The following is a 64693-nucleotide window of genomic DNA, read 5'->3' as shown; positions in this document are numbered from 1 at the left end:
CTGGCCAAAGGCAGCTGGGCCAAGCCAGGGCTGGAAGGGCTCAAGGGGGCTCAGGCAGAGCTGGATGCAGAAGGAGGGAGGCAGCCGGGGGGGTGGGGTGGCGGTGGGAGGAATGCCCGGCCATGTGCAGAGGAGTATGGGCTACAGGTCCTCGGCTTTGTGTTAAGGCTCCCCAGCAGCTAGCCCTTTTATAGTGGACATAAAACCCCCACCACATATGCTGCTGTCAGGATAGGGGGTGGTGGAGAACTGGACAGGGAAACTGAGGCCATTCTGGTTGGCACAGGGAAAGGGGATGGGTAGCCAAAGCCTGAAACTTTGGGGTCCCTAGAGCACACATGGCTGATGGAGGAGGCCAGGCCTGCGGCAGCAGAATGATTTCTAGACTTCACTTGCTGCAAGTTCTGCTGTGCTGGAACTGGTATGGGAATGCTCTCACAGATTCCAGTGTGAGGGGACCGGATGGGGCTGATCCCCAGCAAGAGAGTCACTGCGCCCCTTTGCTGCCATCTGGGCTATTGTGTCCAGCTTGTAGCTTGCCCGGACGCTTTGTGGGGAGGGCATAAATCGGTTAATATTCGATTTTTGGAATCTTTGTCTGCTTTGCCCAGGACATCGCCTTGTGTCAGCCTCTGAGACGTTGGCTGTTGCCATACACTCCTGGTTCCCTGGTGCGTAGGTGTGGACAGTCTTGACTAAGACTTGCCTTTTTCCCAGCAGAATACCTTTGGTCTTACATGGTTGTCCAAGAGAGATTAAGTGACCCACCTAAGGGTCATACTGTAAGCCAATGGAGAAGTAAAAAAATAAAAAATAAGAAAGCACATATAACGAGAAGTCCTTTCATTAAGCATCCACCAGGTGCCCGGTATAGTACTAAGGGCTTTATGTGGTTTACCTGGTTAACCAGCACATTGTGGTTAATCACTTTCTGTTTTGTGTTTTTTTTAATAAGTCTTTATTTATTTATTTGACAGACAGAGATCACAAGTAGGCAGAGAGGCAGGCAGAGAGAGAGGGGGAAGAAGGCTCCCTGCTGAGCAGAGAGCCGGATGTGGGGCTTGATCCCAGGACCCTGAGATCATGACCTGAGCTGAAGGCAGAGGCTTTAACCCACTGAGCCTCCCAGGCGCCCACGTTAATTGCTTTCTGATAGCTCTAATATCACCACAATTTTACAGATGAAAAAAATAGGCTAAGAGAGGAGAATCACCTGCCCAGGTACACAGAGCTAGTAAGTGAGTGGAAAGGGACTTGAACCCAGACGGTCTGACCACAAAGGCAGCACCCATAACTGCTTTGATCCAGGCAGTTTGTGAGTTGCCAGAGTCTCAAGAAAGGAAAAGCACCTGAGTTGGCCGGACAGGACCCTGGGGGAGAGAAGAGGAAAACACTCTGACTCTATCCTCTGCAGCCCTTTTCCTTCCTCCATGTTCCATTCTTTTTCTGGAAGGTAATTGCTTGGGGCAGTGACAGCCTCCTGGCGAATTACACAGCTGGTTTCCCAGTGAGATTTGTAACAACAACCCCGCCAGCCTGGCAGCCCCCAGCAAGTTCCGGTTTAAGAAACTAATTGCTGGATTGTGTAGTTGGTGCTAAATTGGGTAATTTCTTGGTGACGGCATGCGTGCCAGTTCTTCCATTCCCAGATAGATTCGAGCTGCATCAGAGAATTTGTCATACACGGCACCCTCCCAGACTCCTCCTTCCCAGCTAGCTTAGGCTGCTTCTCTGGGCCCAGAGGTTTACCATCTGGGCAGCTCTCTGTGTCCTGGGATGGTAGACAGATGCCTTGGTGCAGGAAAAAGGGGAAAATAGCACCAGGCCCTAGAGTTGTCATAGGGCTTTAGGGAGCTTCCTTTATTCTGTACTTATCTGACCTTGGACTCAGAACAGACTCAGCACTCCCTGCACAGGGGAGAAGGGGAAACCACACTCCGGTTAACTCTGGAAGGGTGTGGGTCTGGGCGAGGTTCTGTTTTTTGTTTTTTGTTTTTTTTTTTTCTTTTTTCTTCTTTTAACAGATTCACTGTCATTACTGTGTTTACTTCAGAATGGCGTTTAGTAAGGTTGGCTTCTCTGGGCTAGCAGCACAAGTCAGAGGAAAGCTAAAGCTTGGGGGCGGAGGAGACAGCACTGGGTTTGACTTTGGGCTTTGCCACCACCTCTAGGACCTGGGCCTCTCTCAGCCTCAGTTTCTTTTTCTGTAAAATGGAAGTGGGGGAAGGTGATATTAGGTGTCTCTTGGAATAGTTGTGGAAGTTACATAAGATGCCGTAAGTGAAAGGCTTGAATTCACCCAACAAATGCCTGCCCTTGTGCCAAGCATCATTCTAGGGGTTGGGGTGATGCGGTAAGATGGACGAAACCCCTGCACTTCCCCGGAGCTTCCCTTCTAGTGGGAGAGGCGGACAATCTCCAAATCATGCCAAATGAAAATGGTAACAGTATAAGAGCTATACAGGGACCTTGTGCCTTGAGAGCAAACAGCAGGGAGATCTGACCTAGTCAGGGAGGCCAGAGAAAGCTGCCCCCGAGGAAGCAACAACGAGGCTGAGATCTGAAGGGTGTGTAGGAGTTAACAAGGCAGGGATGGGCCGGCAAAGCTTTCTGGGGAGGGGGGGAGTTGTGGGAACAGGTCCCTGATGGGAGGGATCATGGGACTGCAGAAAGACTGGCCTGGTTGGAGCAGAGGAAGCAAGGGGGAGCATGTGATGAGAGAGTTGTTGGAAACGTAGGAAGGGCCGGACCCTGCAGGCCTTGGTGGACAGGTTATGGCGTTTTATCTCAAGAACATCAATAAACCATTGATGAGTTTTAAACAGAGAACTGACATGATCGGATTTCTGGGACCATTTGGATTGGAAGCAGAGTAGGAAAGGAAGCAGGGAGACTAGTTAGGAGCTTTTGCAGACGCTCGGGTAGGAGACGGTGTTCTGAGTTAATTGGATTAGTTAGCAGTGCTCTCTACTTACAAACACAGGAAATCTGGCCAGCAATGGTTTAAAGAGTTCATTCCTTACCACATTTAGGCCCAGAGGAAGGCAACTGCTTGTGTTGGTTCCAGGGCTCAGTGATTCCAGGACTAGCATTTCTGTGATTCTCTAGGCCTTTCTCTCATGTTGGCAAGATAGCTGCCTTAGCTCCAGGCATCATGGTTGTATTCAAGCCTAGAAGAAAGGGGCGGAAGGATGGTATTAGCAGGCTCACCCCTTTATCATAAAGGCAACCTATTTCCCAGAAACCATCAGATTTTTATGTGTATATGTGTGTGTGTGTGTGTGTGTATGTGTATCATTAGCCAAAAGTGAATCGTGTGGCCTCCAGTTACTGGGGGTGTTGGGAAAGGGGAAAGAAGGTTGAAAATGAGTTTTAGCTAGTCATATAGTGGATAGAGCTAGTGGATATGGAAATAAGTGGGCAGATCTATTTTTAGGAAGCAAAATCCATAGGACTTGGTGATGGGTGGAATTCTGAGTCCCATTCTTGCTTGTTTTGCCTCCCTATCGATTAGTAATAGGGAGGGAGCAGGAGAATGTGGCGGCAAAGCGTACTATATAGGAGGAAGACTATATAATTCAATCTACGTCAATGAAATGTTTTCTTTAGAAAATCCATAACCTGGGTATCTCCTTCCCTCAGTAGTTTTTGTATTTGATTACAGTTTAGTATTTGGACATTGGGGATTTTGGAAATCCAGAATAAAGTCTTCACATGAGAGATTATATTGTTTAATCTTTTAGAGTTTAAATTTTTTTTTTAAATTTATTTGACAGAGAGAGAGATCACAAGTAGACAGAAAGGCAGGCAGAGAGAAGGGAGAAGCAGGCCCCCTGCCGAGCAGAGAGCCCGATGCGGGGCTCGATCCCAGGATCCTGAGATCATGACCTGAGCTGAAGGCAGAGGCTTAACCCACTGAGCCACCCAGGCGCCCCTCTTTTAGAGTTTATAAAATGGCTTGATATACATTTTATTATTTGATATGAAGATCCTGGGAGAGAGATGAGCAGGCATCATTAAGTTACTTGTCTAGTGTCACATGCCTTCTGGTGTCAGAACTTGCACTTTTTCCACCAGACAGTGCTGCCTTATAGGACATGGGTAAGGAAGGTGAGGATAACTCGTCTGGAGAGGAGCAATTACTGGGGCCTGTCTCCCCTGAGACTAGAGCTGGGAGAACATGGATTGATGCTAAAGAGACTGAAGTTTGATAAGATCTTGATGGCAGCTCAGAGGCTTGGCAGCAGCACCTGTGTGTGTGTTGGGGGGGGGACCATGGCGGGGGGAAGCCTGGGAATGTCGACCATTGGGAAGCTCCGAGTGAGACTCCAGGTCGATGTGACCACGGACAAAGCAAATAAGATGGTCTGGGCTTCTGCCAAAGTGGACTTTCGTGCTGTGAGTCTTGAACATGGGTTCTGCCTGGGGCAAGAGGAGGAGGACCATGATGTGGGTGAAGGACCAAGCTATCAAAATTTCTTTCCAGAGCAGGGAGATGCCTTCAAGAGCTTTTCCAGCAACTGCTTGTGAGGCCCTCTTGGTCTGAAGTTACCTCTGCTTCCCCAGAGAAGGCAAGTGGAGGAGAAGAACTGTTGTCTAGAGTCAGGCAGATGATGTCTCTGAGGTCACCTCCGGTTCCCTGCAGGCAAGGTAACCAACAGCTCCTTCAGTCCAGGCCACAGGGTGGGCCAGGGACAGGGTATGCCTCATCCTCTCCTCTATGGAAGATTTCCAGGACAGTCCACAATTCTCTTCATTGTCTCACATCCTTCAGGGTCAGGAAGTTCTTCCTGATGTCTGACTGTGTCTCTTCCACTACTATTAATCACGCCTGCAAAGCTAGCTCTTCTTCCTGACATCCTTGTGTCTAATAATGGCATCATTAGTCTTCCAGTCACGGCTGCTGCAAACTTCAGAGTCGTCTTCCTTCCTGACTCTCTCTCCCCCATTTCATCCCAGTATTTGCCAAACCCTAAGTGTCTGCTGGAACTCTCGCAGCCCACCCCTAAGAATTCCTTATTTGCCCACCTCTAATGCCTTTGTGCCTCCTGTTTCCTTCTCTGGGAATTCTCTCTCCTGCATCGCTTTGTCTTTGGAATACACAGCCATCTTGTTCTCCATCTTGAACACATTCTTCTCTGGGAAGTCCTCCTCAATTTCCCTCTATTGGGTCTGGTCTTCTTTTCATCTGAACTAGTGTAATGTTTTGCTACCCCTTTCCAGTCCATTTATTCATCTACTTGGTGACGTTTATTAAGGACCTGCTCTAGACAAAGCCCTAAGTTAGGTGTTGGAGATTCGGAGATAATTAGGATATGGGTCCTACCCTGCAGAAGACCACATTCTTGCTGGGGAGACAGAAACTGAAACAGACAATTTCAGTGCAGTGTTATGGTTTCTTTCATGGGGGAACCAAGGGTGTTATGAAAGCCCAATAGAGAGACATAACCCAGAATGAGAATACAGAAAGTCTTTGAGGGTAGGTGGGGCTTCATCTGAGGAAGGGTTAGCCAAGGGAAAGAGATGAGGGGAGTAGATGGAAGGAGATTCTAGGAGGAGGGTGCTGCTTGTGCAAAAATACAAGGACCTAAAATAACCCTGTCGTGTAGGATTGTTCCCTTGTTGGACTATAAGCCTCTCGATGACAGAGACCACACTTAGATCACCTCTATACACTTCTCACTCAGTCTTGCTTATGGTAGCTGCTCAACAAATTTTGTGGAATGGAATGGTATTTGAGGGCAATGAAAGAGAATTGCAGTGGCTCAGCACCACGGACAGATCACACAGACACCTGCTGTTGGAGGTAGTCCAACCTGTGAGCTCATTTGCATGTATTTGCATAATGAAGCCGACTTTATTTCCCTGGGGGTCCAAAGCCTCTGCATCATGGGGGATCCAATCAGTCCTGGTTTAGGGGGTTGGGAAGGGAAACTGTCAAGGCCAGAGACGGTCCTCTGAGGACTCTAGGACAATCTCTTTCTTCCTTGGCTCACTGCCCCTTTCTTTTCCATCAGGCGCGGGTGATCCTGAGGCCTTCTGAAGTTAGGATTTTGTCTGGTGGTGGGGATCCTGACACTGAGGATGGGAAGCCCCAGATGGTGAGTGGTAGGAGTCTGGGAGATGGGGAGTAGATTGAGGTTCTCAAATCAGAATAACTTTGGGGCATTCTGGAAGCAGCCTGACACAGTGGGTATGGAGACGTGGTGGTGGGGAAGAAGGGAGGCCAGGTCTCAGAGGTGCTGCTGTCTGGAGTCTCTGAGGCTGTCATCCCCTCCTAGTCAGCAGATGGCCCAGGAGCCTGGTCTGGGATGAAGGAGGGCACCGTCTGCCAGCTCCTCAGTCCCTGTCCCTCCTGCTGACACCCCCTATGCTGTAGCTCCTGTCCTGGCAACTCTGCGGACTTGATTGGAGGCGGTTCTTGCTGAGAGTTGACCTCTCTGTCCTGTAGCCTTGGCAAGCCTGGGATGGCGGCCAGGGGCACGGTTTCCAAAGCTTTCTCTCCGTCACCTCCCTGTCCTGCCAGCCCACTGTTCCTGGGAGGAGGAACTCCTGAGTTCCAATCCCAGTGTACTGTTTAGATGCTGCTTTGGAAAGCCAATGTTCCTCCTCTTTGGGGTTTCTCCTCCCTTGGTGACTCCCCTACAGTGGAATGGGGGTGGCCGATGGGGGTAAAAGGCAGAAGGGGAACTTTCACTGGGGAACACTTGGAACCCTGAAGACGAAGAGGCAGTCATCTTAGGTTATTTCTTCCTGTCTCAGCCCTGGAGTGGGTGGGTGGGGGGTTGTGGGAGGGAGGAGAACGAGCCTGCAGCCAGATGGAAGGAACAGGGTGTGGAAGGAAGGGGAGGGGGTGGATACGTAGATGTGGGTCCAGTATTCTGTTTGGTTACTGCTGCTGGAGGCTGTGACCCTGGGGCCTGGCTCTTCACAGCAGTGGATATGGCTGGGATCGGGGCAGAGGTGTGGCTCTGGATCAATTTGCCCAAAGCCAGCGTGTTAAAAGCCAGTTCACCTAATGGCTGGTTTCTTTGGGGAGGAAAAAAAAATGTGTGTGTGTATGTGTGTGTATATATATATATCTGTATATGTGTATGTATATATGTATATATATATTATGTCTTTTTGGGTATCTTTTTATTTTTGGTAACCTAAGAATTTTTACAAACCCGTTTGGCTGAGGGCATTTTATCTTGTGAATAAGTACTTATCAAATTTGCAGCATTTGAGGAATGATGGCATTATTTTGTGTCCTTGTGAGTGTCTTTGTCTAGTATGACTGTTTTAAGGCATTTTAAGCTCATGTGGGGAAAGATAGTACAATTAATCACAATAAATTGGTATGCATTACCTAAAGGGATACCAGATATCTAAGAATGGAGTTTTAGGGGAAGTTACCTGTTCAGTCTGAATCTTTTTTCTCCTTATTTTCCCAGGAGGTTCCTGGGGCCTGGCCCCCAGCACTATGAAGAGCCCTTGCTGAGGCCATGAGGGGTTACCATGGCGACCGAGGTAGCCATCCCCGCCCAGCCCGCTTTGCCGACCAACAGCATATGGACGTGGGCCCAGCTGCCAGGGCCCCGTACCTGCTGGGCTCCGGGGAGGCCTTCTCCACCGAGCCTCGCTTCTGTGCCCCGAGAGCTGGCCTGGGACACCTTTCTCCGGAAGGGCCCCTGAGCCTGAGTGAGGGGCCATCAGTAGGTCCCGAGGGAGGGCCTGGGGGGGCCGGGCTTGGGGGGGGGTAGCAGCACCTTCCCCAGGATGTACCCTGGCCAGGGCCCCTTCGACACCTGTGAAGACTGTGTGGGCCACCCTCAGGGCAAGGGTGCCCCCCGCCTGCCTTCTACACTCCTGGACCAGTTTGAAAAGCAGTTGCCAGTTCAACAAGATGGCTTCCACACGCTCCCATACCAGCGAGGTCCGGCAGGGGCTGGGCCCGGGCCAGGGCCAGCATCCGGCACTGCCCCGGAGGCCCGCAGCGAGAGCCCCAGCCGCATACGGCACCTGGTTCACTCTGTGCAGAAGCTCTTTGCCAAGTCCCACTCTTTGGAAGCCCCAGGGAAGCGGGACTATAACGGGCCCAAGGCTGAGGGAAGAGGTGGCTCTGGAGGAGACAGCTACCCTGGCCTGGGCTCTGGAGGCCCCCACACCTCCCACCACCACCATCACCACCACCACCACCACCACCACCAGTCCAGGCACGGCAAGAGGAGCAAGAGCAAGGACCGCAAGGGGGATGGGCGGCACCAGTCCAAGTCCGCTGGCTGGTGGAGCTCCGATGACAACTTGGACAGCGATAGTGGCTTCCTGGCGGGTGGGCGGCCCCCTGGGGAGCCTGGTGGTCCCTTCTGCCTGGAGGCTCCAGACGGGTCCTACCGGGACTTGAGCTTCAAGGGGCGCTCAGGCGGGTCAGAAGGCCGCTGTCTTGCCTGCACTGGCATGTCCATGTCATTGGATGGACAATCGGTCAAGCGAAGTGCCTGGCATACCATGATGGTCAGCCAGGGCCGGGATGGATACCCAGGGGCCGGGCCAGGCAAGGGGCTCCTGGGTCCCGAGGCCAAGGCCAAAGCCAGGACTTATCATTATCTGCAGGTGAGGCTTTGGTGAGGGTGGGGCACAGGGTCCTCCACCTTCTGCAGTGCTGTCACCCAGGGAGTTATCAAAAGGGTTGGATGGGAGTCAGTTGTCCCTGTGGTGGAGGCCTGGAGGTGGGGAAGTTCTGCCCTGCCTCACTGTGTCTCCTGTTTTGGGAGACCCTTTTTGGGATCTCGCTTTCCCCATTTGTACAAGGGAGGGGCCTTTCTATTCTGACATTATGTGTCACTGCAAGGAAGACTTCCCTTTGACCTGCTGCTTGGACAAGCTGTGCTGGCCTCTGTCTCATGAGCTCAGAGGCAGAATGAGGTTGAGGGTAGGCAGTGGACAGGACAGCGTGGCACTCTCTGGCTGTAGCTTTCCTTGAGATTGGAGGTCAGCAGTTGGAAAGCAGTTCTCCTGCCCCTAGGCCTTCTCCAGACCTCTTTTCTGCTCTGATCTGGGTGGTCCAGATACTGTTTGACTATGAAGGTCAGTTATTTCCAGAATCTGCCTCTGCTGAGGTTTGTCATGCTGGGGTGCCTCAGGTAGGACGCCATGAGGCCATGGAAGAGCCCTGGGAGCCTGTCCTGTGGGTTTTCCTGGGCTGGGGACATACCGAAGTCTGAGCCCAAGATACAACACCAGGGCAGGGCTTCCAGGGAGTGGATGGAGCAGGTGATGGATGGCATGCTGTCCCCCTCCTTTCTCGCCACTTGTGCGATGTCTGCAGATTAGGCGAGGAGCTCCGACTCCTTCTCCTTATGGTATCCTTATCCATCCCACGCTGTCCCCTCTCCACCTCCTTACTGAGGTGGGGTCAGGGCCCTTCTCACCATCAACCTTTCTTTTCTCTCCCTCTGGCCCCTCTCCTATTCCCCCTGGCTTGCCTTTTTTTTTTTTTTTAAAGTTTTATTTATTTAAGCAATATCTGAACCCAATATAGGGCTCAAACTCATGAACTCGGCATCAAGAGTGGCATGTTCTTCTGCCTAGGCCAGCCAGGCACCCGGCTGGCTTGCTTTTTGAGGCCTCCCATAGGTTTAGGAGGAAAAGTCAATACAAGTTCTGGAAGTCCAGCAGACTTAAGAGTTGCCCCCCAAACCCCACATGCCACATACTTAATCCACAGTCGTTCCCTCGGGGAGCATTTCCTGGGGGCTGAGGATGCAGAGATGACGACACAGAGGCTGCTTGTGAAGAGCTTACAGGGTTGGGGTGGGATAGACAAGGAGGCAGGTAGAACAGAGCGATGAGGCTGTGATAGGAGAGAGCCCTGAGCGCCATGGGAGCATAGAGAAGACACCGCACCCACCGGGGGTGGCGGTGGCTGGGGGCTGCTCGGAGCAGCTTGCGGGGGAGGAGGACGCCGGAGCTGAATCCCAGTGGAGCTGGAGTTGGTCGAGCACAGACGTGGATTAAGGGACTTCCAGAAAGAGACTACAGCATGTTCAGAGGTACAGAGAATTGACCTTGCATGTACCTTTTGGGTGTCCCTGGCCTTGCTGGTAAGTTCTTCACACGTTAGAGCTCTCCTGGGTGGAGAACTTCCGAGAGAGCTCAAGGGAAAAAACAGGGCCACGTGGAAGCAGACAGTAGGGAAGTTGGGAGACTTCTAGGATTCAGGACTTCTGGATTGCCCCCCTCCCTGGGTAGAGAGGTTCTCTAAGCTGGGAATTGAAGGGTCCAGCAGAATGGGCCGAGCAGAGGACACGAACTGTCCTTCTCCCAGATCTGAGCCCTGGCCATCCCTGGAGCCTCCCTGCCACACCACTGCTCCCTGCTGCTTCTCCAGGGCTGCCCTGACCTCTCTGGGGGCTTTCTTTTTAACATGCACCTCACAGTGTCCTGCAGAAGAGCAAGCAGCCGCAGTGGCTGTGGAGCGGGAGCCCTGCAGTGTGGCAGAGTGTGCCCTGGCTGTCCCATCTGCTGGCCTGCCTCTCTGCTCACCTGGGGCTCCTCTCTGGAGAGAGGCAGGGAAGGGAATGATCCCTCAGGGCATGGGGGTTCAAGGCATTTTAGGATTGCAAAGTAAGAGCCCTGGGTGGGGGAATGAATGGACTTCAGGGGCCGTGCCCCAAAGCAGGGGAAGCTGGCCCCATCAGACTAGGTGTCTTTGTTGGATCCTTAACCTCTTTGTTTTGAGACCCTATTTCTCCCACTGGACCCCAGCTCTCCCTCAACCCTCTGCTGAACCCCTCCTTCTACCAGAGCCCTTGTTTCTTTATGGAGTCTTGTCTCCTCCCTCTGTTCCCATCTTCTAACTGAGCTCCAGCCTCCTCGCTGAGTCATGCCCCTCTCTGTGGGTTCCGTCCATCTTGGGATCCCATTCAATCCCTGGGTCACTGTTCTCATCCTGATTTCTGTCCCCTCACCTAGTCTCCCTGCCCCCATAGTCACTGTCCTTCCCTGAACTCTATGCACTCCCTGGCTCTTGACCCGTCTTAAAGTCTCCATCCTCACCCCATTCAACCTGTTCCTTACAACAGGTATTTGAAATCTTCCCTACCTGCCCCAGCCCTCTCCCCATGCCTCTGCTTGTACGTCATTCTTCCTAGTGTGGGCCAACCATCACAGCCTCCCTCGCCTTCCTGTCAGCCCACCTACAGACTCATCTAGATCCCCAGCCACCCCCTTCCCCTTCCTTCTTGGCTCAGGGAAAAAGCCAGGGCCACTCATCATCATCCCATGCTGATTCCTCCAGCAGGACTTGAGCGCATCTCCTCAGGATCCCCTCTACCCCTGAACTGATCGTCCCCTACCTCCATCCCTCCCCGCATTTAAAGACTATCTTTGCCTTTGCTGGCTCTTTCTCTTATCCTGGAAATATGCCCAGGTCTCTCATCCTAAAAAATCCTTCCTTCCCTCCATAGCCCTGCCATCTCCTGTCTTCCCTTCATACCCAAGTTCTTCGAGCATAGATTCTTCGTCTTCACTTCCTTTCATTCTCCCCTTGATGACAGTCTGACATCCACATCCCCTGCTCTCTGAAATGTTCTGGCAGTAGTCCCCAGTGGTCTTTTGAGGGCTCTCCCTGAAAGGCACCTTTCAATGCTTATAATAATAATAATAATAGCTAACATTTACTGGGGACTTCTGTGCTGGGCACACTATGTTGGCCCTTCCCACCGGCTCTGGGGTGTTGGCATAATTGCCATTACCAGTTCACAGACGAGGAAACTGAGAGAGTAATCATTTTTGCTGAAGTTCACCTAGGAAGTGATGGGGTGAAAATCTGAACATGGATCTAGCTCCTGAGCCCGAATTACTAACCTCTGAATGTACTGTGGCATTTGACATTATCAACTCCTTTTATTCTGGAACTGTCTCCTGTTTCCATGACATGGCATTCTCCTGACTTCCCTCCTACCCCTCTGCCCACTCCTTCTCAGGTGACTTCATAGGCTTTTCTTCCTTTCTTTGCAGTCCCCTTTTTAAATGTCAGTGGATCCCTCCCCAGCGCTCTCTCTTTCCCCTGGGCTGTTTCATTCACCCCTGTGGATTCAGCTGCTGCCCATGACTCCCACGTGTCTGCCTCCAGCCCAGATCTCTCCCCTGCTGAACTCCAGAACCGAACACCCAACCACCTGCTCAGTATTTCACTGCCAAACTTAAGATGCTCAACCCTAACCTATCACCTCTCCCCCAAACCTGTTTCTCTGGGATTCTGTGGCTCAGTGAGCGACAGCACCATCCCCCGGGGCCTCAGCCAGCAGCCTCCCAGTCATCTGCGGCTCCTCCCCGCCCCCTCGCCCCCTCGCCCCCTACGTCTAATCAGACTCACTGATGCTCCTTAACACCTCATTTCCATCTTCTCGTCCCCCTCATTGTCATGGTCTTAATTTAGGCTCATCATCTCTTGCCTGGCTAACAGCATCAGCCTCCTAATTGGTCTCCCTCCTGCCATTCCATCCCTTGCCCTGCTCCGGGCCCTACACAGTGCATCCCCGCTCTGGACCATCAGAGCACTCTTTCTGAAACAAATCTGATGGCACTTGCCTGCTTAGAGCCCTCTGTGGCTCCTCAGAGAGGGAAGGGGGGAAGGGTTGGAGGATTTGGGATGTCGGCAGGTTAAGAGGAGGAAGGAGGAAGAGGGGTGAAAGGTGGGGGCTCATGATACTTCGCTGCTGGGATGGGTCACCAGAGGTCACTTTGGCCTCTGATCTCCATCCTCTTGGCTCCTGGAATATCACCTTAATTAAGTAGTAAGCAGTCCATGAAAGATGATGAGGCATCTCCTGTAAGGGAGGGGACAGCCTGAAACCTTACCTCTGGCTCTGCTTCTGCCTGTCCCTGGGCCAGCCCTGTCCAGCTAGCAGAGCGCCTCCTGCTGGCAGTGGGGACAGAGGGTCTTGGCTTCTAGATGTAGTAGGGACGCATCCGAGAGACAGAAGCCCCTGTCCCCGCAGGTGCCGCAAGATGACTGGGGGGGTTACCCCACTGGGGGCAAGGACGGGGAGATCCCCTGCCGCAGGATGAGGAGCGGCAGCTACATCAAGGCCATGGGGGATGAGGAGAGTGGAGACTCGGATGGCAGCCCCAAGACGTCTCCCAAAGCAATGGCCCGGCGCTTCACCGCCCGCCGCTCCTCCAGCGTGGACCAGGCCCGGATCAAGTAAGGACAGGGAGGGCCAGGGCTTGGGCTGGGAAGCTGATCCTGGGGGCGGGGGGAGGTTCCCTCCTTAGGGTTCAAGTGGGGAGTCTTGCCCTGCTCCACATAAAGAGGGGGTCCCTGGTGATCGCTCCAATCTGAGTGCCTCTTTGGGACAGTACCTTTACCCAAAAGACTCCTGGGAGGATCCCTGTCTTGGGGTTTCTGAGGGATGGAACCTGCTCAGGGGCCCCAATGCTGTTATTCCCCTTTCTAACAGACCCCTGTTCTGAATATGGAATTTTGTTCTTTCCCAGCTGCTGTGTCCCACCCCGGATCCATCCGCGGAGCTCCATCCCTGGCTACAGCCGTTCCCTCACCACCGGACAGGTAGGGACCAACCAGCATGCCTGAAGGAAAGGGTGGGAAGTGGGGTTCACTCCCATACTCAGCCTATGCCTTAAAATCAGAGGTCCAGCCCCTGGACAGAGCACAGGTCTGGTTCTGGGGGAGCTGGGAAGCCTGCCTTGGGACTTCTGGAGCTGATTCAGACTGTGGGGGGGGGGGGTGTCTCAGTCACATCCTTCAAAACCACCAAGGATCCTCAAAGTGTTGAGTTTGTAGGGGTGACATCAAGTCTCTGGGGTTCCCCAGCCATGTCCTGGCGTGAATAGTCTCAGCTCGCCCAGTGCGAAGGGCAGGCCTGTGGTATAGACGAGGGATCGGCAGAGATGCAGTCCGAGAGATGCCCACACTTGAGCTATTTCCCCACCAGTCACCACCCCTGTGGGACCGTTAGTGAGACCCAGCAGAGCCTCTGGTTTTTCACCTTTAAAATGACAGTAGTAATGATGTTTTTCTCAGGGCCTTTGCGAGAGTTCAGTGAGAACATGTATGCAAACACAAGATGCCTGGCCCTCAATCGGTACTTTATAAATGTGAGTTCCTTCCCTAAGTGTGGTCTTTCCCCTTAACTAAGCAGAGGCATGCATGATTACATGCATGACATGGACTGGGATTCCAGCTCAGCTACTTACCAGCTGAGTGACTCGGGGCAAATTATTTGACTTTTTTGAGCCCCACTTTCTCTATTTAAAAATAGGCATCGCAATAGCGTTCTTGGCACATAGCCAGCACTCAGGAAAGGTTAGCTATTTTTACTGTTTGCTGGGGAAAAAAAAAGCAATGCAAAAAAGCAAAGCAGAAGTCTGTCCGGATTGGCTTCTCTTATTTACTGCTGCGGTCTTTGTTACATTTCCTGAATCAGGCACAGCTGTCTTTTCACATCAGACTAGCCTGTTGGCTAAACCCAGTGGTTAATGCTCAGTTCTCATTTTACTTGACCCATCAGCAACATCTAACACAGATGATGGCTCTCTCCTTCTTGAAACACCATACACAGTTTGCTTTGAAGACTCCATACCTTTTAGGTTCTCCTAGATTCTCACTCTGGATGTTTATGCTTAGTCTTGCTATGGGTGTCTCTCCAACTCTCCAGGATCTGAACACTGGATTTTTCCAGGGCTTAATTCTTGGACTTCTCTGGATACCCCCTCCTTAGGGGAGCTCACTTGGGCTCATGGCTTTGGATATTATTGAGGGTCTTATGACTTCCAAATGTGTATCTCCAGCCCCAGATCCTTCCATAATTGCCAGGCGTGTGTGTCTAACTGTGTATTGAAATCTCAGTTGGATGTTTAATAGACATTTCAAACTTAAGATATCCACAGTGGAGCTGTTGGTACCCTTATCCCCTACTCCTTCCCCTGCAAAGTGTTCTCCTCCATCCACTGTCTTCTCTGCTTTAGATAATGGCAAATTTATTCTTCTAGGAGCTCAGATCCAAAAGCCTGAAGTCAGTCTTGACTCCTTTCTCTTTTTCACCTCTCCCCATCCAGTCCTTCAGCAAATCCTGTTGGTCCCACCTTCCAAGCATATCCAGGATCCAAGCACTTCTCACCACCTCCATTGTCATTACTCCAGTCTGTATCACCATGGCTTCTTTCCAAGCTATTGCCCTGCCCCCTAAGTGGTCTCCTGCATGTGCCCTTGCTCCAATTCATTCTCTCTCAGCACAGCCCTGAGCGATCATTTCAAAATAGAATTGCATTCACTCAAAACCTTCGTCTTACACAGAGGACTTTGCTATGACTTATGAAGCCCTGCGTGACCTAACCCTTGCTCCCTGTTAGTCCCTCTCCTAACACTGTTCCCTCCCCTCGTCCACTCCAGCCATGCTAGTTACCCTCTGACATCACAGGTGTGCTCCAGCTTTTTGTCTCCTTCTGTTTGAGCTTTGTCTTTTGTAAATAGTTTAAGGACTTTATCTTACATCTACTTTGACAATTGCTTGAGGGCTTAGTACATTTATATTTACTGTGTTTACTGATATGCCTGGATGTGTTTTGTTGTTTTATTTTGTGCCCTATTTCTCCTGCTTTTTGGGTGATGCTTTTCTACTCCTTTGCTACCTTCTTTTGGATTAGTTTCTTCATTTTTCTTAATACCAAATCCCACACTGCTTTGTTTGGTAGTTCTATATTCTAGTTTCTAGTTACTCTTGTAATTTTCATGTGCACATCTGACTTAGCAAAGTCTAAATTTGGCAATTTCTTCTATCCTTCTATCCTTAGGACACTTCTGTTTTGACCACCTCTTCCCTTCTTAGCTGTACGTGTTGTCTGGTATCTTAGTTCCACCTTCTTTTTACCTCTCCAAGTTAGTCTTTATTATTTTGCTACATTTTATATTCTTAGTATTTGATTACATAGACTCACATTTGTACCTCCCCCATATCTTCTCACAGTTTATTCCTTCCTTTGAAATATTCCTTAGTAATTTTTTCAGTCAGTGTCTGTTAGTAGCAAACTTTGTTTTTAACAAAAAAAAAAAAAAAAAAAAAAAAAGGAGTCTGCCCTCATTATTTAACATAAATCAGCTCATTTTAGAATCTTAGGTCAACATTTATTTTCTCTCAGCGTTTTGAAGATATTCTTTTGTCATCTGTCTTCTGTTGTTGCCTTTGGGAAGTCTGCAATCAATCTAATTGTCTTTGTGGATAGTTTTCATTTCTTTCTGATTGCTGTTGAGATCTTGTGTTTGATTTTGGTGTTCTGCAGTTTCACTATGATATGTGTGTATGTTCCCTGAATCTGAAGATTAATGCTGTTCATCAAATCTGGAAAATTCTCTCATGGTTAGTGTTTGCTGGTACATCTTTTTTCTTCAGTTTACTTTCAACCTACTTGTGCTTTTTCAAAAAATCCAATCTAACAATTTTTGCCTTCTGAACGAGGCTTTCTTGTTCATTCACATTTAATGTGATTATTGATATGATTGGATTGTATCATGTCATTGTTTTTCCTCTGTTCGTTCTTTGCTGTCTTTTGTATCAAATAAATGTTTTAGTGTACCATTTGAATTTCTTTATTATTAATTCCTTTTTACTATATTATTTGAGTTTCTCTAGGAATTAGAGTTGCTCTAGGAATTATAATATACCATTAGTTATATCATATATGTATATGGTATATATACCATATATATATGGTATATATATATATATATATATATATATATATATAAATAATGGTGTATATAATATACCATTAGAGTTGCTCTAGGAATTATAATATGTATCATAACTGATTAAATCTAATTAATTCTGATAAAATATAGACACACTGCTCCAATGTATCTCTTTTTTTTCCTCTCCCCATTTGTGCTGTTATTGTCATGTACCTTTCCTGTGTATATGTTCTAAATCTAACAATTATTATAAAAAGTAATGATGATGTTATAATAATAATTTTGTAAAATTTTGTGCCTTTCAAAGAAGTTGAGAGAAAAAAAGGAGAAAAGTATATCTACAGAGTCTTTTATGTTTGTCGTTTCTAGTCCCTTTCATCTCTTCCTGTGGATTTGAGTTACCATTAAGTATCCATTCCTTTTAGCCTGAAGAACTTCCGTGAATAATTTTAAGAATTTGTCTGTAACAAATTCTTCAGTCTATATGTATTTGGAAACATCTTTAATTTTACTTCATTTTTGAAGAACAGTTTTGCTGAATATAGAATTCCTGGTTGGCAGTTTTTTCTTTCAGCATTTTGAATATACCATTCCACTCCCTTGATGCGTATTGTTCTGATGAGAAGCCGGTTGTTAATCATATTACTGTCTTCTTGTGTGTGATGAATTGTTTTTCCCTTGCTGCTGTTAAGATTTTCTCTTTGTCTATGGCTTTCAGCATTTTGATTGGAATGTATCTGGCTATGGATCTCTTTGTATTTAACCTTGAGCTTCTTTAATCTGTAGGTTAATGTTTTTTGTCACATTTGGAAAGTTTTGAGCTATTATTTCTTCAAGTATCTTTTTCTCCCCCTTTCTCTCTACTTCCTTTGGGATTTCCATCACATGTATACTGCCTTGCTTGTTATTGTCCCATAGGTCTCTGAGATTCTGTTTATTTGTATTCTTTTTTTCTCTCCATTCTTCACATTGGATAATTTATACTGATCAAGTTTACTGATCATTTCTAATGCTGAGCCCTTCCTAGTGAAAAAGAAGGGCACTTCAGTTATTGTACTTTTCAGCTCCAGAATTTCCATTTGGCTCTTAAAAAAATTCTTTTTGTTGTGATTTTTTTTTTAATCCATGTAGTCATTGCTGTGCTTTCTTTTAAGCCTTTAAACATTTCCCTTAGTTCTTTTAACATATTTGTAATAGCTGCTTTGCAGATTTTGTCTGATAAATCAAACATTTCAGGACATTCACATTTTCTTGTTTATTTGCATGTCTCCTGATTTTTTTTGTTGTATATCAAACATTTTAAGTAATGTATTGCGGTGACTTTGGACTCATATTTTACCTTTTTAAAACTTTAAAAATTTACATTCTAGTTCATTAACATACAGTGCAATATTGGTTTCAGGAGTAGAATTCAGTGATTTATCATTTACATATAACAGCTAGGACTCATCACAACAATTGCTCTCCTTAATTCCCAACACTCCTCTAGGCCCATCCTCCACCCACCTCCCTCCATTAACCCTCAGTTTGTTCTCTACTGTTAAGAGTCTCTTATTTTTTTTCCTCTCTTCCTCTTTCTCCTTCCCCCCACTCTTATGTTCATCTGTTTTGTTTCTTAAATTCCACATATGAGTGAAGTCATATTGTATTTGTCTTTCTCTGGTTGAATTATTTCACTTAGCATAATACACTGTAGCTCCATCCACATAGTTGAAAATGGCAAGATTTCATTCTTTTTGATGGCTGAGTAATATTCCAAAGTTTATATGTGTGTGTGTGTGTACACACACACACACACACACACACACACACACACACCATGTCTTCTTTACTGATTTTTGTCAGTCAGTGGACATTTGGGCTCTCTCCATAGTTTGGCTATTGTTGACAATGCTGCTGTAAACATTAGGGTGCACGTACACCTTCAGAACTGTATTTTTTTTTTTTATCCTTTGGGTAAATCCCTAGTAATGCATTTGCTGGATTGTAGGGTAGTTCTATTTTTAACTTTTTGAGGAGCCTCCAAATATTCTCGAGTGGCTGCACCAGTTTGCATTCCCACCAACAGTGCAAGAGGGTTCCTCTTTCTCCACATCCTCGCCAACACCTGTTGTTTCTTGTGTTGTTAATTTTAGCCATTCTGACTGGTGTGAGGTGGTATCTCAGCATGGTTTTGATTTGTATTTCCCTGAAGATGAGTGATGTTGAGCATCTTTTCATGTGTCTATTAGCCATCTGGATGTCTTTTTTGGAAAAGTGTCTCTTCATTTCTTCTGCCCATTTCTTAACTGGATTATTTGTTTCTTGGGTGTTGAGTTGGTAAGTTTTTATAGATTTTGGATACTAATCCTTGAGTATATTTGTCATTTGCAAATATCTCCTCCTATTCTGTAGGATGCCTTTTAGTTTTGTTGATTGTTTCCTTTGCTGTGCAGAAACTTTTTATCTTGAAGAAGTCCCAGTAGTTTATTTTTGCTTTTGTTTCCCTTGCCTCTGGCAACATGTCTAGTAAGAAGTTGCTATTATGGCTGGGTGCCTGGGTGGCTCAGATGGTTAAGTGTCTTCCTTCTGCTCAGGTCATAATCCCAGGGTCCTGGGATTGAGCCCTGAGTCAGGCTCCCCGCTCAGCAGAGAGCCTGCTTCTCCTTCTCCTTTTGCTTGTTTCTCCCCCTTCTTGAGCTCATGCTCTCTCACTGTCAAATAAATAAATAAATAAATAAATAAATCTATCTTAAAAAAAAAAAGTTGCTGTGGCCAAGGTCAAAGAGGTTGATGCCTGTGTTCTCCTCTAGGATTTTGATGGTTCCCTATCTCATGTTTCAGTCTTTCATCCATTTTGAATTTATTTTTGTGTATGGTGTAAGAAAGTGGTCTGGTTTCATTCTTCTGCATGGGGCTGTCCAGTTTTCCCAGCACCATTTGTTGGAGAGATTGCCTTTTTTCCATTGGATATCACTTCCTGCTTTGTCGAAGATCAGTTGGCCATAGAGTTATGGGTTCTTACTTTACCTCTTAAAGATTGCTATTGCTTTGTTTATGTGTTTGTTGATCCCTGGACTAAATCTGTGAAATCGGTCTTCCTTGCTAAATATGGCCTCTGATAGATTCACCAATTATTTTTTCTTTCTTTTTATTTTTAAGCCTGGTTTCCTAGGGGGTTTGCCCTTGTGTCTGCATAGCTTAGTGTTCAGCCAGAGCTTGTGCCCCAAAACCTTGAGCCAGAAAGTCTTCTCTCTGCTTATGGTTCTATGTGTGGACTAGGGAGTACAAACTTCAGACTGTTTTTCAGCCTACCCTGGATTTTACTTTTTTGCCAGGCTCACTCTTGTCACTGCTACACATGGATACAAGCTCCACTGGCCAGAGAGGTGTGGGCAGCTCGAGGCCTCTCTGTCTCTGTTGTGCATGCCCTCACCTCTGCTCAACCCAGCATATGTGGAATGCTCATCAAACCTCTGGTTATCTCATGTCCTGGAACTCCTCTGTTACATCCCTGCCTAGTCTGCCAGTCCATTGCTTGCCCCAAACTGTGCTGCAATCTCAGCTTTGCCTTGCTGTATTCCTGTTCTCCCCGTAGCTTCCCTTCTGTCCCCCCACCCCCTGTGTAGTTCTTGATACCATACAACAATGTTCCAAATTCATTGAGCCCCTTTTGGCAGTGGCAGTGAAGCAGCTGGTTTTCACAGCCTGTCTCACCCTGACTGAACTATTGCAAGGGATGGAACTGGGAACTTGAGTAATGGGAGCAGCCTCAGGCAAGGACGCCACGGACTCCCGCTGTTCCTTCACTTTCAGGTCTATGCTTCTTTGTTGTACACCTTTGATTGATTTTCAGAGTGATGAAGTGGTTGTCTTTGACAGTTTTGTCAGCTTTATAGCTGTCTTGCCTTGTCACTCTGTCATGCGTGAAGTCAGAAGTCTGGAAAGTTCTCCATCAGTCTAATTAACTCTTCAGATATTGCCGCTTCTACGTTCTATCTAGCCTCTCACCTGGAGCTCCTATTAGTTGTATGTGGGACCTTCTTAGTCTTTCCTCCAAGCATCTTAACCTCTTGTTCATAATTTCCATCTCTTTGCCTCTCTGTGCCACCTTCTGGGTGAGTTCCTCAGATGTATCATCTGATTTACCAATTTTCTCTTCAGTTGTGTGTCATCTACTATTTAACTCACTAACTGTGCTTTTAATTTGACTTTGTTTCAGTTCTAGAAATCTGGTTTGGTTCCTTTTAAATCTTTCTAGGCTTCTTTTCAAAACTTTTATTCTCTCCTTATGTTTTCAGTTTTATCTTTTAAGTTTTAGAAGTTTTAAACATAGTTTATTTTATTTTTAAAAAGCATTTTATTTATTTATTCAGGAGAGACAGAGAGAGAGGGAGAAGCAGGCTCCCCGTGGAACAGGGAGCCTGATGCAGGACTCGATCCCAGGACGCTGGGATCATGACCAGAGCCAAAGGCAGAGGCTTAAGCAACCAACTGAGCCACCCAGGTGCCCCAGAAATTTTAAACATAGTTTAAAAGCTAATCTGTTTTAGCTAAGGAAACACTAGCTGCAGTAACAGATAAAGCTTGCATTCTCAATGACTTCACTTAATAAAGCTTAGTTTTTGTTTCTATCTCAGTTTGCGTTAGTTGTCTATTGCTACACAATCTATTACTCTCAAACGTAGTGTCTTAACGCAACAAATACTTATTATCTCAGCATTTCTGTGGCTCAGGAATCTGAGTGCAGCTTAGGTGGGTGCCTTCTGGGTCAGGTGACTCACATGGCTTCAGTCAAGGTGTTGGCCAGGGCTGTAGTCATCTCAAGGCTTGATTGGAGGAGTATCTCCTAACTCACTCACTCACATGGCTGTTGGCAGGCCTCGGATGCTCACTGGCTATTGGCCAGGGTCATCAGTTTTTTGACATGTGGGACTCACCATAGGGCTACTCATAACATAGTAGCTTGCTTCTCCCAGAGCAGACTCTGAGAGAAAGAGAGTGTCCAAGATGGAAGCCATAGTCTTTTTGTAATACAATCTCAGAAGTGACATTCCATGTTCTATTCGTTATAGTAAGTCTAGTTCATAGTCAAGATGAGGGCCTACACGAGGGTGTTAATGCCAGGAGGTGGAGATCTTTAGGGGCTATGTCAGACCTAGTGTACCACATGGTCTGGTGTGAACTCATTTTCAGTGGAACTTTATCTGTGAGAATCTTGAACGGTCTGGGTTAGGAGTGGGTTCCTCAGAAAATATTTTGCAGTTGTTTCTGCTAGACTATTCTTGGTTTGGGACTATTTCATGTTCATTTTTAGTTTACAGGGAGGTGTCTGGGTCGTGTAGGCCCACAGGCCCACAGAGTCCTGTGTCTGTGTGAAGACCAGCTTGTGGGTACAAAAATCTTAGGAGATTAGCCTACTTTTCCCTCCCTCCAATGCTTAGACTACAGACTGGCTTCTTGTCATCAGCCTGTGCTGATAATTGATTTTTTTTTTTAGTCTACCATTCATGAAAGATTTTCCCTTTCCTACGTTTATGGAAGTTCTCATTCCTAATGCTGTGTTTCATGTGGACCCAATGCCTTCTTCCTAAACCCAAGTGGGTGTTAATACCTAAGCCCTTTGGTCCCTCAGACCAGCAAACAGTGCCCCCACCTCCCACCACCACTGGACTGTTTGCAGTACTGACTCACACAGTTAATATTCTGATTTTCTAGTCTCCTCTTTGCTTTTGTCCCCTGGGGACATATCTTTCTTTCTTGTAAGCTCAGCTATGCATATAAAACATTTCTTATATTTTATCCAGTATTTCAGAGTGTTTTGAAATGGGAGTGTTTTCCAAGGTTAGCTAAATTATGGCATGGGTAAAGTGTACAGGATGCTGTCCAGCCCCCAGAGGACCTCACTGACTCTAGCACAGGCAGTTTTCAATTAGACCCAAGCCAAGTATTTTCCTCTATATATCCAACATTCTTGGAAATACTTACTGATCCCAAGTCTGGTTTGGACAGAGGCTAATGTTCCCGTTTTCTAAGAGGATACTTTGACTTTGACTCTACTGAAAGTGGGTCTGAGGGTAGCAGGTTGGAAGGCAGTGCAGGGATAACAGGAGAATTCACAGCACAATGTTACAGTTTTATAATCATAATACAGTAAAGATCAACACAGGTGCAATATTCCTCTGGGAGTCTATACAAGTCTGTGTTTCCCTGGGGTCCTGGTCCCTTGTGGGAACTTCAGAATCTTGTCTTCACCAATAGAGGTGGAAAGGATGTGGCCCCAAGGAGTTTCTCATCCCCCCTCTGTCTGCTTTGGATGGAGTTGGCCATAGGAATAGCATATGTTTGGGATTTCAAGAGCTTCAGAAATGCTGGGAAGGAGAGGCCTCTAAAAGGTATTGTCAGTGTGATTTAAGAACCTCTTACTACTACTAATAGTCTATTATGTTTATTGAGCATCTGCTATATCCCAGATATTATGCCTAACACTTCACACACAGAAGAGGCTTGGAGGTTCAGATACAAGCTGCAGAATGAGATTCCTTCCATCTGTGGGATCCAATATTGAGACCAGAATATTCTCTACTGGGTTTAGATCAATTATCATGTGCCCCAGAAGCAATCCTCTGAGCTGGATTTGTTCTGGTTGGGGAATATCTTGAGCATGACCTAGAAATAGCAGGAGTTAGATCAGCTTCTGAGCTTCAGGAAATACCCAGGCACTGCTGGTTCATTGTACCCCAGGGGTCCAGAGATAGGAAACTGAGAGGTGGACTTGCAGAGGGTCACGGTGAAAACCATGGCTGCCCCAGGACTGTGGCTTGTGCCACACATAGTGCAACTTCACTTCTACAGGATCTCGAATGGATTTTTCCGTGACCTGTGATTTCTCTACACTTGTAATGAAGTTCCTTTAGAATGGGGGGGCTGCAGAAAGAAGTCCATACACTCCTTTTTGATATCTGGGCCCACACTGGAACCACTGAATCTGAATTTCCAGCAAATTGTGTCCCTGAACTTCAAGGTAGCCAAAGTGAAGAGAGGTATATAGTTAGAGAGCCCAGGGTTCAGGTCCTTGGGATGGAACTTGAGTTAACATAGGTTTAAAAGGTCCCCAGGAGATTCTGATTCAGCCTGGCAAAAGAGCCAGGGAACCTGGCCTTTGATTTGGGTTAATCACTTACAAGCTGGGCATCGTTGTCAACTCATCTGCCCCGTCTGAGCCTTAGTTTGCCCCTTGGTAGAACTGGATGGAAATTTCTATTCAGTTGGGAGTAGAACTTAGTGATATCATGTTATGCTTTGGAGGTGGAGTTATGGAAACATTGAGCTGCATTTTATACGTGGATCAAACCACTACGTTATCTGTTAATTTCACACAAATACGATGTTACGAATCCTTCCTGGGAGATGTCACAAGATGCAGCCAGGTGACATTTGCTATCACATTTACCGTGTGGATACTGCTGAGGACCTTGTCCGAGACTTCATCCAATGCCCTCCGCATAATCACTTGGTGGGGGGAGGGGATTTCTCTCAGCCTCCGTAACAGGAATGGTTGTGGCTGTGATGAGTGGTGGCCTATTTCCAGGTAGACCCTGAGACCTTCACATGCCACTGACCAAGGGCTGGGTGTGTACCAGTACCTGCACCAAGTGCCCATGTTTTTCCTTGAGTCCCTCAGATAGCGCCCCCCCATGAAGATGGTACCATTATCATTCCCATTGGGCAGGTGACTCAACTGAGCCCCAAAGCTTTAAGTAGTTTTCCCAGGCCACACTACTGGGTGGTAGTAGAACCAACTTTTGAGTCTAGGTGGGTCTCCCTCCATAGGCTCTACAGACAACCTGCGGGCTATACTCCTTGATGCTTTTGAAGCTCAGGGTCAAGTGTGCCCACATCCTGTGCTCTGGAGGTAGGGCTTCTCCCTGGGACCACCCACCTTTATTTTTCCTTTGTGCCACTTTTCTCGTGTAATAGGAAAAGAAGCTGCAATCTCCGTAGTACATTTAGTCTTAGTGCAGTGCTGTGGGACATGGTTCCAGGAACAGAGTTTTTATTTTGCATTTTCCTTAGTTGCTTTAATTTTTTTTATACACCATGGATTCTGTACCACAAAATATCAAGACGAAAACAAGAACCTCAGTCAGCAATGGCTGAACTTGCCTTAGAGGATGAGCGTAGGGAAGGAACCAGCAGGCCAAATCAGAACCCTAGTCAGTGGGCAGAAGGTGGGAGAAGGCTTGGAACACTTGGAGGTTAATAATTTTTGCTCCATCACTTACCCACTGATTTCTGCGCAGCCCCATGGTATGTGTCTCCATAGGTTGCTGTCAAGCAATTTTGTAATGGAATAGATCATAAATAATAAAATAAAAGGTGACTTTCCCTGCACTTCCCCACCTCCAGATTGGGCTGGAGGGGGACATCCCTGGTCCTCTCCCTCATGGTAAGGTGAGAGAAATGTGAGGGGCTGGACTTGGTGAAGAGGAGGACGGGCTGTCCCAGGAGTATAGGAGAGGCACAGATGGGATGGAGTGAGGAGTATTTAAAGGAGACTAGACCCTAAGATGAGCCCCAAGGCAGGCCTGGACGGCAGCACAGGGCGGTGGTTCCTCCGTCTTTCTTTGCACGGAGTGAGGGTTTCTTTTCGTTCAAAGGCAGAGAAGTCACACTGAGACCATACATTACTAAGGCAAAGCGTCTCACAGATACTTGCTTCCATCCCAGCACCCCAATAACTCTTCTCCCGACCCCTGCCCCCAGCTCAGCGACGAGCTGAACCAGCAGCTGGAGGCCGTGTGCGGGTCCGTGTTTGGGGAGCTGGAGTCCCAGGCAGTGGATGCCCTGGACCTGCCCGGCTGTTTCCGCATGCGGAGCCACAGCTACCTCCGGGCCATCCAGGCCGGCTGCTCTCAAGACGACGACTGCCTGCCCCTCCTTGCTGCCCCTGCCTCTGTCTCAGGGAGGCCCGGCTCCTGTGAGTGTGCCCTCTCTGCCCCTGGCCCGGCCCTAGCTTGGAGATCGTGCCCGGCGTGCTGGTGCGGGCCCAGGCTACAGCTGTGCTGCGTGACCTTGGGCAGCCGGCTTGCCTCTCTGGGCCGGGTGCTGGGGAGAGCGAGCCTCGGCACGTGGAGTCCGCGTGCCTGCTGGGTCCTCCAGCGCCGTGGGTGTGTGTGTGGGGGTCGGTCGGTGGGTGGGTGGGCCACAGACACCCGCCGGGCGCGTTTCTCACCCGCTGCGTTTCTGCGTTCCTGGCCACAGCCTTCAACTTCAGAAAGGCCCCGTCCCCCATCCCGCCGGGGAGCCAGGCCCCGCCCCGCATCTCCATCACCGCCCAGAGCAGCACCGACTCCGCCCACGAGAGCTTCACGGCGGCCGAGGGCCCCGCCCGGCGCTGCAGCTCCGCGGACGGGCTGGACGGCCCGGCCATGGGCGCGCGCACCCTGGAGTTGGCGCCGGTGCCACCTCGGGCCAGCCCCAAGCCCCCTACACTCATCATCAAGACCATTCCCGGCAGGGAGGAGCTGCGGAGCCTGGCGCGGCAGCGGAAGTGGCGGCCGTCCATAGGGGTGCAGGTATGGAAGCAGGAGGTGGCTAAGCAAGGTCAGGCCCTGGCCTGTTGGGGACGCTCTGAAGGGGTTGGGGCGGTTTCTCTGAGCTGCACGTAGCCCCCGTGTCTGGCCATTGACAGGACTGTTAAAACCAGTGCCAACCCCACTCCCTTGTCTCTTGTCCTGGAGACATCACCTCTACTGGGGTTGCGGAGTGGTGGCCAGTTCGACGCCTCTCACCTCCGGGGTCACTTTTCTTGTTCGGGCAGACTGTCTTGGCAGAAGCTGCCCCCTGGCTTGGGGCTTAGCTTCAGCTCACCCCGCTCACCCAGGGAGGGCTTGTGTCCCAGGTCTAGCCCTGGCCACTGACTCTTGCTATCCTGCCGCCAGGTGGAGACGATCTCAGACTCAGACACTGAGAATAGGAGTCGAAGGGAATTCCACTCCATCGGAGTCCAGGTGGAAGAGGACAAGAGGTAGGTCTGGGTGGGGCCATCTTAGTCTTCCCAGGGGAGAAGAGGAGAGAGGACCGCATAAGGCCCTTCTTGGTCCAGCCTGCCTGCACGCCCTCTCATTCTTGAGGGGAGACCAAGCCCTTCTGATGGCGAGCAGCCGCACAATATCCTCAGAGCTGTCACCCGGGCAGTCATCAGACCTAAAGTGAGTTGTCCTTGTATACATGCCTGTCCTGGCTTCTCCGAGGTGACAGGAGTGGTTGGAGGAAGGGGGAAGTAGGGAGAGGTAACAGGTAGGTGCTGAGCAGGCCTGCAACAACTGTCGTTTATGGGGGATAATAGGATTTTTCCAGTCCCTCGTTGCTTCCTGTGGTGTACAAGTATGTGAGCTCACAAAGAAACAAATATACATGAAGATTGCCTCTCAGGGGCCCCTGGCAAATGTCACACTCCTCCTCACTGGGCTCCCACAAGCATTTAACCAGTCAGGGGTACCTATTATATGCCTGAGTCTGTGGTGTGCCTGAGATGGTAGAATTACTAGCAGCCACTCTTCTGGCATTACGTGGCCTCCAGAAATATGGTTTCCTTAATTTCCAGCTGAAAATCAGCATTTTCAGCTCTGGAAGGGTTACTGGGAGGAGGCCCTTGGTCTTTGGCTTCCTGTGGGAAGACACTTGGCCTAATGGCCATGTGGCATTGCCACTGTGGCCCATCTGTCCTCGGGTGGCAGTGTCCCCAGGCCAGTGGCTCTAAGTAGGGTGTCTGTAAGGGTTTCATGGTCATCTGGACATCTAGAAAACTAAAGCCCTAGCAGCAGCCCCTTGTAGCTCTGTTCCCAGTTGCCATCGTTGGGCCTTTTGCCTTCCATTCAAGTTCCCCTAGCTATTTCTGGGAATCCCTGGGAGTATGGATTGTGTGTGCCCCTGATCAAGTCTTTTTGGGGTTCCTGTGGGCTTCACCATTTTTCTCCATGCATACTCCAGCTCCTTGCAGTTCCATATGCTCCTGAGGCTGTGAATGCCTCCATCAAAGGTGAAAATAGTTGCCTTGTTGCCCCCATCATTCCTGAAGGCTAGTGTCCTCCAAACTCTTTTTTTTTTTTTTAAAGACTTATTTACTGAGGCACCTGGGTACTTCAACTGGTTAAGTGTCCAACTCTCAGTTTCAGTTCAGATCGTGATCTCAGGTTCATGAGTTTGAGCCCTGTGTGGGGCTCTGTGCTCATCAGTGAGTCTGCCTGGCTCTCTCTCTCCCCTTCTGCCCCTCCCCCATCAAATAAATAAATATAAGTCTTTGAAGATCTTATTTACTTATTTAAGAGAGAGAGAGAGAGAGAATCTTCAAGCAGACTCCTTGCTGAGCCAGGAGCCCTATGCAGGACTTGAACACATGACCCATGAGATCACGTCCTCAGCTAAAACCAAGAGTCAGATGCTCAACCGACTGAGACACCCAGGCATCCCTCTTTCAAACTCTTAATATTCCACAAAGATCTCAGAAAATTAGCACTTCATGGCAAATGCAATTCACAAGTCCATGACCTGAGTTCTTATGAGGTGGGGTAGGAGGCATGGAGGGATGTAACTCTGTGTTGAGAACTCTTCTCCCAACTCTGCTGCTGCCCCAGGGGCCATCAACCAAACCCATTACCCCCACTCAGTCCCTTATAAGGTTTCTTGGTCCTTCATCCAGTTAGGCCCCTGGGGGTCCAGGGATTCCTCTTAACAAGCCTGAATACTGGGAGGAGTGCAGTAGGCATTCTACTGAGATTCAGGCTAAATCAGCAAACTCTGTCATTTGTTCATTCATTCATTCAGAAAAATACTTATTGAGCATCGGTTATATGGCTGTTCCTGTTAAAAGCTCAGGGAAACATCAAAGAAATGAGTCTTGCTCTCATAGAAGTCATGGTCTAGAAGGGAATCGAGGCAATGAATAAAGGTTTCACAACTAAAAATATGATTATACATTATGGTATAATATGTCATGGGATATTATTACATGTTATGGTGAGACTATGAAAGAAGAAAGCTCAGAGAGAAGGGATCTTCTTGAGGGTGAGCAGGTGACATTTAAGCTGAGACTCGATTGACGAGGAACACTTAAGTGGAGGTTGGGGGTGGAAGCATTGCAGAAAGAGGGAATAGCATATGTGAAGGCGCTAGAGCAGGACAGAATTTGACACGCAGCAGGAACCGAAAGAAGGTTCTGGGGTGGTGTGAAATGGATGGGGCAGCGGTGAGGGAGTGGATCGGAGAAGAGGCAGGCGGCAGGTTGTGCAGAGCACGGGAGTGATAAAGAACTGGAATTTAATTATAACTGATGAGTAGCCATTAAAAGGTGAAAGGAGCATGACAGGATCTAATTTATGTTTACAAAAGATCACTAGCTGCTAAGTGGAGAATGAATTTGAGGGAAATAATAGTGAGTGTGGGGAGGCTAGTAAGCAGGAATGTTTCCTGATCCAGAAGAAAGGTGACAGTCTTTTGCATTATGGGGGCTCTCTCTTTCTATTGTATTTTATAATTGGGCACTACTAGGTATGGGAAGATTGTAAAGCTTTATACAGCGATTTTGTATTTAACAACATTGCTGCTGTCTCTTAGTGGGACTCATAGTTTACCTGAAAATCATGATGGGTTTTAGTTAGTCATGTTTTCTGTAAATGAAGATATTTCTGTCTTTTATTTTTTAAATTTAAATTCAGTTAATTAACATATCCTGTATTAGTGGTTCAGAGGTAGAGGTCAGTGATTCATCAGTCTTCTATAATAATACCCAGTGCTCATTACATCATGTGACCTCCTTAATGCCCATCACCTTATTACCGCATCATCCCACCCCTCTTCCCTCCAGCAATCCTCAGTTTGTTTCCTATGTTTAAGAGTCTCTTACAGTTTCTCTCCCTCTCTGACTTAGTCTTCTTTTATTTTTTCAAATGAGGATATTTCTTTCTTTCTTTCGAGAGAGAGCATATGCATGAGTTGGGGGAAGGGCAGAGGGAGAGGGAGAGAGAGAATCTTAAGCAGGCTCTGAGCTGGTTGTGACAGGGGTCTTAATCTCATGACCCTGAGATCATGACCTGAGCCGAAATCAAGAGTGAGATGCTTAATTGCCTGAGCCACACAGGTGCCACTAGAATGATATTTCTTTTAATATCCTTTTCTTACAATAATGCATTGAATAGGACTTCTAGTTCACTGTTGAGTGGAACAGTCTTGTCCCATTCCTGACATTAGTGGATAACTTCTCAAATCCTACTCATAAGTAAAATGATGTTTGGTACAGATTTTGATGGATACTATTTATCACGTTAAGGATACTATTTATCACGTTAAGTTCCTAGCAGGCTATTTCTTTTTAAACAGAAAACAAGAGTGGCATTTTATTGAATGTTTTTTCAGAATCTACTTAGATGATAATAGATTTTCTCCTTTCGTCTGTAATGTGAATTTTGTTAATAGATTTTCCATGTTGATCTGTTATTTCATTCCTGGGATGAACCCTGCTTGATGCTGTTATCAGTTTGGATGAAGTTTGGCTGGAACAGGACCTCAGTAGTCTCTTCAGTGCGTTTGTCTCTCACTTAGAAAAAGAAGAAGCATGGATGTTGAAGTGCAGTGTCAGGATCCAGGCTTTTTCCGTCCTGCTGCCCTTTTACTCTGTGTATCACCTCTGTCCTGGGAGCTGAAGTTCAGGCTCCAGCCATCCTGTCTGCATTCTGAGAGGTACCAAGGAGGAAGATTTCCTGAAAGTTACACCCCACATTCTCACCTACATGGCACTGGCTGAAACCTCATCTGGTGGTCCCATCTAGCTGCAAGGGAGTCTGTGGCATGGAGTCTTAGTTGGGAAGCAAGGCACAATGAGCAGAGCACATAGCTGAAAATCAGGGTCCTTATGGCTAAAGACCAAGAGAAGAATGGGCATATGGAATTCTAGCAGTTCTTGTCACAGTCTTGCTGTGTTATTTTTTATATATGTTACTGGATTTTTGAATAGCCGTTACTTTGAGATTTTTATAATCTGTGTTCATAAGTGATACTAGCTAACGATTTTGCTTTATTGTGGTTTTTCGGTTCAGGTATTTAGAGGATGCTGGACTCCTGAAATGAATTTGGCAGCATTCTCTGTGTTTCTGTTCCTTGGAACAATTTGTGTAAATGAAGAATTATCTAGTTCTTAAAGGTTGAGTAAAGGTTGCCTGTAAAACTATCTAGGCCCGATGCCTTTTGGGAATAGGAGGAGCTTTTGGAATTACAGCTTCAGTTTCTTGTGTGGTTATTGACTTGCTCTTGTTTTCCTTTTCTTTTTGAGTCAATTTTGGTGATTTATATGTAGCTCATGTCCCCTCTTTTCATTCCTAGTACCATATATATATGTCTTACCTCTATTTCTTAATCAGTCTTGGCTGAGGTTTGTATATTTTATCATTTTAATATATTCTTATTTATTTATGAAAAATTATTTTACTTTATTTTTTTAGAGAGAGAGAGAGAAAGTATGTGTGCAAGTGGGTGGGGGGGTGGGCAGAGGGAGAGGGAGAAAGAGAATCTTAAGCAGGCTCTTTACCTAGCATGGAGCCTGTTGTGGGGCTTGATCTCACCACCCTGAGATCATGACCTGGGGATCATGACCCCAGCTGAAATCAAGAGTCTGGTGCTTAGTTGACTGAGCCACTGAGGCATCCCTTAATATATTTTTTAAAGTTATATTTTATCAGTCTTTAAAAACTCGCCTTTGGATTTGGTTGGTGTCTCTGTTGTTTCTCTCTCTTTTATCTTTTTCTTTTTCCTACTATCTTTGTCTTTTTTTTTTAACAGCATCTTGAACACTATTTCTTATTTTACACCATGTGTTTTTAAGGCTATAAATTCCCTTTTAACTATACTGCTAAGCTGATAAGTTTTGAGATGCAGTATTTCCATTGTTCAGTTCTAAATAGCTTGTAGCTATTATCATAATTTCCTTTCACACCAAAGGAATTATTTTGAAGATTTTTTTTAAAGTTTCCAAATTTTGTTGGGAGGGAGGGTTTGGGAGCTCCCTTTTCACTACTGACTTCTAAATTTACTGCAGAATACAATGCATTCTGTGTAATATTTTTATTACTTAGAATTTGTTGAGGCTTCTTCTGTTTTATATATATATATATCATATACATATGAGATATATATATATCTTATATAGATGGTCAGACTTACGCATTATATTTTTCAAATGTTTGAATTTTTTTTTTTTTTTTGGATGTTTGATCTGCCAGTTCTGAGAGAGTTGTATCAAAAATGTCTCACCATGTGGTGCCTGGGTTGCTCAGTTCATTAAGCGTCTGATTCTTGATTTCAGCTCAGGTCATGATCTCAGGGTTGTGGAGACCCAGAACAGGCTCTGTGCTGGGCATTGTGGGGCCTGCTTAAGATTCTCTCTCTCCCTCTCTGCCCCCACCCCTTTCTTCTTAAAAAAACAAAACAAAAAAAAAAAAACTCCCTCTGATTGTGGATATGTCATTTCCCCTGGTAATTTTATTAATTTTTTTCTTTAGTTTGAGGATACTATTCATAAGTATTCAGGTTTATGATTCTTATATCTTTGTGGGTTGGTTCTTTTATCATAAATAGGCTCCTTTTCATCCTTGCTATGGGTTTTTGCCTCCAAGTCTATTTTGCTTGATTTTACTAGTATGGCTGCTTTCTTTTGGTTAACTTGCCAAAATATCTTTTTCCATTTTTTGATTATCATCCTCCCCATATCTTTATATTGTAGATCTGTTGCTTGTAAGCCAAATGGAGCTAAAGTTCAGTATACATATTTAATCTATTTATATATCTCTTTATTACTGATTTATTTGGACTTATTTTTATTATCTCTTTAAAAATTTTCTATTTGATATGCTCTTTCTTCCTTTTTCTTTTTCTTTTTTTTTTTTTCCTTCAAGTAATCTCTATGCCCAACATGGGGCTTGAACTCACCATTCCAAGATCAAGAGTCACATGCTTCACCAACTGAGCCAGTCAAGTGCCTGGTCATGGGTTTTCTTTGCTTTCCTCCTCCCTTACTTTTCTGTCTTCTATTGAACTGATCAAAATTACTTTATTTCTCTTTGTCCTCCTCCTGGTTTGGAAGCTTACATTTTCTATCGTGATTTTCCTCAAAATTTTAGCAGATGTACTTAATTTAATGTTTTTCTAATAAAGTCTAAAATTAGTGAGTATATCGGTCCTTCGTAGGCAAACGCCAAGAACCTTGGAACACTTTAATTTCCTTCTTAACTCCCTCCTCCCATCTCCCATGTTGTATTTGTCTAGTATTTGGATTATACCTCTTTAAAAAAAAAAACCTCTGCTAAATCAGTTGTTTATATCTTTTATGGTTTAATGGTTTAGATTTACAAACATATCTTAACAATTTATGTGTTCACTATTACTTGTCACTGCCCACCCCTTCCTCATGGGTTCTGTGTTTTTTAAAGTACTGCTTGAGCCTGGGACCAGTTTTAGAGTTCCTGTCTCAGCTTGAGGTTCCTGCATGTCAGTGGTGGTACTCATTGGAACCCACACCCACACACAAAGCAGCCTTAATGTTCTTATTCTCAGCATCCTACTTCCTGGCCACATTCCTGGAGTGTGACCTGAGTTTTCCAGTCCACGTTGTGAGTGAAATTGACCCTTCTTGGCTGCTGGCTTTATGCACGGGGTCTCCTTCCAGCTTCCCAGGATGCATGGATTGATTTGGGGGCTCTCCTCTCATCCTCCCTGGGCACTACCATCTAGCTTCTAGCATATGTCTGGCCCAATATTCCTATGGCTCACTTGTCTTAGATTCCTGCTCACTTCTTAGGTTTTGATTTTCCTTTTTGTCTCTGGTACCTGAAGATATCTCTCTTCCTATATTCAAGCGTGGCCTTATAGCAGAAACACCTTTTGACTTCATTTTATCTGGCATTTCTGTGTGTTTGTGGGTGTGTGTGTGTGAGTGGGAGCTTCTTAAGTTAGCTCAGTCTACTGTACTGATCATTGTCTGGACCAGGCTGATAGCTGCAGATACAGAGAGAAGCGGACCAATTTGAGAAGCATTTTGGAGCAAAGTCACGGAAGGGTGGAGACAGGCAAAGAGTGAGGTCTTCCTTGCTCCTGTGTAGGTATTTGTGAGGTCTTGGTGGGGTGAACTGGGGAGGGGGATGTCTGAAGAACTGAATTGCCCGGCACAGGTGATCATACTGGGAAACCAAGGGGGTGACAGGTGGGTAGAGGAGAAATCTGGCATGTGTCTCTGGCCAGGCTCCCTTGCCTGTCTGCTGCAGGCATCCTAGTTATACACCTGCACTGTCCTTTCTGTCCCTTATGTCCCTGGCACTTTAAGTCTGACTTACCACACACCATGCCCCAAATGGTACATAAAAGCGAGCCATGACTACCAGCAGCCTCTCTAGGCAAATATCCAGGAGCCCCCACCTGCCGCCGCCCCATTTTCTTGGACTTTCTTATCCTGACTCCCGTCTCACTGGTCCCCGGATCTGTTGTCTGTCTCTGCACATGGGTTTTAGAAATTGCCGGGGAGGGGGCGCCTGGTGGCTCAGTTGTTAGGTGTCTGCCTTCGGTTAAGGTCGTGATGGGATCGAGCCCCACATTGGGCTCTCTGTTTGGCCGGGAACATGCTTCTCCCTCTCCCACTCCCTCTGCTGTGTTCCCTCTCTTGCTGTGTCTCTCTCTGTCAAATAAATAAATAAAACCCTAAAAGGAAAAAAAAAGAAATTGCCGGGGAGGAAAGATCTCTCCTTTTCTACCTTTCATTGTGTTCCCTGCCAACCTGTTGGGTGAAGAATTCAGATTTATTGCTCCTTATAACTGTCATTGGTGGGTTTTTACAGTTGCCCCACCATCAGTGGCAACTTGGTTTGGAAATACACAGGGGTGGGTGTTGGTGCTTTTTTACTTCCATCTCTGCTGCACTCCCACCAAAGATTCATTTGCCCACAGATATTTATTGGGTCCCTGTTATTTGTCAAGTACTTTGCTGGGCTCTGTGGATACAAAGGTATGTGGAACCAGGGGTGCCTGGGTGGCTCAGTGGGTTAGCCTCTGCCTTCAGTTCAGGTCATGATCTCAGGGTCCTGGGATCGAGCCCCACATCGGGCTCTCTGCTCAGTGAGGAGCCTACTCCCTGGCCCCCTGTCTGCCTCTCTTCCTACTTACGATCTCTGTCAAGTAAATAAATAAAATCTTTAAAACAAAAAACAAAGAAACAAAAAACCCCAAAAAACAAAGGTACGTGGAACCAGACAGCCCTTGCCCTGTAAAGCATACTGCCATGTTAATCTGAGGAGCTCATAAATGGTGTAGAAGTATGTCTTGGGTGGTGCTACAAAAGAGAGGTTTGTGCACAGTGAGGGTGTATCATAGGGGACTTTGACCTATCAGAGGGGTTTGGTGGGACTTCCTGGAGGAAATGACATTTGGGCAGAGATCTCAGTGAACAATTAATGCAATCTAACAAGATGAACAAAAATTATCTAGGTGGAAGTGGGAGATAAGAGTGTTGTAGGTGGAAGGAATAGCATGTGCTAAGGCCCTGTGGTGGGAGGGAGCATACTTAAGGAACAGTTATCAGCACTGTCACATCCTACAGCATCTGTCTATGTAGACCCAGCATACTCTGGGCCAGAATAAAAGAATGCATCAAATATCCTTGCTAAATATTAGAAGACTGTTCCTGGGGCCCTTGAAGAACATAGAAACCATGTCGTTTTTGCCTCAAATGCTTAACTATGGGGATTCCCTTGTATCTTTTACCTCTAGAGCCTTCCTATTAAGACCTTACCTTAAATTCCATATTTAGCAAAAACAAACAAAGTAAACAAACACCAGAATGCTCAGTTAAATTTGGGTATTAGATATGAATGTTGAAAAATTTTTATGTAAGTAGTTTCCAAATATTGCATGAAATATGCTAAAAAATTGTTATTTATCTGAAATTCAAATTTAAAAGGGAGTCCTCTATTTTATCTAGCAACCCTACTTATAACCAACTGAGCCCAAACAGGGCCAGCAGGAGAACTCTACGTAGGAAGGCCACCCCCTTCCCATCACTCTTTCCTTAGCATCATGATAATTTCTGGCTTTGGGCTGAAAGAAAAGGGCCCCTTGAGGCCCAGGAAGGAAGCTTCCATCCTCATGAATATTTTTTTTAAATATTTTATTTATTTGTCAGAGAGAAAGAGAGAGAGAGACAGTGAGCTCACACAAGGGGGGGGGCCAGGAGGGTGGCAGGCAGACGGAGAAGCAGGCTCCCTGCTGAGCAAGGATGCAAGTCCCTATGGGGCATCATGACCTGAGCTGCAGGTAGGCGCTTGACTGACTGAGCCACCCAGGCGCCCCTTCATGAGTTTGTACTCCCAGATCAGTCATGCGAAAGCAATGCATTGTGGATTGACCACAAGCCCTGGGTGTGGATACTGCCTCCATTCCTCAGACTTCTACTGAAGGACAGTTCCTGACTCACTCACTCTTCCTAAATCCCCCACCCTGGCCCCATCTTGGCATCACTGTCACAGCCCCCAGACTGGGGTGATAGACTCAGGGCTTGATTGATTGATTACATGTTTAAACCCTTAGATGCTTTCTCACGTAGTACTCAGCTAGTACAATGGCTGTGCCTTGCTGCAATGCTACTGCCCTACCCCCTCCCTGCCCAGTGCCTCCTCCCCACCCCCTGCCAGCTTGCTTGCCAATACTCCTGGTAAAGCCTATTGACAACTCCTGGATGTGGAACATTCTCTGGACACTGCATCTCTTGGGATAAACCAGTTTCTTCCCAGAGCCCTTTGTGTTATCCCTTAGAGAATCACAGGTAGAAATGTCACCCTGAAATAACCAGATAAGAACTTCCAGAATCATCAGGAATGTGATCATTGTCACCCCCAAAGAGCTCGAGGAGGGGAGACCTCCTCAACCTTGTTAAAAAGCTTGGGAAGAAAATATTGTGACAGGCCTTGTTGTGAATTAGTGATGACTCACCACGGAAGCCAGTTTCTGTCCTGTGTTTACAGCTGTTGGGAAGACCACAGCAAATACTGCCAAATCCAGAACTAGACAGGGACATGAGCTCTGGACTTCACTACCCTGAAAATTCATCTGATATCGTTAGGATTAGGTTTGGCTGTGAGTTACAGAAAGTCCCCAAATAAACAGAAGTTTATTTCTTTCCTGCTTAGAAGTCCAGAGATTCATTTAGAGCTGGTAGGTGCTGTGCAGTGTCAGGACCCAGCCTTCTTCTATCTTGTTCCTTCTCCATCCTCAGCACTTGGCTTCCAACTCATATTCCCAGATGGCTGCTTGAGTCCAGCCATCGTGTCTGTGTTCTGGTCAGCAGGGAGGAGGAAGGAACAAAAAATGGCACATTTTCCTTTTAAGAATGTTTCCTGGAAGTTGCACATACCCTTCTGTTTATAACCTGTGAGCTAGAACTTAGCCATATGGCTATACCAGCGAAACTGGTAACAGAGTCATTACTCGAAGTGACCATGTGTCCAGCTTCAAACTGTGGGATCCTATTACTGAGGAAAAAAGGGAGAAGGGATATTGGGGGATGAGTAGTGGTCTCTACCATCCTTCCTTTCAGCCAGCCAGTCCCACCAACCAACTCACCAACCAATCCCCCCAACCCCCACCAACTAACCACTCAGCCAACATTTATGTGAGGAATGGCTCTATTTATAAGGGAGACAAATGCAAATTACTAACTATAATACAGTGTGCTTTGGAGTATAAAAGAGGTTTTATTCCGAAAGCTGTGTGAGAACAGATGGAAGTGATCAGCGGCAATCACAATAATTAATAACCACAGTGCCCTCGCTGGGTTCTTAGTGCTACATTCCCATCATTGTGTTTGTCCAGTTCCTTTCTTTTCAGTGAGAGCTACGAACCTCCGGGCCTTTCCATATAATAGCTAACACTTACAATGGATAGGCCAGGTGCCGGTCTCAATTCTTTACAATATATTATCTCATGAGAATTCTGTGATCATTCTCATGGGTAGACAAGGAAACTGAGGCACAAGCCGTAGAGCTGAGTTTTCACTCCAGGCAGTGCCTGTGCTTAGCTACTTTGCGGGGCGACTTCCCACAAAGCTGCTCATTCTCATTTTTCCCCTGACCCTCCCCCACCCCCACATCTCCGGCAGACCACCTCCCCACTCACTTCACTGTAATGGTTGGGGTCATCCGGTGGGACCTCTCTCCACTTCTGGACCAACCCCCAACTTCCTTGCCTTCCTCCTCTCGCCTCTGCCTCTGCCACCAGTCCTGCCTGAGGTTGAGGCATTGTCTCCTCAGTTACAGCCACCCCCTTCCTCACTCCTGGGGAGGCAATGGAGTGGACTGGAGTGGCGAAAGCACTGGCCTCCGTAGCCGGACTGGACTAAATTGGTAACTGTCGGATCATAAGAATCCACCTTTCCTCGTTAAGCCTCCGTTCTCCCATCTGTAAATAGGGATGATACTAACACTCTTACTGTGGGACCGCTTCTGAGTTTTGAGCATATTTTTATGCAAAATACTTAGTCTGACGCATACTAAGTGCTCAAAGGATGTTAGTTGTTCTTTATACTCCTTATGTTTGGTCCTTGGACTACCGCCTCTTTCTTCTCTATCTTTAATTGATTTCTCTTTACAGGCTGTGTTAGTTTCCTATTGCTGCTGTAATTACCACAAATTTGGCATCATCAAATAATACATTTTTGTTATCTTGCATTTCTAGGGGTCAGAAGTCTGAACTGTGTTTCACTGAGTTAAAATCAAGGTGTTGGCAGGACTGATGCCTTTTGGAGCTCTGGGAAAAATCCGTTTTGTCACTTTTTCCTGTTTATAGAGGTTATCCACATTCCTTGGCTCGAAGCCCACTTCTTTCTTCAGAGCCCCAGTGGCAGGCTGAGTCCCCACACTACATCATTCCAACCTTGATCCTGTCATCCCATCTCCTCTGATTTGGACATACCTGTCTCCCTCTTTCACTCACACGGACCTTGGTGATTAAATTGGACACACCTGGATAATCCAGACTCTTCTTGTCATCGAAAGATCCTTAACATAATCATATCTGCAGGGTCTATTTTGCCGTGGAAAGTAACCTACTCAGAGCTTCCAGGAACTAAGATGTGGACCTCTTCAGTCATTATTCTGCATACCCTGCAGTTTCTCTCCTCTCGAGATATGGGATGGGAGCACCATCCTAAATAAAACATCCCTCTCTTTCCCTCCCTCCCCCAGCTTTATTGAGATATAATTGAAAAAGAACCAAAATATCCCTCCCTGACAGGTACACTGTCTTTTCTTTTCTTCCTTTCCCAACCAAGCTCTTTGAAAGAATTGTCTTGCCTAGTTTTCTAGACCTCTTGCCAACCTCCTCCATCTGTGTCAGCCCTGTACCCCACCACACTGATTCTTGCCTTGGTCCCCAGTGGCTTCCATTTTGCTAAATCAACGGACACCATTTTCCATTGTTGATTACTTATTCCTTCTTCAGACTCTCTGTCTCTGTTCTGCTTTTAGGTGACTTTGCCCTGGTTTCCTTTCTCTTCCTCTCTGGCTTAAATGCCTGTGGGGCTATATTGTCTCCACCAGCCCTTGAAATGTCCATGTTCCCCAGGGCTTTATATCTTTGTTACATTGCTCTTTTCTTGGGTGACCACATTCCACACTGCTGGTTTTATTATTTATTTTTATTTCTGATTTTTTAAAAGACTTTATTTTTAAAATAAATAACATGGGGCTCAAACCTATGACCCTGAGATCAAGATTGCATGCTCCACTGACTGAGCCAGTCAGGTGCTTCTCACTGCTGGTTTTATTATTTTATTTTTCTTCCAAATTTTTATTTAAATTCAGGTTGGTTAACATATAGTGTAGAATTGGCTTCAGGAGTAGATTTTTTTTTTAAGATTTTTATATATTTGAGATAGAATCGCGTGACTAGGAGGGGCAGAGGGAGATGGAGAAAGAATCTGAAATTGACTCTGCGCTGAGTGGGGAGCCTGATGTGGGGTTCGATCCCACAGCCCTAAGATCATAACCTGAGCTGAAACCAAGAGACAGACGCTTAACTAAGCCATCCACGCACCCTCAGGAGTAGAATTTAGTGATGGATCTTTTACATACGACAACTAGTTCTCATTACCTCCAACCCTCTGTAATGCCCATCACCCATTTAGCTCATGTCCCCACCTGCCCCCCCTCCAGCAACCCTCAGTTTGTTCTCTCTAGTTAAGGGGCCTTATGGTTTGCCTCACGCTGCTGGTTTTAAATACCACTTGACCAACTCCTATTGGGACCGTGCCGATCTCTGGCCCCCAGTTGGGAGTATTGGTGAAGACTGTGCTTCTAGGCATCCCATGAGCTCCTCAACTCTTTTGGTCTTCCTTGAGGTAGATATGGTGAGGAGATCTCACAGAAGTCGTTACTTGAGAACCATGAAGCCTGGGGTACTTAGGCATGCTTCTGTTCCAGACCATGTGGCCTGTCCGTGTGGCCACATCCAGACTGGATGTGATCTTCTCAGGACCCCTGAGAGGCTGGGTGGAAGGCAGCACATGCAGTGGGGCTGAGAGACAGATCCATGTTTTGTGAGAGAGACCAGGGAAGCAGACAGGGAAGGCAAGCCTTCGATGATGTCTTCACTGGGGCAAGCCCCACCTTTACATATGTGGTTTGCAACTGCTGGAGCTCTGAAGGAGCCAAAGGCGGACTGGAGCTCAGAGGCACGAAAACATTGGCGGTAGAGCCAACATGCCTCAGAACAGTTCAGTTAGACACACGAGACTCTCTCCAGAGACAGAGAACAAATTAAGCAGAAAAGTTGGGGCTTGGGGCTGCTTCCACACCCAAGAAGGCTGCTGAAGGCGGTACAGTGCTGAGGGCGGTCATGGGCACAGTCAGGAGGCTCACAGAGGAAGAGATGACTTGAGTCGGAAATGGCCAGGGAGGGAGGAGGAGGAAGGCCATTCTAGAAAAAAGAATAGCACGTGCAAAGGCATCAAGTCAGGGCCAATATCATCTACTTGGGGAACAAGAAGAATGTGGCGAGGGGGCAGGGAGGATGAGGTTGGAGAGGAGGACTGCTTCCGGACTAGATGTTAGCATTGGGTGAATGTCAGCGGAGGGAACTTGAACTTTTTCTTTTGGCAGCAGGGAGCTGGGGAAGAGTTTTGGGCAGGGGAATGTGCTGGGCAAAGGGCAGCTTTAGGAAGACTGCTGTGGATTGGTGAGGGAATGTTGGGCCCCTGATCTGAAAATATGTAAGGGATAATTTTTGAGAGAGGTAGTACTTTGGTGATTACTGGTCCATTTCTATCATTTTAGGTAGTATATATGTGTGTGTGTGTATTTATATATAATCATATCTCATATAATATATTTTACACACACATACAGACACACACACACTAGATGGAAGGTGAGCGACTTCCCAAAGGCGCACAGCAACAGAGCCAGCATTAGAACTCAGATCTCACTCCTCGTCCGGTGCTTTTCTTTTGTGCTGAGTGGAGACAGAAGTGTCTTGAAAGGAGGCTGATTCAATGGCAAGGCAGAGAGTGGAACAAATCCTGACCAGGGCAGGACAGGGTGGATGCCGGGGTGAAGACCATGTGGGAAGCAGTGAGGATATGTTCTCGCTTTCTCTCTCTCTCTCTCTCTGGGTGGGGGTGGGGACAGAGGGCTTGTTGGAGACTGCACATGAGTGCATCTCTCTTTCCTGGGTCCTGCAGCATCCTTCTGGGCCTGGTTTCTATGACAACAGGCTCCCAGCAGGCAGCCCGCCAGCTGGAGGGAAGCAGGCAGGCAAGGCAGGCAGGGAGAAGAGGCTGAAGTTGTGGGGGTTGGAGGACACTCCAGGGAAGCTAGAGGGGTCCCCCAAGACCGCCTCATTCCCCCTCTTTTCAGACCATAATTGGGTGGAGGTGGCTTAGGACAGATGGGTCTGTCTTTTATGGTCCTGAAATTTCCAGATGTCCAACTTTTGTTTACCTCTCCCCACCACCCCCACATCTCCTGACTCCCACTTCTTCAAGGATTGTCTGACCCCAGCTCTATGGCTTCAGGAACCATGGGCTTCCGCATAGGAAAGAACTCTGAACTGGGGGAGGGGGTGACAAAGAACAAGGCCAACTGACATTCTGCTTTGCAGAGGATTTGCATATTAACTCAAAGACAAGAAATTTCCAGGCCCAATGTCTTTCCTGCCAACAACTTAATTCACCTCCACTGGCTCTGGCTGTGTCTGGCCAGGCTCTGGGCTGGGCTGTGGGGCTCCCTAGAGGAGAAGTCCTTTCAGCTGCAGGCTCTTCCCACTCTCGGGCCTCTCCCAGGCAGTTCTTCCTGATGTTCTAGCAGCTGGTGTGGTGGGAAGTGCTTGGGCTGTGGAGTCAGCCGCCCTGGGTCTAAACCCTGGGTAGCTACTCTGTAGCGAGGTGACCACAGTCCTCTCCCAGCTCTAGTTTACCCATTTCTGAAGGGCTGAAGACAAACCCCTGCCGTTGGTGCAAACTAGCAAAGAGTTACTATTTGTTAAAATGCTGAAATCCTTCTGTGGTCACTGGGAAAGAGCTGCCACCCTGGCCCTTCTCTCGGCCCTTGGCTCTGCCCCATAGTCCAGCTTCTGGAGGTCCTGCTCCGTCCCTCTGGGTGTGTCCATTCTGATTCGGTCGGTGGTGCCAGCATCTCTTCTGCCCCTGGAGTACAGATCGTTAGATATTTTGAATATCAGCCCTGTCCAGAGGCAGTGCAGCAGGAATTCTGTACCCCCCTGCAGGGACTCTGTATTTAAAGGTCAAGAATTAATGTCCATCCCACTGTAGGTTTCTTTTCTCATTCCTTTTCCTTTTGGCCTGGGGACGGGGTGGGGCGTGGGGCGAGGGGAGGTTGCCAGGGGTGGGGGGCGGGGATGTGACTGGGCAGGAGCAGCGATGACAACCACTTCTCTCACCAGGCGGGCAAGGTTCAAGCGCTCCAACAGCGTGACCGCGGGTGTGCAGGCGGACCTGGAACTGGAGGGCCTGGCCGGCCTGGCCTCAGTAGCCACAGAAGACAAGGCCCTGCAGTTTGGACGCTCCTTCCAGAGGCACGCTTCTGAGCCCCAGCCCGGGCCCCGGGCCCCCACCTACTCAGTCTTCCGCACGGTCCACACGCAGGGCCAGTGGGCCTACCGCGAGGGCTACCCACTGCCGTATGAGCCGCCGGCCACTGATGGGTCGCCAGGCCCTGCCCCTGCCCCCACCCCCGGCCCTGGGTCCAGCCGCCGTGACTCCTGGATGGAGCGCGGCTCACGTAGCCTCCCTGACTCAGGCCGCACGTCCCCTTGCCCGCGGGACGGCGAGTGGTTCATCAAGATGCTGAGGGCGGAGGTGGAGAAGCTGGAGCACTGGTGCCAGCAGATGGAGCGGGAGGCGGAGGACTATGAGCTGCCCGAGGAGAGTGAGTGAGGGGCCCTGCATGCGCGAAGGGATCGTAGCTGGGGCTGGCGGAGCAGTGGAACGGGGGAGCCCTCCGCCTGGGCTTGAGTGTGCGTCCTCGCGGTTTGCTTCTTTGACCTGGATCTCTGTGGGTCCCCCTTGGCCGCAGGGCGTGCTGGGAGCTCTTGGAAGGAAGCGGGGAAACAGCTTCAGAGGCCAGGGTGGGACTGGGCAAGTGACCAGGTGGAAGGGCACGGCAGGGCCAAGTCACCCAGCCCATGGAGGTCAAGGGAACTCTGTTCCCATCTCGTTGGTGTGGGAGTCCAGGACTGACCCAGGGAGTGGGACCACACTACAAGGTGGAGGGTGAGGCAGTGCACAAGGTCAGATCACTGTCTGAGGCCTAGGTGAAGGACATTCTGCCCCAAGACATGGCTCTGGACTGAGGGAGGCCACAGCCCTTCCCTGCAAGTCCATCTGAGGGGAGACACAGCCATACCTCAAAATCCCTAAGTTGATGGGATGGTGACTACGAAGATGAGAGTCACGCACATGAAATTTTCAGTAACTCTTGATGAGTCAAAGAGTCACCTACTGATGCCTGACAAAGTTCTGCCAATGGGTGGTCATTGAGCTGGTGCCTGGGTAAGCCTGGAGGGCCAGGTGGGGGCTGGTTTCCCTCTGTTCCATGACACAGGAGGAAAGGAGGACACAGGAAGATAAGTGCTTACAAAATGGAGGTGGTCTGAAGAAACGCTGGTGTCCGAGGATCCAGCCTTCTTGGTGCCGTGGGATAGGAGCCGCTTGCTAGGGACTTGGGGATGGGATGGGGAGGGGGTTGGAGGGGACAGATGAACAGAGAGTGCCAGATAAGGCAAGGTTGAGTCATTCAGGGCAGACTTCTCAGAGGCTGGGAAATGAGAGGCATCCGTCCCTCCTCTGAATCTGCTTCTGCTCCCCAGTCCTGGAGAAGATCCGCAGTGCCGTGGGCAGCACACAGCTTCTCCTGTCCCAGAAGGTTCAGCAGTTCTTCCGGCTGTGTCAGCAAAGCATGGTGAGTGCCCATGGGCTGAAGCCCCCCGGGAGGGTATATGCCTGGAGGTAAGACCTGGTGTTTGCACCCAAGACAGAGCAGCCTGGGTTCTTTCTTGTCTCCCTACCTTCCTCTCCCCCAGACCCCATTCTCCCAGGCTGAGCTTCCTGGTGGGGAGTATGGATGGGGCTTTCTCTGGTCCTGGCTGGGGTGCACACCTTCCTGACCAGCTGTCTCTCCTCTGTCTCCCTCTATTGAAGGACCCCACGGCGTTCCCCGTGCCCACCTTCCAGGACCTGGCGGGTTTTTGGGACCTCCTGCAGCTCTCTATAGAGGATGTGACCCTCAAGTTCCTGGAGCTACAGCAACTCAAGGCCAACAGCTGGAAACTCCTGGAGCCCAAGGTAGGGGGAGAGTCCCTTCAAGCCAAGAGGCCAGACCCTGGAAAATGCCCTTCCCCATAGAGGGCCTGTGTGGGGAGAGGAAGGGAGCCGAGGGCATTCACCGGCAGCAAAGGCAGTCCTGGATCCGTGATGGTGACCGTCTGCTTCTAATAGGACCACACTCTTGGTCACGGCCATCTGCTCGGCCTTGTGCCCATCACTGCCTGAGCTGCCAGAACCCTGAGGTGGCTATAGCCACCTCCGACCAGCTGTAGTCTGAGGGAGCAGAACTAAAGCTCCCAGAAGAGGGGACTGCCTTAGTTTGGACCTAGGCACGGAGGGGATCTTGGGGGGCCCCTCAGCACTCACTGCACTAGACATTGTCTTTGATGAGGCCCAGATGCCTCGTAGCGAACCCCCATTGCCCTGCGTGAGTCGGGGCCGCTGCATTCCTCCCGACTGGAGGGAAATCGCCCACTTCCCACCCAAGTCCCTGGAGGAGCCCGGGAGGAGCAAGCGCTCGGATGCGAGTTGTCGCGAACGGCGCCACCAGGGGGCGCCCGGATTCGTAATTTTTAATGAAAAGTGGCTTTTGACCTTGTCCCAGGCACACCTGGGGCGTCGGGCCGCCCTCCCGCGTGGGAGCTGCGCGGTGTCAGTCCCCTGGGGTGGCGGGGGCGCGAGCGGGGGATGGGGTGGGTCCCCGCCCGCAGACTGAGCCGCCGCCGCCCCCCTCTCCCGGCAGGAGGAGAAGAAGGTCCCTCCGCCGATACCAAAGAAGCCCTCGCGGGGCCGGGGCGTGCCGGTGAAGGAGCGCTCCCTGGACTCGGTGGACCGGCAGCGGCAGGAAGCGCGCAAGCGGCTCCTGGCGGCCAAGCGCGCCGCCTCCTTCCGCCACAGCTCGGCCACCGAGAGTGCCGACAGCATCGAGATCTACATCCCCGAGGCCCAGACCAGGCTGTGACCGGCCCGGCCCGCCCGGCCCGGGCCCGGGCCCGCGGTTTTCTACCCGTACTGTACACCCAGCGTCGAGGTCACTGTGAACGCGGGCCGCCCCGTGCGCCCGCCCCGCCGGCACCGCACGCCCCGGCTCCTCCTGCCCGTCACACTCTCGTGGGTTTTTTACCTTCCTGACCCCACGCGAAGGCGCCTGGGCTGGGCTGGGGGCCGTGCCTCTCCGCCCTGCGCCCCTACCTGGACCCCCTTCTTTCCTGGTCCGACGCTTCGTCCCCACCTCCTCCCCACGGGCACCATCTCTGCCATTACCCCACCCCCCCCATGGGCCAGGCCGGGCCGGGTCCCCCATCTGGGCTCTGCGTCCCCTCTCCCCACCCCGCGGGGCTGGGCTTCGTGGGGATCAAGCTTCGTGGCTTTTTATGAAGAATCCTGAACCCCACCTAGGAGCCTGCCCCACCCTCCCAGGGGCTCACCCTCAGCCCTCAGCCCACCGGGCCCAGGGACCACAGTGGCTGGACCAACCCAGGACCAGGGCGCCTGGGCCTCTCCCCTTTCCCAGCTGCTGGGGAGGGGAGATGGGGCTTCCCCTCACCACACCTGTGGCTGTTCCCACATCCCCTTGAGTATCCCAGGAAAAATAAAACGGCAGAACTGCACTCGAGCCGGCTGCTCTCTCCAGAAGGAGCCACCTCTGCCCCGTGTGTGGAAGCCAGGAGTGTGTGTGGGGTGGGTAGGAGAACGGCGGGGGGGGGGGGGGGGGGGAGACAGGGTTGGGGGATGGAGGGAAGGCAGGCCAGGAGCCACTCTCTCTGTTTGGGGAGAGCGTGGTAGCCTGGGCCAGCTGGGGCAAAGGGGATTTGGCCCCTGGGCCAAGGAGGGAAGGGTTTTCTCTCTACCACTCCTAGTTCAATCCATTTCTCTTTCTGCCCCCCCACTGCTCCCAGGCTTCCTCCCGCAGCAGGCAGCCCAGAGGCCCGGTGGACCTGCCTGTGCTCCATAAACAGGGAGTGCTGTTATTCTTAGATGCTGATGGATACTGGTTTCCCTTACCCTAAGGGTCTGGTGTTGCCTCTGCTCCACCCCACCTGATCAGCAGCAGAAACACTGTTTGATTTAGTGTTATCACCTTTTTTTTTTTTTTTTTTTTACATTTGATAGACAGAGATCACAAGTAGTCAGAGAGGCAGGCAGGAGGGAGAGGAGGAAGCAGGTTCCCCGCTAAGCAGAGAGCCCGATACGGGGCTCGATCCCAGGCCCCCGGGATCATGACCCGAGCTGAAGGCAGAGGCTCTAACCCACCGAGCCACTCAGGCGCCCCATGTTATCACCTTTTTTCATAACTTCTCTGGGTGGGCACTTTGGTGGGGGTTCCAAGGGGAGAACGGAGCTTTCCTGGGAAGCTAAGTAACAACCCTGAGCTAGTAGAGCTGGCTAATGTTTTGGGGATGTTTGCTCTGGGCCAGGTGGTGGGGTGGAGGGGGGAGGGCTTTACATGAATGTAGCTCATCCTTAGGACAGGTGAGAAAGCTGCTGGGGAGAGGTTCTGTGACCTGTCCAATGTCACAGGGAGGGCTAGGAGTGGTGGACCAGGTCTGTCTCACGCCAAACCGGGAGCTTTTAGTTCTACAGCTTTCTAAGCCCAGAAGGGTTTGATGGCAGCTCCCACCTGGTCTGGCAACCCCATCCAGTGCTTGGGGTTGATGTGTCACCCTCAGGCAGGAAGAAGAGCCATCCAAGGCTTTGACTGCCCTTCTGGGCCACACTGGACTAGGCCATTCTCATTCATTTATTTAGCAGGCGTTTATCAAGGACCACTGTTGGCATTGGCCAGCACCCGGGAGATGGCCCTGAACAAGTGTAGTTTCTACACTTCTGGCACTAACAAACAAGTAAACAAGCAGTTACAGAATAAGGGTGAGTGCTGGAAAGAGCTACTGGAGGAGGGCCAGCTCTGGGAAGAATGCTCCAAGATCAGACAACAGTTGTGCAAAGGCCAGGAGAAGAAAGAGCATCGGGAGTGCAGAGGCGTGACCATGCTGGGCTTTTGGGTCAACTTGAGACAGGTGGGCCTGTGTCCTCAGAGCCACGGGGAGCCATGCATGGAAGGGTTTTGATTAGGTTTTTATGGGCCAGTGTGGGAGGCCACCTGAAAAGCAAGAAATCGTACACACACACTTATATGAGACCACCAGAAGGTGGAGTGAACCCCATGTGATCCAAATTCCCGCAAGTGAGTCAGCTTGGAGCTGCTCTCTCACAGATTCCTGGGCCCTGTCTAACACTGGGAATAGACTCTGCCCTCAAGTGAGTTTTTAACAGGTGTGCAAGGTGGTTTTGATGGCAGCCAGGCTTGAGACTCTCAGGTTGGATGACCATCCCAGAGTTTCCACTGGAAATGCCCATTTGTCTATTTCCCCTGGACTTGCCAAGAGAGCCTTTAGCTAGGTCACTTCACCTCTCTGAGATTGAGTTTTCCCATCTCTAAAACTGGAACATGGGCAAGGTTTGCATAGATGGTACTCGGAGTAATCCTTGAAGCTGATATTGTTGTTACCATCATTTACAGGTGAGAAAACTAAGGCTTCGAGAGTTTAAACAACTTACCCCAAATCACAAAGCCGAGAAGTGGCTGAGTCTGTGTTTAACCTTCTACACTCTACAGCTCTTTATGGGTCTATGTCTTTTCCCAGAATCTGGGCCCGGTTTCCCAGGACCATGAGGTATAAATGGGATGGGGACAGAGGAGCAACACAACCCTGAACAAGTATAGTTAACATCTTGATACAGACATGACATCTTAATCTCCCCAGGTGGGAGTCTCCCCTGGGGAGCCCAGCACCACGGACAAGTGAAGGATTAGGTCCAGTCCCTGTGCTTTCGATTGGTCCCAGCTGGCCAAAGCCAGGCACATAAACAGAATGGCATGTACAGAGGGAGCTTCTCCCAGAGGAGCTGAGGAGACCAAAGGAGGAAACCTCTAGCAGCTGGTTGAGTCTAGGAAATCTTTCTGCAAGAGAGCCTTTTGAACTGGGTCTTGCAGGACGAGTTAGAGTTTTGCAGCCGAGGAAGAGAGGGAGGACATTCATTTCTGGCAAAGGGATCAGCTTGGGCAAATGCACAGTAGGGTATGTGTGTGTAGGATCATGGGAGGAGCAGAGACTGGAGGGAGGTGATAGGCTTGGATGGGGCGGAGAGGGTATAGAGGAGACGTGGCCAGAAGGGACCCATGGGAAGAGAGGGGGTTTAAACTGGAGATTTCATTTTTTAGAAAAGATTTTATTTACTTATTTGAGAGAAAGAGAGAGAGAGAGAGAGCAAGCATGCACAAGCAGGGGGAGTAGGAGAGGGAGGAGCAGGCTCCCCACGGAGCAGGGAGGCCAACACAGGGCTCAATCCCAGGACCCTGGGATTATGACCTGAGCTGAAGGTCAATGCTTAACCAACTGAACCACCCAGTCTCCCTGGAAATTTCATGGTTTTATGTAAGTTTTTGAAAGACCCCTTTGGCTAAGAATGGAAATGGACTGGAGGGAGCAATGGAAGGTGGAAGGAGACCATTGAGGGAGTCGCTAAGGTCGTTCACGTAAGAGATGAGTGATGAAGAGCTTGAGAGACATTCAGGAGAGAGAGGTGCTCTGAGCTGTTTGGGAAATAGTGCAAAGACGAGATTTTGAAAATGTTAGTTAGGGTTTTGGCTTAGTGAATAAGTAAAACCATAAATGAACATAGGGCATTACAGAAGGATGAATCAATTTGGGGAATACTAAACATACCAGTGACCATTTGTTGAACACTCAGGAGGCGCCAAGTACCATGCCAAGCTTTTTATACACATTAGGTCACTAGGACTCAGAACCACCCTTGGGGACAGGTATTCTCATTGCATTTGTTTAAACGAAGAGTGTCAACTGCCTTTCTAAGATTAGCAGGCAGCAGGGGCAGGATTTGAACCCACTTTTGATTCCTAGGTCTGTGCTCTCAAGCCCCACTCCATTCTGCCTGACCGAACTACTAGCCCTCACTTGAGATTCAGCTCAAGGGCGGGTTCCTCTGGTGAGCCCTCCCTGATTCTTCCTGGGTTTCTGCTCTGCAAGACCTATGCATGCTTCTGTTGACGTTTCTCACACTCCCTTGGCAGTTTGTAGAGCCCTCTGCTTCCCCAGCAGTTGGTCCGAGAACTCCTGAAGGCAGGGGTGGTTCATTTTTGCATCCTCAGTGTCTAGCACGTGTCCATTGGCTGGCTGAATGTTAATTGTTCTGGGCAATTGTGTTCCCTTCTCTTTTCTACACATTCATTTAGGGAATAAGTTCTGCTAGTAATAGTTTCTTACATATTTCTCTGTGCTGTTCCTTTCTATCTCCGCTGCCAGAGCTTAGCACTGACCTCTTTGAGATCATAGAAGAAGGGCATCTAACGTGTGATGGAGTCTAGGAGGCTTCCTCTGGAGGTATCCCTTAAGCTTGGAAAAATGAGCCAGAGCTATTTTGGTAAAGAAAGGCACTCCAGGTAGATGAAAACGCATAATAAATGAAGGCACAGAGGTGTGAAACAGTCTGCATGGGGGACTATGAGGGGTTTAGCCTGTGTTACTAAAGATAAAGAAATATGCTTGGCTGAGACTTGTGGAACAGAGATGAGAAGGCAGGGCTAGTGAGGGCGTTATTTCTCTATACAGTTGATCCCTGAACAACGACAGTGCTAAGGGCACCCACCCCCCTAACATTGGAAAATCCATGTATAACTTTGACACCCCCCAAACTTAACTACTAATAGCTTACTGTTGACCAGATTCCTTCCTGATAACATAAACAGTTGATTAACACATACTATGTATGTTATATGTATCATGTACTGTATTTCTACAATAAAATAAACTAGAGAAAAGAAAATATTATTAAGAAAATCATAACAAAGAGAGAATATATTTCTAGTACCATTCTGCATTTATTGAAAAAAAAAAACAACAACAAAACAAAAACCCACGTGTAAGTGGATCCACACCATTTTAAGCCCCTGTTGTTCAGAGGTCAGCTGTACCTGATGAAATAGATGTCTGTACAGGGCATAGTGGGGACACAGGGGGAGTGAATACTTGTATCTGAGGGGTAAGGCAAGACTTAGGTTTCACTATATTTCAGTTCTTAGTATACTGACAACAGAACCATTTTATTTCCTGTGGCTATGTACCTGGCGCAGCACTTAACATGCATTATCTCATCAAACCCTCACAACATCCTGTGAAATAGGTGTTATTACCTTTATGCATAAGAGGGAAAGGAGGCTCTTGCCGATTAATAGTGTTCCCAATGTCACGTGGCTAGAAAACTAGCCTACATGGAAGAGTTCTTAGAGTTCTAGACTATATCCTGCTAAGGAGATCTTCTTGGAATCAACGAACGTGTCTTTTATTTTTGTGTGTCCAGACCTAGGACTTAGAGACGACCAATAAACATCAGTTTAATAAATGAATGGACGACCTTCCACTTTTCTCCACGCGGAAAGCACGTGCTGACGTCATTGGGAAACCCTCCAAGCCACGAGGGGGCGCAGTCCCATCTCCGCGCAGCGGAGCCCGAGGCTGACGCTCAGCTCCCTCCGGTCCTTTGACTGGAGCTCAGCTAATCCGCGCGCTCGGAGAGAGCGGCGCGGGTGGGCGGGGTCCCGGGGCCAAGCCCCGCGGGCCGCTGGGAGGGTCGACGTCGGTGCTCCCCGCGAGCGAGCTAGCGAGAAGGCGGGCGGAGGGTGGGGGCAGGACCGTGGAGTGCGGGCTGCGGCGCAGGTGAGCACGAGGTCCCAGCGGGCAGTTCCCTCTACCCAAGCGGCCGCCGGGGCCGCCCGTTGTCAGGTGAGGGCTCCTGGCAGTGAGTGACCTCTGAGTTAGGGAAGGGTGTCGGCTCAGGCCCTGGCTGGGCCTGACATCTTCCCAGGGCTCGGGGGCCGAGTCTGGGCGCCCAGCAGACCCCCGGCTGCCAGCGCTTCTCGGGCTCAGGCACTGGGGTGAGAACAGACGCTGCAGAGGCCACGAGGGTGGTGAGATACGGGCAGGGGACCGGGAACCCAGAGGAGGGAGAAGGCCAGATACTTGGGACTCGGATCTTAGTTGCGCTCCCATCCCTGCGCCGGGCTCGAGTGACGGTCAGGGCCAGTCCTTCCACCCTGTCAGGTCTCCTCTGCCCCTCGGACTGCGGCTTCTGGTCTCATTGGGCTTCAGGGGCGCCCGCACAAGGGCAGGTTTCCTAGCAACCCACTTGACCTTTACCGGACACTCAGGCTTCCTCTGTGCGGGGTTGGAAAGAAGACGTTCGAGAGTTTGTGGGACGCTTTTGCCGCCTTCATTTTGATACCCTGGGGATGACTTGTTAGGGAGTGTTTAGCTTCTTGCATCAGCAAAGTAGCCTGCTGTATTCCTGCCGCCTTGTGAGGGCGAGGGTTGGGCGTCTGCTGAGGTTTTACACTGGTGCGTTGTTAGAGCTGTCATTCATTCACTTAACAAACTTTTCTGGGAGCACTTTATGGTAGGCAGGGCAGGCAGGTGGGGGATGGATAGGTCACAGTGAGGGCTGTAGAGACATGGTCGTTGCCCTTTTGTAGTTTCAGTGTTTTGAGAAATGCAGACAGGTGGGGTAGGCCTCCAGCATAACATCTGACAAGGAGAAAGTGGTTCTAACTGTTGAATAAATGAATGCATTGACTTATTTGGGAATGATTAGAATGTGGGCGGGACATCAGAGAGAGCCCTTTGCTGCATGTGGGAGATGCTGTGAATTATGGACTCATGTTTGGTTTATTTTACAACAAATTGGGGATCTGAATGGAGGATTGCTGTTTAGGGTACATATTTACTTATGCATAGCTTGCATAAAAGGTAGAAAAGAAAATGAAGTATTAGGTTTGAGGTTCTTCAGGGGTGTTTCTTTTAACATCGTCTGAGTCCTATAATCTCACATATTTCTGAGTAATCTTAGAGTTTGCCAAAAGGGAGACTCTTCCATATAGTGACATGCCAAGTTGATGGAGAAAAATTGTAGGAAGCACTCCCCAAGTCCAGTATTTGGACAGAAACAGTACACCTATCTGCAGTGTGTTCTTGCCACTAGAAAGAGCACAAGTATTGAAGTTTGGAGAGGCCTGGATTCAGAAGCAGTGGTTCTGTCACTTCTAGTGATCTTGGACAAGTTCACATAATGTCCCTGAACCTTTGTGGCCTTAGACACAAACCTGGGCTAATAATTCCTACCTCATAGAGGTGTTGTTAAGATCAGGTGATGACCAGCGGGTGACTTGTACAGCATAGGCCTGGTGCTGAGACAAAGGACCCAGGGGGGAACATTGGAGCTGCTACAAGCTTTTCCCTGATAATGGTCCATGATAGTCTTGGGTCCAAAGAATGCTGGGATTTCTCCGAAGAGAATTGGAACCAAAGAAAGAGAGAGCATCATTCTGTTCTTGGTGAGATTTCAATTGTACACTTTAGAGATAGCCAAGTTGGAGAAACACCTACATAGGTGCAAATGGAGGGAGTGATCTTTTGTTTGAGACTTTGGGTCAAGTTACTTAACCCTCTGATAATACCATCTACCTCATAGAGTGGACATGAGGGTAAAAGGAGATACTACATTTAAAATGCTTAGCCCAAGGACTGGCACATAGGTGCTCAGTAAATGGTAGCTATCATTATTATGATAATGTGAGTAATCTTTTTTTTTTTTTTTTAAGAGACTTTATTTATTAGTGAGCAAGAGAGAGCAAGTAGGGGGAGGAATAGAAGGAGAGGAACAAGCAGACTCTACTCTGAGCTGGGCTCGGACTCGATCCGACAACCTTGAGATCATGACCTAAGCTGAAATCAAGAGTCAGAGGATTAACCAACTGAGCCACCCAGGTGGCCCGTGAATAATCTTTGATAACTGTTAATGGTAATAGTCTTGAGACTAAATGGCCATTAGAGTGAACCAGGTTGTGTGTTTCTGTATTTTTTTTTGGTGTTGTCTTCATTTCAGGGTGCTCCAGAGCCATTCCACTCTCCCCCGCACCCTGCCATGGCTTTTACAATGTGTGTGTGTGTGTGTGTGTGTGTGTGTGTGTTTTAAAACATAATAATTCAAGGTCTATCATGTTCAGAGTATGTATAATGTGTTGGTGATATATTTAGGAGTTTATTATGCAAATATGAGGGTATGGGTTTGGTTGGAGGGAATGTATTTTGAAAGGGGTTTGGACAGCAGTTTTGCAAAGCATAGGTATGTCTCATTTTTAGAAAGATCAAGTTCAGAATAGGAAAAAATAATTATCTAAAATCCAGAATGGTTGAGTAATGGATTAGGGTTTTGGCCATTTAAATAATGTTCCTTGATCTTTGTGTGAGGTAAAGGAACTACTTCTCGTTATCTGGGAGCCAGGAGAGTCACAGTGGGACTATACACAGTGGGAAAAATGTGGCTGGCTCTGTTCATGGAGAAATTGCTTAGAGCAGAGGAAGGCTCTTTTCCATTCCTGAAATGTCAGTAAAGTGTGGAGGGAGGGCCTGGGGCCAGTCACAGGCTTGAATCTTTGTTAGATAAGCTCAGAGGTTCTCTTGTGGGGAACACTGTCAAACACGGTTGCATAATGGTCAAAGAGTACAGTACATAAAATAGAGATTCTTGCCCTCTTCCTTAACAATCATGTCTTTCAGAATTTTCTAGATTGTTTTGGGGCCCTAACTGTTGCCCAAGCAAGGTACCCTCTTGCATGACTGTGTGGTAGATGCTCAGTCAGTTGTGCCAGAATGCCTGGCGAAAGGAGAGCCCTGGTGGGTTGTCTGTATTCGGTGGGAAGGGGGATGCTGGTTTCTCCCTAATGCTGCCTTGTGCTCTTCTGCAGATGTCATGTGGCCTGTGCTTTGGACCGTGGTGCGTACCTATGCTCCCTATGTCACATTTCCTGTGGCCTTTGTGGTCGGGGCTGTGGGTTACCACCTGGAATGGTTCATCCGGGGAAAGGATCCCCAGCCTGTGGAGGAGGAGAAGAGCATCTCTGAGCGCCGGGAGGACCGCAAGCTGGATGAACTGCTAGGCAAGGACCATACCCAGGTGGTGAGCCTTAAGGACAAGCTGGAATTTGCCCCTAAAGCTGTCCTGAACCGAAACCGCCCAGAGAAGAATTAACGAAGGACACAGAGCCCTATGGGTCCTTGTGTGGGCCATGACTGGCCCTGCCACCATGTCTACCCTGCTCCAGAACCCACATGGGATTTGCTGTGTTGCTCATTCTTGCCCCTCCCATACCACCCAGCCCTGCACACATTGGCCGCTTTTCTGTTGCCAGGCGGACACTCGAACAGCTGAGGGGCCAGGGAAGAGGAGGGCCCTTGAGGGTTCTGGCCTGAAGGCTGCATGTGTTGTATGGTGGCTGAAACTGCTCAGGCTTCTGTGCTTCTGGGCGCACTTTGGGGAGGAGTATCATGAAATGAATGATGGCTGGCTCTTTCTTTGGGGAGGTACTTTGGCCTCAAGTGGGAGTGGCTGGGGTTGGCATGCTGCCTTAGGAGGGATGCCTACATGCCTAGGTCCAGTGTACACTGGGAAGAATTCAAAAAGCTACCTGACTCCCTTCACTAGTTTGCCCTCTTCTTGTACTCATTCTTCCTGAAATTCTGTCCTGTCAGCTCAGAAATGAGACTCCCTGGGGAGAAAAGCCTTTTACTGTCCTTGGAAGCCCAGACTGTTTGCCTTGGGACAGGTGAATTTGCTGGAAAACAGATACCCCCCCCATCACTGTATGGTACAAAACTTCATTAAAGTTGCACCTGACAACCATATTGATCTAATCCGATCTTCCAGATGCTGTTGAGTCTCCTTAGGAGTTACGCAAGTGCAGGCATCTCAGGGTTGGATAACATTGACCTTTAACCAAGGGCTTTGGGGCGCAGGCACTGAGTCCTGGAGGTACAGGTTTCCAGGAACCTTTTTGTCATGATGAGATGAGGTTTATAGGACCTTTAAAAATGTGAATTCAGTGTAGACCAGGGAGCTTAACAGTTGCTTTCAAAATTTTCAACTATACACAGACATACATTTTCTCCTGTAAAAGTAATATATATACATGAAAGAACATTTGGTAGAGATTGGAAAAATGGTTGTCCCTACTCCAGGGCTCCAGTACAACTAAAAAGGTAGCATTTTGTTACCTTTCACTAATTCTTGGCATAGTTTTTTAATTTTTTAAAAAAGATTTTTATTTATTTGATAGAGTGCAAATGAGAGAGTGCACAAACAGGGGAGGGGTAGAGGAAGAGAGAAGCGGACTCCCTGCTGAGCAGGGAACTTGACTTGGGGCTCAATCCCAGGACCCTGGGTCCATGACCTGAGCCGAAGGGAGACGCTAAACTAATTGAGCCACCCGCATGCCCTGTTATTTTAAGATTCTTATCATTGCTGTCCCTTTAATTTTATATATTTTTTACATAGTGTTTTATATTGTAATCATTTTTCTGTCTTATCACATGGTCTTCATAATCGTAGTTGTTTTTAATAGCTGCATAATTGCCATGAAGTGGGAATAAAGCATAGTTTGTTTTTAATAATTTCCCAGTTGCTGGACACTTGGGTTGTTTTTGATTGTTCACTTGTGTAAGTAAGTATCACAATGACTGTCTTTTATAAGGCTTCTTCTGCATTTGGGGGTAAATGGCAGGACCAGTAAATGGCATTTTGGATGAAGTGGAATGAGCAGTTCCAAGGTTCTAAATGTCTTTCCTGCATGGATGCAGGGGTTTATACTAAATGCTGCTGCTTAAGATGTTACTGGAGCTGTTGGAAGGGCAGTGAGAGCAGAGGGCAGGAAGAGGCACGAGGACCTATTGTCTCGTGAAGTCCACTGACATTTAACCTAAGTGAGGAGAAGGAAGTAAGGAGTGCATGATGAAGAACGCACAGTCTTTAAAAACGGGGGAGGGTGTCTCTCCTGCTTCTCTTATCTCAGGATCTGAGGCCTGATGGTGTTAACAGGCAGGCGAAGGTGGGAAGCCTGAATGCGTAGAGATGCTAGCTGTGGAGTGGGAGGAGCTGGGAAGATGTGGAAGGTGGTAGCCAGAGAAGAGGAGAGAGTAAGTCGCTAGTGGCTCCTCCCCTGTCCCTGAGGCTGGTGGGCAGGCTGAAATGAGCTGCTGTTGCTTTTAGGGAATAAATCTGGTGGGGACTGGAGGGGGCGAGCGTCGCCCGCTGAGGTAAGGATGAGATTTCTGGTTCTGAAAGGATGTGCCCACCTCATCTTGGTTAGTCACGGGCTGGTGGGCGGGCCTCAGTGACAGCCCAGTGCTGCCCCCCTGTGGCCTTTCTGAGCATGAAGAAGCCTGGCATTGCTTCCCTGGGCTTCAGGAGGAGTAACAACGACCTGCCCACAGGGGTCAGTCGGGTGACTTCAGTGAGCAGGCCAGGCCGGGAACTAGATGGACACGCCTGCCTAAAGAGGGTGGTGGCCATACGGCCTTTTCCAATGTATGCTGTTTGCCCAATGATGCTAAAATTTTCAGTTTTTTTCCTAAAAGATGCTGGAAATTTAGATTTTTGTGCATTTTTTTTGAAATTTGATTTTTAAGTGTTGGCATTTTATTTTCTTTTTAAATTCTAAGCATGCTCACATACCCATGGCATTAATTTGACCCAAGGGCTGCTGATTTTATGACCTCCCAAACTAGCCTGTCCTTCCAGTGAAGTCTGAGAGGTATCCAATTTTTTTTTTTCCCCCAATAATCTAACAACTTGTGGCAAATATTAGGGCCCAGGAGTGGTTTCTCTTGAAACACTTCTGGGTGTCATGCACGTGTGTTGTTTAATATCTGTTTAAGCAGAACACTGGGGGACAGAAAACCTACAGAAACGGCAGCAGCAGAGTTTTCCCACAGCCTGAGACTTTTCTGGACTTGTAGATATTTCAGAGGAAGCCTGTCATGGCTGCTGTGTCTCCTCCCAGGGCCTGGCCACGGGAGCCCCATCTTTGGAAACCCAAGTTGTTCCCTTCCAGCCATCTCACTTTATGCCCCCTTTTAAGTAATTTCATTTCCTAGGGCTTGCCCTCACTGAATCTCTTCCTCTGGCAAGTCTATTAATATCCGCAGCTGGGTCTCTCTTTCCCACGGCCGCCTGGGACCTGTTGTGGCTGGGGGGGCTTGGACATGGTACGTGATTTCTTGCCTCTGCTTGGGAGGCTTTGGGTAGCAGGGTTTCTGAGGATGTGGGCAAAGGCAGGCTGAGCTTGCTGGGATGCCCCAGGGTACTGGTTTTCTTCCATGCTTGCTGATTCACCGTGGAGGCATGTGTCCCATTGTTGGGCTGGCCCAACCGTCACAATTCACTGAAACACATTAGTGAGTAGAGGCGCTGGGTGCTTTTTGCTTGGTGCCCCCCCCACCTTGGGTGTTTTTCTGGCCCAGTGATGGTGGCGGCTTTAGAGGGGGTTATCCTGTCTGAGCTGGGTAGGATTCACTTCTCTCCCCCTCAGCCGCCCAGTGTCTGGTGCTTTTCCACTCTCTTGAGCCTTTCCTGTGCCTGTTGCTGTGTTAGCACAAGTCAGCTGGGCAGCCGCCAGGATAAGCCTGCCAGGGAGCCCTTTGACTCTTGTCGGCCTCCCAGGGTTCCAGGCTGCTGGGGCTGGTGGCTGGGTGAAACGCTCTGGCATGGGCCTCCCTGGAGCTGCCTGGGAGCTGGGCAGCAGAGATGGAACAGCTCCTGTCTTGCCTCCCTTTTCCTTTTCAATGTTGGTGTGGCTGCCTGTGCACTGGCACAGTGGCAAGCCAGGCTGTGCGGCAGAGGAAAACAGAGTGTGCTCTGCAGTCTGATAGACCAGAGTTACGAATGCTGCCTCAAGGACTAGCTGACCTGGGCTAGTCACTTAGCCTTTCTGAGCCTCACTGTCCTCATCTGTCAAATGGGCATATGAATACCTATTTTCTGCTGGGTTGTAGCAAGTATAAGGTAACTTATGTGAGGTTTTTAGCAGAGTCCATGGCAACAAGTAGGTGTCAATGTTAGCTACTTTCATTTGACTGTAGGAAAAGCCTCCACTTCCTGCAGTAGTGGCGTGTATCCTTGTGATCCTGGTGAAGTGGGGATCTGGAGGCAGGAACAGCCTTGGCTAGGAGATTGATGATGGGGACCCTCATGGGCCTGGCAGTGGAGGGGTGCTTAGGAAAACTTTACAGAAAGGACCATGTTGCGTAAGAACCCAGCTGGCCAGACCTGTGTTGCTTAGTAGGCATCCCACTGGTGCTGTCTGCGGGGTCAGAGACGGAAAGTGGGGAGCAGAATGCCCAGGAGTCATGGATCAGGAGCACAGGTAGAGGAAAGAGCCATGGATTTGGGGGCAAGGAAACTGGGTGACCAGGGACATGAACTTTCACTTCTGGCCTTGGCTTCTCTGCCTGCAAACTGGGGATGTGAGTGTGTTCCCTGCTGATGGTGTAAAAAGAGGGGGAAACCAGCTCCGAGAGTGTTTTAGAAATGTGCGAGTGCTAGGCTCTAGCCCAGTGACGCCTCACTGCGCATCGGGGTGGTAGCCAGGCTGGGTAATGAAATCAAAATAAATGCTCTTTACTTCCTTTTCTGTCCACAGTCTCTCCAAGTATCTGCTAAAAAGCAGTCTTTGGTATATCAGCTTTTAAGAAAAAAGAAGAGTATTTGAATGGCCGTCCCATATTGTACGATAGGTCTGCAGACAGCTCCGTAGTCTAGTGTGTGACTGGGAGAAGTTCCTTTGCTTCTCTGAGCGTCCTCTTTGGAGTGGGGTTAGTTCTGTCTCCCTCACGGAGCTGGGACGATCGAGGGGATGTTTGGAAAACACCCAGCATGGTGTTTGGTGCGGAGCCTATCCCCCCTGTCCTGTTTCTCAGGCTATCTGTGACTCCCCTGTACCTTTGGGGGTTTCCTCAACAGCCTTTGGCCACCCTCCTCTGCCTGGCCCATCTCTCCTGTCCCTGCTTCAGGGCCTCATTATCTTGCCTCAACGTTCAGTCTCTCCCTGGAAACTTCCTGTTCCTGCTGGCATCTTCTTTCTCCAGTACATCTTTGATGAGGTCACTGCTTGAAGACCTCCATGGCTCCTTTCAGCCTCTTGCCCCAGCCTCCCTCCCGCCATCCCCGGGACAGAAGCCAGCCTTTACCTCTTCCTTCCTGAATGCATTGTGCTTGTTCAAACCTGATTGCCTCCATGTGCACCATACGTTGTGCCTCCTTGGCTCTTTGGTGAACCTACTGTTATGCTCTAAGATTTGTCAGGTGTCCGTACCCACTTTCTGAAGCAGGGGCTACTCTTCCCTTCCTGCTTCTCCAGCCCTGGGGTCATGCTACTGTGGCATTTATGACAAGGCACTGTAACAGGTGTGTGTCTGTCTCCCCCGCCCCCGCCCAAGACTGCGAGTTCCTCCAGGGCAGGGGCCTCATCTTAGTCACCTCTCTGCCCCTTGCAGAGGGCCTGGCATAGAGTCCTTTCAAATCAATGTGGAGTGAATGCAGAGGTTCTCGAGTTTGATTTGGGGTTGGAGCAGGTACTGGGGCTGGGCGTGGAGAAGAGCCCCTTTGGAAGACAGGGAGCAGGGCTGCCCACAGCCTTGAGCTCATGGCAGTAGTGTTCTGCTGAGTCTTCGCCTGCCCCACGGCTGGTAATAAGATACACCCGAAGAGACCTCCGGCTTAAATTTCCCAGGGGAAGAGGGGCTTGGGCAGAGGGCAGGCTTTCCCCACTGGGTGGGACCTGGCCTGGTAGAGCCCATGATGAATTTGACCCTGATGACTCTGTAGTGGGGAACAATGTCCTCAGGAAAGCATTCAGGAAACCCTTCGTGTAGTAGTGATCAAAGCTCTGTGGCGGCTCAGCAGGGTGGATGGGACGCTCCAAGGAGCCAGCAGGGCCCTGGGTCGGAGCCCAGGGAGTCACTTAATGCCCTTCCCAGGTGGGGCGCTCCCTCAGCCTCCGCAGAACTGTGGGCCAGTCTGGGGGGACACGGAAATCCTGGGGAGGCCTGGGAATGCCTGGGAGTCTGAGGGAGCCCCTGCTTCTGGAGTGTCCCCGCTTCGTCTGCCTTTATCCCTTAGGCCTGGGGTGGGATGGGGGCAGGCTGATCGGCAAGGCGCCCTTTAGCTTCCTCGTTTTACCTCACAGCTGATGCAAACCTTCCTGTGTTCACAGGAGGCCCTTTTCACTTGTTCCTCATCCCCAAGGACTTTAGTCAGAAGGGAGAAGAGCACTGGTTCTCCTCATGCTAACAAAGAGCATTGGAGGCTCCAAGCGGGAAATGGCTCACCCCAGATAACACCAGGAATTCTTGGCAGAGCTGGGCTTGTAGCCACCCTGTGCCCCCTCCCCTTCCCAGTTTACGTATTGTCATCACACCAGACTGAGGTCAGGTGGCCTGCAGACCGTTTGACTTAATGGGGGAAGCACCCTTTGAGTGCCTGCTGGCCAGAGGGCACAGCTCGCGGGTGCAGCTCAGGCCCTCCCTCTGCGGCAGCTCCGGGGACTTCGCTGGGATGGAGGCTGCTGCCTGCCTCGCCTGCCCCTCCCTGTACATACGCAGCCCAAAGATAAACCTTTAGGGGTAGTGCTGCCTCTTTGATGCTCTCCAGATTGTTTTCCCCACGTGCGGGAGGGTAGGAGGTCACAGTCTTTCCCACAGATGGAGCCCTGTGTGTTTATAGTTTGGTCAGTCTATGACAAGGTGGATTGTTTATCTGCTGTGGTCCCTAAACTCCTGTCCTTGGCTGGCTCTCATCCCCCTGACTGTGCTGGGGCCTCCGTGGGCTCAGAACCCAGCCCTCCCCTTCCCTTCCAAGAAACTCAGCTCTGCAGTTAGGCTGTTTGGGTTCAAAGCCCACTACTGCCCCCTATAGCTCTGAGGCCTCTGCCAAGCTGCTTGGCTCCTCCGGTTCAATCCCACGTGTCAGATGGGCTAATGCTCGACTTGGCTCAGAGGGGTTGTTGTGAAGACTAAGGGACGACACGCAAGCCATTTGGAACCGAGGCTCACTTGATGGTCAGCACTCGGGGAAAGGTGGCTATTTTGGTTGGTAGTTTTTACGTTCCATTCCATTTTTTACATTCCATTTTCAAGAATACCATAGGTATTCTTGCCTCAAGACCCTGTTCTCCTTCTGGGCTGAAAGAGGGAGTGCCCGAGGGTAGAGGGGAAATGGGTGCAGAGAAGGCTGGCAGGAGGCTGGGGCGACCTGGTCCTCAGCCCTTCCGCCCTTTGGCTTTGCCCTTTGATGCTTCTTTGCTCCCTGCCGCCCTCACACGCCAGTCCCCTCCGTATTGCCTTGGCATCTCATAGCACCCACGGCTCTGGTTGGGTCCCTGATCCCCACACAGCCCTGCCTTGGGTGGCCCACCGATTGGCCTGCAGGCAGATGAGGTTTCTGGAGGAGGCTGTAGAAGCTGGGCATCCGAAGGGTAGGGCCAAGCCGAAGGGTTCCTGCTGGGGTTGTTGTGGCTCTCGGAGCGGCAGCCCTGCCAGAGCCCTCCTCCTGCTCCCCCAGCCCTGGGGAGGCTCTTAGTTTGCCAGGGCTGCTGCAATGCCATACCACAGGCTGGGTGGCTTCAACAACAAACATTACTCTCCTCTCAGTTCTCGGGGCTGGAAGTCTGAGATCAGGTGCGGTCTCTTTCCTTGACTTGGGGATAGCTGCCCACTTACTACCTTCACATGGTGGTCCCTCTGGGCCCGTGACAACTCCTTGGTGTCTTTTTTTTTTTTAAGATTTTATTCATTTATTTGACAGGCAGATCACAAGTAGGCAGAGAGGCAGGCAGAGAGAGAGGAGGAAGCAGGCTCCCTGCTGAGCAGAGAGCCCCATACGGGGCTCGATCCCAGGACACTGGGATCATGACCTGAGCTGAAGGCAGAGGCTTTAACCCACTGAGCCACCCAGGCACCCCCCTTGGTTTCTTTTGTGTCCAAATCTATTCTTAGAAAGACAATAGTCAGGTTGGATTAGGACCCACTCTCATGGCCTCATCTAATTTAATCACTTCGTTAAAGGCCTTATCTCCGAATATAGTCACAGTATGAGGTCGGGGGGCAGGGGGTCACTGCTTTAACATAGGAGTTTTGCAGAACACAATTGAGCTTGTAACAGGAGAGTAGGGCAGGGGTGGGAAGAGGCTGCCTCAGCCACAGCAGAGAGCCTTGGGCAGGGGGTACCCAGCCCCTTAAGGTGGGGACCCACTGGTCTCTGGCGCTGCCCTGGTCCTGGGGTGAAGCTGGTGCTGCCCCCCCCCCCCCGACCACTCCTCTCCCTAAGGGGCCTAAGGTAGGAACTATACGCCTGAGGCCGGAAGACTCTGTGAGCTGATTATCCCTGTGGTCTCTGGGGTGAAGGAACAGTCAGCGGGCCCCAGGCATGGGTCCTGTCCTTCCCCTGCCTTATCAGAGCCTGGATGCCCTTCCGCCTCCAGGCAGCCGCTCCAGGCCTGGCCATGGCCCCAGGCTCTCCCAGTGGGGGCTGGCTTTGTGGGGATAACTCAGCTGCCCTTGTTTTAGCTGAGCTCTGCAACTCACAGCAGTACCGGTTCAGGTTGGGAGTGGTAGAAAGGCACCAGGAATCCGAGTATCGTTTCTATTATTTTTCCAGAAGATATACCTGCCTGATTGGTTAGGTTCATGCTGATATTCTCATATAGACTTTTTCCTTTGAGCTCATGGGGTTTTTTGATAAAAGCAGAGCAGGGTGGGAAAATGACTCAGATGTTTGCTGGGATTCAGAATTGGTCACAGATAATAGGCCAGCACCTTGCCTTGGTCTGGAGCCCACCTCCATGTCACTTTTCATGCAGCCCCATTAGGTAGACTAGCAAATATTTTAGGGGTCTCTGATGGTACGCTGCCTTTCCCCAGCCATCGGTATGTCCCTCCAGGTTCCGTGGCCCTGGAGCTCAGGTGGGCAGAGCCGGCAGTGCGGGCAGGGGTAACAGGATGCTTTAGGACAGGCTGTTAGCCACCTCCGGCCCAGCTAATTCCATGAGTCCCAGGATGGCGATGTTCCTGGATTCTTGGAGAAGAGCAAGCCGATAGGCACCCGGTTTCTCCTGCGGACCTCTTTGATCTCAGGCACCCAAGGCAGACAAATCCCAGCCAAGGAAAGGGAGACAAGCTTGCTTGTCTTGCTTGCTTGCTGGTTGGGCTGGGTGCTTCACCGCATCTCACTTAATCCTCCCAAGCGGCCTGCAGGGGTTGTCTGCATGGAAGGACGTTGGAATCTGAGACTCAGAGGCCAAGCTACCCTCTAAGTCACAGCTGGAGAACGTGGTGGCACTTAAGCCCAGGTCTGCTGACTTCCCAGTTCTTTTCTACCCCAGGGAGGCTTGGCTGTCCCTGTTGATTTCACTGTGCGCTTGGCCTTTTTTCCCCAGAGACAGGAGGGGGCAGGGTGGAGGGGGGAAAATTGGTGCGAGCTTTCTCTCCTCCTTTTCATCCCCAGAGACCTCTTTGTTCTCCGTATTCCTGGACACTGTGGGCCTGGGACTCCTCAGCAGCTGAGCTGTAGCTCTCAGGTCTCCAGCAGCCAGGCAGGAATAAATGGGTTCTCACCCCTTGACCCCTTGTCCTGCCTCCCCACTGCAGCCCTCACCACCCAGGCAACCACAACGGCCTGAGGCTGATTCAGTGCCTCCTTTATCGACAGTGGAAAACAATACTCAGGGGCAGGCTCCTGGCAGGGTGGGTACAGCCCCCTGCCCTCCCTAGAGTTGCTTCACCAGTGCCAGGAAGCTGGGGAAGGACTTTCACTGTTGGGGATATGGGGTGCAAGTCCTAAGAGGGTGTGTGAGGGAAGGGGATAAATGGTACCCTCCCGGTTGCCTGAGACCTCAACCTATCTCCCAGTGCCAAGCAAGGCCAGGGTGGTACGGCTCCTCCTCTCAGCTGGGTGACCTGGGGCCAATGGTTTAACTTCTCTGTGCCCTTGTCTTGAGCATGAGGATCTACCATTAATGTCACCAGGTAATAGAGGGAAAAGCTCTTTACTTGCTGCCCGACTCCACAGAAGTTGTTCAGTTGCATTGGCTCCTAGTTGCCCCAGTCTTGCTCTCCCTCATCAGTCTCTTTGGGGAGCCAAGGTGCATGGGGAGGCACACCCTGGGAAAGGCTTTTCTCGAGTCTAACTGGAGCCTGGAGAGAGAAGCGGCCTCCCCACTCTCTTGCTGCTCTGGGCTTTTTGAGACA

At 49.2% G+C, this 64693-nt stretch overlaps 2 protein-coding genes across 3 annotated transcripts; both read left to right on the top strand.

Annotated features, from left to right (window-relative positions):
* Positions 1-4369: 4369 nt before the first annotated feature.
* Positions 4370-46126, top strand: LOC111143482 (DLG associated protein 3). Its single transcript, XM_022497262.1, is given in 13 exon segments — positions 4370-4650; positions 6018-6101; positions 7437-7727; positions 7729-8595; positions 12987-13192; positions 13486-13558; positions 25442-25655; positions 25940-26253; positions 26620-26705; positions 42665-43149; positions 44090-44181; positions 44421-44564; positions 45289-46126. Coding segments are annotated over 11 exon segments (2940 nt in total). The 5' UTR covers positions 4370-4650; positions 6018-6101; positions 7437-7487; the 3' UTR covers positions 45508-46126.
* Positions 46127-51178: 5052 nt separating this feature from the next.
* LOC111143294 (small integral membrane protein 12) lies at positions 51179-55697 on the top strand. 2 transcript variants are annotated; one of them, XM_022496937.1, is made up of 2 exons: positions 51179-51280; positions 54364-55697. In XM_022496937.1, the coding sequence occupies exon 2, from the start codon at positions 54369-54371 to the stop codon at positions 54645-54647; it is 279 nt and encodes a 92-aa protein (XP_022352645.1). In that variant the 5' UTR covers positions 51179-51280; positions 54364-54368; the 3' UTR covers positions 54648-55697. The 2 variants fall into 2 exon arrangements, with proteins under 2 accessions (XP_022352645.1, XP_022352646.1); XM_022496938.1 differs by lacking the exon at positions 51179-51280 and adding an exon at positions 51312-51346.
* Positions 55698-64693: the final 8996 nt, after the last annotated feature.

The sequence above is a fragment of the Enhydra lutris genome, unplaced genomic scaffold (assembly GCF_002288905.1).
Source record: "Enhydra lutris kenyoni isolate GAN:26980312 unplaced genomic scaffold, ASM228890v2 scaffoldscaffold9, whole genome shotgun sequence".
In the NCBI taxonomy this organism is placed as follows: Eukaryota; Metazoa; Chordata; class Mammalia; order Carnivora; family Mustelidae; genus Enhydra; species Enhydra lutris.
This window is presented reverse-complemented; position numbering and strand designations above follow the sequence as displayed.

Coding starts and splice junctions, on each gene's coding strand:
- LOC111143294 (XM_022496937.1), top strand. CDS start 54,369: ATGTGGCCTGTGCTTTGGACCGTGGTGCGTACCTATGCTCCCTATGTC.